Source organism: Triticum urartu, chromosome 1, assembly GCF_003073215.2.
Source record: "Triticum urartu cultivar G1812 chromosome 1, Tu2.1, whole genome shotgun sequence".
NCBI classification, from domain to species: domain Eukaryota; kingdom Viridiplantae; phylum Streptophyta; class Magnoliopsida; order Poales; family Poaceae; genus Triticum; species Triticum urartu.
Window position 1 is genome coordinate 83,390,212 of NC_053022.1, and position 72,089 is coordinate 83,462,300.

Sequence of the window (72,089 nt, forward strand, 5' to 3'; positions counted from 1 at the left end):
GTTCCATTGTCTATCTTTTTAAACTGAAGCTATAATCTACCTGCTATCATTAGTTTTGGATCTATCCACTCGTTTGCTACCATCAGTTTTGATTTATGCATGCACCCCTTAGGTCTTACATGATAAAACTATGTTTTTTTATTATGCATGTCAGTTATTGTAGACAATCATACTGAACATGTAGAGAAAAAGAGAAGACCGTTGAGTGGGAATATAATGTCATGCAGACACCGCTCCATGGTAGGCGAAGTACCCCCCCCCTCCCGCCATTCCAGATTGTATTCCAGAGGAAGATAACTGTTCAGAGGGGGATTCAGAGGGAGCCGACCACTCCTATTTACCCCCTGAGGTGTTTGCTCTAACTTGGCAAGCTGATGTTGGTCATATCATGCATATGGCTCCTCGCATTGCTTACATTATACACCTTATATGTCATCAACTTAGTTTAGATTTGCTTTGTGTGAATGCCACCTGTTTGGTTTCTATATCATACTCCCAACGTTCCTAAATATTTGTGTTTTTAGATATTTGAACAAGTGACTACAGACGGAGCAAAATGAGTGAATCTACACTCTAAAACATGTCTATATACATCCGTATGTGGTAGTCCATTTCAAATCTCTAAAAAGACAAATATTTAGGAATGGAGGGAGTATATGGTAATTATGCAATGCCATCTTCTTTAGCCAGGCATCATATACGTGAATCATGCAATGCCATCCTATTTAGCCAGTCATCGCATACGTGAATTGTATCATGCCATATTTTTTCATAATGTATTCCATTTGTCAACAATGTTTATACATTCATCTACTCTTCCTATGCATCAGCCATTTGAGTCGGTCATGGGAAATCTGGAGTGAAAACAAGGTCTTCTGAGCAGTCAGTGCTACCTGTCGATGCAGATTTCTTACTGGTTACAGATAGCTCCTCAAAGGAGGATTCGGAGATAGATGACCAGTCATATCCCCCCCCCCCCGAGGTGCATGCTCTAACTTGGCAGGGTTATATTTCTCATATCATGCATATGGTGTCTTGCATTGCCATGCCATCTGCTTAGATTAGACATGCTTCATGTGAATGCCTCATGTTTGCTTTCTATATCAGATATGTGAATTATGCAATGCCATGTTTTTCAGCCAGTTATCATATATGTGAATTATGCACCGCCATGTAGCCAGGCATCATATATGTGAATTATCTCATGCTATCCTTTTTTCATTACATATTCCATTTGTCGACAATCTATGTATATTGAACTACTCTTCATGTGCATCAGCCATTTGAGCCAGTTAAGGAAAAATCAGGAGTGAAAACAAGGTCTCCAGAGCAGGCAATGGTACCTGTTGAAGCATATATGTCGATGGTTACAGGTAGCTCCTCGGAGGAGGATTCGGAGACAGATGACCAGTCATATATCCCACCTGAGGTGTATGCTCTAATTTGCAATGTTTATATTTGTCATATCATGTGTATGGTGTCTTGCATTGCTTAGTTTACACATCATATGCACAATATTCAATTCCATCTGCTTAGTTTAGAGATCATACATGTGAGTGCCAGCTGCTTAGTAGATGAATCAATTATGTCAATTATATCATGCCATCTTGTATACTTAGACAACATGTATGTGAATTATTTCATCCCAACCTATTTTAGAAAGACATCATATAGTTTTTTCATGTCATCCTGCTTAGATACTCATCCAATGTTGAATTATGCCATTATATCATGTTAAGTTATCCATCATATATCTGAAACTGTGTCATGCTATCATGTTTACTTAGCCATCATATATGTGAAATTGTGTCATGCTGTCATGTTTGGTTAGACAACATATATGTGAATTACCACATATGTCTATCATACGATGTCTGTACGTTCAATTTCTTTTCTTATTTATCAGCCATTTGAATTGGAGGGGGTGATGGCAGTATCTAAGGTAGGAAAACCCATTATTCACAAAAGACGGTGCTACCCGTCGATGCAGATGGAACCATGGTTGTACTGGCCCATGAACTAGCCCCACCACACATAATTGAGACTCTTTCAGATAGCACACTTACATCGTTAGACAGAGAACCAGCTACAACCCATCTAACCCCAACCCCAGCAGATTGTAACCCACTTCTAGTTGACTTAGCACCATGTCCACCACAGGGTACCCCCACACGAGCAGTTTGTCAAGCAACTGCAGTGTCCAAAGCACGAAGACCACCACAGCGAACCCAAACTCCATGTTTAAAGCAGAAGAGCAATTGTCCTCAGGTCAAATTCGATAGCTATGGTTCATACTCCTTTGCTGTTGCATCACTGTATTTACTCTTACCAACTACTTTATAATTTGAAGGGTCCAATTGAAACTCCAATGACTCAACAGGTATGTTAGAAACCTATTTCTTTAACTGGATTGCTGTTCTAACTTCTTGCTCTATGCTGATATCAGTTTCAGTTGTATAAACGGTTATGTTCTCATGTGATGCACATTACAAGCGTTGCCAGTGTTGTGTAGTTTCTCACACTTATATTATGTCTATGTTGTTGTGTCTTAAAAATTTATGATTTGAGCTATGTCTCTATCTTGATTAGGCAACATAAACTAGAATGATATGGACAATACAGTGACCATAGTACATAGATATATGTTTGTTTCATGTTGTTATCATGTCCACCTTACTACTAAACCAGTTTACCAAAATGAGTTTCGTATACTACATACTAAACTTGTGATGTGTCTACTTGTTTCTCTTGTAGAATGCAAACAGAATATTGGAGAAGAACACCCCACTATGCAATGGTAGAGAAACTAATGTAGATAAGGTTCAAGATAGTGAGACAACCCTGTTGGTCTCCAAGAAAGGTGATAAAAATGATCTTGTAGACAGTGAGAAAACCCCACAGTCCTGCGTTGATGTAGTGTTCGAGTTACTAGCCATTACCACTGACACAAGCTCTTCGAAGTCGCTACCTGAATCACTTCGGCTTCTTCAGTCTTAGCTATAAGAAGAAAGGCATCAGTCAGCTATGCTACGGCAAGAAGCCGAAGGACTGAGGAAGTTCCTGCAGAATCCAGATGCATACTTTCTGGTGCAATAGCAAGCGCTGGAGGATTTAAGTGCCAAACAAGAGAAAGTTAATAAGCTTGCTAAGCATCTTGCCAGCATTATGGGTACCCAGGATATTGTTTCTTGAGCTCTTTTGAAGTGGTTTCAGTTCTGGACTTGTTTTGCTACGGCGTTTATTTGCACTGGTCGCCAACTTTGACAACCAGTGTATGTGATATGTTGCTTTGTTCCCTATATTTGAACTGGTTCCAAACTTTGATGCCCAGTGGATGTAATATGTGTAATAGGCATGATAGCCTAGCATAAGTTGCTTGCTTATTTATTTCCTTGTTGTCTTGTTTATTTGTTTGCTTGTAGTAAGTACAGTTCTTTTTCCGCGGTTTGCTAGTGGCCCCAATAACCTATTTTTTAAAACTAGGCCACATTAACCATAGGCTACATATTTACTGTAGTAACCATGGGCCTCCTACGGGTCATAGAAAGAATGGGCCTTCTACGGGCTGTAGAAACAATGGGCCTTCTATGGGGTGTAGCATCAATGGGCCTTCTACGGGTCGTATGATCGATTGGCCAAATGTCGGCCAATAACGGACCGCATTATGGGTCGTAAACGGGCTAGAGTTGGAACCGTCCGTTCCTGGGCTGACCATAACGGGTCATCGTTAATCGGCCATATTTGATGACGCTATGAAAATGGACCAACTGATTAACTGGCCACATACGGGCCGACTGTAACCACGAGCTGAATTTGGCCCACAAGAAGAAAAGGCCTATAATGGGCCATAAGTAACCGAATGCTGGAAATGAGCCCAAGAATAAATGGGCCCTGAGAAGGCCGAAAGATAACATGGGCTAGGAATGGCCCAATGGAATAATGGGTCGTTAATGGTTATAAAGCAATACACTGTTCATTACGGGCCTGTTTCACCATAGGTCGCTAATGGGCCAAGAGTTACAAAGGGCCTCATATGGGCCGAAAGACGTCATGGGCCATACATGGGCCGGAAGTTACAACAGGCTGGAATCGTATTGGACGGCCCAGATGATGCTACTGGGCCTAATTCGTATAGGCCGTAACGGGCCGTGTGTTAGCGGGTTGCAAATGGGCTATATGCGAGCAGGCCGTTAACAAGCTGTCACCCCCAGGGTGTCATTCTAGAGTAAACTCATATTAATGGTGCCACATCATCATAATTAAATTTTGCTAATCATCACTTTGTCCCAAACCGACCTCAAACTCTAATTTAAAAGACAAGTCAAAATTATTTCTCGTCAAGCTATAAAACTAAAATGTTCAAATAGTTCTATACAATTTTGCTGATCAATGTCATGTTAAAACCAACTTGGTTTGACTCACAAATAAATTCCTAGGAAATTAATAACTGGTCCAAAAGCATTTAAATTGGCCTTTTCAAAATAAGAAAATATTTATAATTTTCCAAATGATGTGAAACATTGTGTGTGGTCTCAAATATTGCAATACTAATTATGTGGCCATCTACACTTTTTACAAAACTCTTTTGCTAACAAACTAATATGCAAACCAGAGTTATAAAAAAATAGAAAACAGAGAAGGGACAGAGGTTCTACTGGGCACTTTGGCCCAGCTAGCTACACAAAAGGCCCAGCCCACCCCCGCTTGTCCTGTTCCTCTCGCTATAGGGGGACAGGAGGGCCATGGCGGCCATCCGCCAGCGATGGCCGTGCGTGGCAGCCATCTGTCCCCTGCCCCTTCCTACAAATTATGTGGCCATCTACACTTTTTACAAAACTCTTTTGCTAACAAACTAATATGCAAACCAGAGTTATAAAAAAATAGAAAACAGAGAAGGGACAGAGGTTCTACTGGGCACTTTGGCCCAACTAGCTACACAAAAGGCCCAGCCCACCCCCGCTTGTCCTGTTCCTCTCGCTATAGGGGGACAGGAGGGCCATGGCGGCCATCCGCCGGCGATGGCCGTGCGTGGCGGTCATCTGTCCCCTGCCCCTTCCTACAAAGCCCCCCCGGGCGCCCCCGAAACCCTAGCGCCCTCCTCCTCTCGTCCCCATCTCCCTCCCTCGCGCTCAGCCTCGTCGGTCTCCTCTGCCCCACCTCGTCGTCCATCATCATCGCGGCCACCGTCGTTGCCGTCGCTCGGCAGCACGTCAACGAAGTCCGGTGTGACCTGCTTCATCCGTCCTGAGCACCAAACCGAGTCGGGGCGGCCCATATGCTCTGCATCGCCGTTGTCTCCTCGCCACGACCGCCGCCTCTCGTCATCAAATTTGACGCATCCCGGCCACCCTGCGCTCCCTGATCTCAACCACAAGCACCAGGGTGAGAATCCCCTTCGATTCCCCCATGTGTCCACTTCGATTCGTACCCGTGCATGCCGCCCTCCGTCATGGTCGAATCTCAGCGTCCGCGTACGCGCTCATGTTGCTGCCTTGCTGATGCTACTGGCGCTATGTGGCTTGCTGTTGCTACTGTCGTTGTGCTGCTGGCTGCCGCGCCACTCTACTACCACTGCTTGCTACTTGTACTGTTGCTGGCTGTCCCTTGTGCTGCCGCCGCTGCCTGCTGCGTCGCTCCTATTGCTACCGTTAGTTGTTGCTCTTAGCTGCTACGCCTGACTGCCGCCGCTGCTGTCCGACGCTGCTGCAACTTGCCGCCGTCGCTGCTCCGGTGCTGGCCTCGGCTGTGGCTGTGACCAGGGCTGAGCATGTGTGTGCGTCATGTGTGTGTGTGTGTCGTGTGTGTGCGCTGTGTGTGTGTTCTGCATAGTGTGTGTGCGTGCAGTTGGCCATGGCCGTGTGCGCATGTGTGTGTGCGCGCATCATGCGTGTGGCCGATTGGGCTATGCCCATATGGCCAGCCCCGGCTTAGATTAGTACTACTAGGTTTAATTAGTGTTAAGTTAGTCTAATAGTAGATGACATGTAGGCCCCTTTAAATAAGTTAGATTTGTTTAATTGTTTAGATAAATAGTCTATGACATGTGGGCTACACCTGTCCTTTGACTAGTCAAAAGTAACTTAGTCAATTCGGTTTAAGCTAAATATAATAATCCCAAGAATTCAATTAAACTTTGAAAAATAATATAAAATAAACCGTAGCTCGGATGAAACAGTTTTCTACATGAAAGTTGCTCAGAAAAATCCAACGAATCCAAATACGTGATACGTTTACCTGTCAGGTCCCTCTAACTACATGAACATGGAACATTCCCCCTCTGGTCATCTGTCTGACACAGGTTCGGAACCGGGAAAACATTCCGGTTGAATTCCCCCTTCACCTTTATCGTGTAGCCATACGTTAGGAGACACCCGACACATCATATTTCCATGTTATGCTTTGTAATGCTCTATTTGCTTATATTTATTGTTTCTTCCCCCTCTTCTCTCCGGTAGACCCTGAGACCGATGCCGCCCCTGTGATCGACTACGTCAATGACACTTCTTCCTTTTCAACAGAGCTTCCAGGCAAGCAAACCCCCCCTCGAGCATTCCGATATCGCCCATTTCTTTCCCTCTCATGCTTGCATTAGAACTACTACTGCTTTCTGTATGATCCTACTCTGATGCATAGCCTGTTTTTCTTACCTGCTTTCATACCTTACCTGCTTATTCTAAACTGCTTAGTATAGGTTGGTTAGAGATCCATCAGTGGCCCCACCTTGTCCCAGTTGCCCCGCTTTATGTTTGATGACTCGATCAATGTGATCAACGTCTAGGCCTCGACACTGCACATCGCCCCCCTACTTGTACGACTCTGCAGAGTTACTATCGAGTGCCAAGGGTGACACCTCATACATCACTCCTGATGAGATCTCTATAGTGTAGCTATTCGATCATGGTGATCGAGGGTGATTTCCTCTTTAACCACTTCCGATATGGCTCTGTCGTGCAACCCCTCAAGTGTGAACCTCGAGGGTGGATCCTCTTACGTTCACCTTGATGATTACATCGAGTGGAATTCACCGGGGGTGATTCCTCGGGTTTTCCCCTTGATATCTGGAGACACGGATACTTGGACTTTACAACTGTTACTTGGAAAGGTGGGTCAACCCTGAGAGGTACCCGCGAGTGATGTGGAGACAGGTTGACCTGGAAGGTACCCGAGAGTTGAACACGAGGCGTGGCCGGGCATTCTTAGCCCTTCGCAAGTACTCGAGACGGGGCAATGGGGTGACATTTTTTGTGAGTCTCTGCTTGTTACCGTGTGTTCCTAATCCACTACGCTTTGGATATTTAATCCGAGGGGCCTCTGGCCTAATAGCACTAACCATCACGTGGGCATAGTATGGGCGTTCTACGTCGTATGCATCAGCCGAAGCTTATTAGACGTCAGCGACTGAGCGGCGCGCGCCGGGTTGGACTGTTAAGCTCCTGCCTTTTTAAGGAGGTAGCTAGGTCTGCTCACTGGCTGACCAAGCAACGTGCAGGAGTTCCCAGGGCGATGGCCCATGACCCCTGGGGGCATAGGCTTAGTCCAGCGTGATGACCTCTCTATTAAGCCTAGGTCGGGTTGCGGCGTATTGTTTGGCCGAGGCCGGGCATGACCCAGGAAAGTGTGTCCGGCCAGAGTTAATCGAGCATGGTGGGTAAGTTGGTGCACCCCTGTTGGGAACAAAACATCTATCGATAGCATGTCCTATGGTAACGGACACTTGGAGTTGTATCCTGATCGATACAACTAGAACTGGATACTTGAGGTGATAACTAGATAGTATGGCTCTGGGATTGCTTTCTCGCAGGGAGTCGAGAAAGGATCTCTGGCCGAGGTTGATAACACTACTACTACTTTACATTATGTTGATCTGTACTCTTCTATATGCTGCAATATGCTTGAAGATGCTTGAAGATGCTAGTCTTCGATAGGCTAGGCTTTCCCCTTCTCTTCTGGCATGCTGCAGTTTAGTCCACAGATACAACCCATTTCCTTTGATACAGATGCATACTTAGTTTAGATCTGATGTAAGTCTTGAGAGTACTTTGGATGAGTACTCACGGTTGCTTTGCTACCTCTTTTTCCCCTATACCCGATTATTCCGACCAGATGATAGATCCCAGGAGCCAGACGACACCACTGATGCCTACTACTACGTGATGGCTGTTGACGACCTGGAGTAGTTAGGAGGCTCCCAGGCATGAGGCCTTTCCTTTTCAATCAATGTTTCTTTTGTGCTAGCCTTCTTAAGGAAAACTTGTCTAACTTATGTCTGTACTCAGATATTGTTGCTTCCACTAACTCTTGTGTATTCGAGCCCTCGAGGCCCCTGGCTTGTAATATAAAGCTTGTATTATTTTATTTTTGTGTCTAGAGTTGTGTTGTGATATCTTCTCGTGAGTCCTTGATCTTGATCGTACACATTTACGTGTATGATTAGTGTACAATTGAATCGAGGGCGTCACAAGTTGGTATCAGAGCCAACTGCCTGTATGTAGCCCCCTTTCCAACTCCTTGGCCGAAGTCGAGTCTAGTCAGTAAAAAACCTTTTACTAACATGGCCGTGTGGCTTATGGGCCCACATCGCCATTGGATGGTATTAGGATCTTTTATTCCTTGTCTATACCCTGGAATTATGATCTTTCTTCTATTTCGGTTAACTGATTTTGCTAAAAATCTAACTTTAGGTTCTCGAAAATACTTTCTCCCAGAGAGCTCCTTCAGTCTATATGATCGCTTGCTGCACTAGAAGATTTGTAAGATACTCTCCGATGTTTCCCCGAAACCCTTGTGCCCTTCACCGTTGCAATTCCATATCACCGATAAATCCCTATGGATAGCTACATACACTTGTTGTCCATACATTCATTTCCAATTGTTCTTGTTATTACAAGATACCTTGAAATACTCTGAGATTTCCGAGAATCCTTGGTGCCTGCTGCCTTGCATCTCCTTTTCCGCCTGAATACCCCTACGAATAAATCCTCACACTTATCGGGGATTCGTTCATCCCCAATTGTTCATATGTCTCACAAAATTCTTTGGAATACTATTCGATCTTCCGATAATCCTCAGTAGCCTATTGCTCTTGTTCTTCCTTATCGTCTTGCATTATGGTTAAATCCATATGTCTAGCAATATTCATTAACATCCTCTGTCCTTGTTATCCAGAGCCTATTGATTATTTATGTTGCGATTGCTCACAAGCATCAATCGAACCCTGAAATTTGACCTTCCTACTCATACGTCATTCTAGACATGAGTTGGATCTCGGCCAATCATGTTGTAATGATTGTCCACATAGTTCCCTTCTACTTGAACGTCGAATTATTCAGCTGTTTCTATAATCTGATGCCTTTGCATTCTTCCTTCTTCTGGTTGAGTATCGATACTCACATCAGATCCTATGTGGACCGCCAGATCCTTTGTTGGATTTTATCCGACAACGTCCAGCATATTCAATAACCTTTTGAGCCTTTCCTTAGATACATATTGCCTTTGGTAAATTGTATCCTCTGCCTTCTCAACCATGCTCTGCCTTCGAGCTTGTTTTATTTTACTCGTGGAGTTTGTGGTATATGTTCCCAAGATGCCCCTATGGGTTGAACCTATGCCTTCCTTAATCCATGTGAACCCGAGAGTTTTCACGAGTCATACTCTTCTGGTGTTTTGCCAGATAACATTTCAACACTACAACTTCAAGTGAGAAGTAAATGAAATGATATGCATTAAAGAAGTGGGAGTCGACCTTGAACTTTGTGTTCATGCCCATGGACATGATGTAGATCTTATCATGGAAGCTTCTCTTAAAATTAATTATCCCCTTGGTATAAGATCATATTATATCTAGGATTTGATCCTTTCCAACCGTGGTTCTGACCATGATTGTTCCCCTTTGATTCCATTTCTCGGATAAGTTAAAGCACTTGTCTTCTGTAGATAAATGCATCTTCGCAATCTCTATTTTGATCTTCCATAGAGTATTACCCTCTGGTATGTCGAGAATAACAAAGAACCATGTTTCTTCCTACGAGTCTTCATCTAGTATTGCTTCTCATCAATTTTAGATTTCCCCGGGTTTGAGTTGTTAGTCACTCGAGAACGCTGATAAGTGAATCGATTCCACAGTCCAATTCTATAACTCTAAGTAATTTTTCTTGCTTACGAGTTTAATAATCCTTCTAGTCATTCCTAGCCTGATTGGCTATATCATTACCATGCTAAATTTTAACTGTGCTACCTGGTCCTTCTTCTTGGAGCACAATTTTCGATGATGAGCTAAGCCTATGTCGATCTTCCTCGTCATATCATTTCGCCTTGAACATCAAGCTTAATTTTGAGTTTGTGTCATACCCGTGGTTCCAATAACCTTTCGCTTCATCATTCCTTTGACCTGATGTCATCGCCGATCGATTACATCTTCATGAAATCTCTCGACAAATGTGTCGTGATCATCATCAACATTCTGAGCTCTTCCAGGATATCAATCGAATTCATGATGAGAAATACAATCCTTGCCCCTCGATTATTTGTGTTATCATTGACAACATTCTTGTCTTTTCCCCAACACAAACTTGTTCATATAATTTTAGAACTACAAACATCCTTTTTGACATGTCGATGGATTGCAGCTGAACCCATCGGCCACATCCTTATCTTTTTCCTAGTAAAATTTATGAGATGTTCTAAAAATTCCCGATGGAACCTCGTGTTTCCGAAGTCCGGCCTTTACTTGAAGACCATGTCAATGCTATCTCAAAGCATGTCTGTGGTACTTCGATCATCAATAATAACATTTGAAGCATAATGCAAATTTTTCTTTATCAATTATCCAAACACCTTTGCATGGGTAATGTCATGAAATTTCTCTCCCCTTACCTAAAAGGGTTTTCTACTTTATATCCTATCATGGATATGATGCTCTTCTTGTCCTTGGGAAGGATATACCCCTAAATTATGTGTTTAAACACATTTTTACCTTTCCATTGTTCTGTTTAATCTAATAATCACATTTTCATTTCCATTGTTTTGTTTAACCTTCTTGAGATTTATATGATCTAAGCAGCAATAAGTCATTGCTTTTGTAAGCACCTCGGTGTACAAGTCTGTCAGTAAGAACCTGTTACTATTGTTGATGACATTCCGGTATCCACCGATGGACGAGAACTTTGCCTAATGGTCCGCCTCGTTCAACAAGCAGGAAAATGGTTCTCTTCGTCCCTCGCCCTTGGTACCAACGTTGTTGTCAACATAACTGACAGTCTATCCTCTGACATGTCTTTCTATCATGACCGTGTAAGATGTCAACGGCCTTCCTACTTTTAACCACATGGTGGGCCCATAATCCACAGGTCCCGGGATCAAAACCTGACCCTCCTGTACACCCATGTTGCCAAAGTTATTCCTCGCGCTTGATTTTCATATGTAATTCATGGGTCATCTCCCTAGTAATCTACTTTGGTATCAGATGCAATGCTTATTCTCGTTGCTCTGGACCCCTTTCACACCTTGTTCAGGCATCGAATGATTGCCTACCCGCTTAAACTTCTCATGGCACCTCCTTACTTTGCTCTCAAATTTTTCTTAAGTTTCAGTTCAAGAGTTACTTTCCGCCACCTTCCCCCGATGTTAGCTACTAGGTAGTCAACCTTGCAGAGGTCCGTTCTTCCGGAATAACCACCCTTTATCCTTTCATAAGTACGGTGAAGATCCTGAAGGAAGGACGACAACTTCATCATGATGCATTCAGGCATAGGAATGAAGACATCAATGCTATGGATCGACCTCTTCAATAAGAGCAACCAAGACTGAGAAGATCCGTTAGAATTCCGTAACCAAAACTTTCCTCCTTACTCCACCTCTTAAATCTCGGGACGAGATTTCTTGTAGTGGAGGAGATTTGTCACACCCAGGGTGTCATGCTACAGTAAACTCCTATTAATGGTGCCACATTATCATAATTAAATTTTGCTAATCATCACTTTATCCCAAACCGACCTCAAATTCTAATTTAAAAGACAAGTCAAAATTATTTCTCGTCAAGCTATAAAACTAAAATGTTCGAATAGTTCTATACAATTTTCCTGATCAATGTCATGTTGAAACCAACTTCGTTTGACTCACAAATAAATTCCTAGGAAATTAATAAGTGGTCCAAAAGCATTTAAATTGGCCTTTTCGAAATAAGCAAATATTTATAATTTTCCAAATGATGTGAAACATTGTGTGTGGTCTCAAATATTGCAATACTAATTATGTGGCCATCTACACTTTTTACAAAACTCTTTTGCTAACAAATTAATATGCAAACCAGAATTATAAAAAAATAGAAAACAGAGAAGGGAGAGAGGTTCTACTGGGCACTTTGGCCCAGCTAGCTACACAAAAGGCCCAGCCACCCCCGCTTGTCCTATTCCTCTCGCTACAAGGTGACACGAGGGGAAAATCCTATTCGCCGCTTATTGCGGCAAACTGTCGAGCTGCCGCACACCCCCTCGTCTCGAGTGGGCCGGCCTTTTTATTTCCTCTTCCGTGCCCTTTTCCTCCCTTGCCCTGACTCGTTCATATTCAGAGTAGCCACAACTTTCCCTTCCTTCCTCACCTCGCCTGGATCCCCTTTTCCTTCGTTGCGGTGCCTGGTTCTTCTGCTTCCTCCGCTGGCCGCTGCTTCTTCTGCTCCCTCCGCCAGCCGCTGCTTCTTTTGCTTCCTCCGTCGGCCGCTGTTTCTTCGGCTCCCTCCGCCGGCCGCTGCTTATTCTGCTTCCTTCGCCGGCCGCTGCTTCTTCGGCTTCCTCCGCAGGGATCCTACTCCGCAAGAGACTGCGGCGCTCGTAAGCAGCTGGCGGGCCTCTCTACTCGCTATTCATCTGCGCCATCGCATCAGATCTTGCTGAGCTAAGCGCGTTGGATGTTTTTTTGCAGGTTTTCTGTGCCTCTGCTAGGGTTTCCTCAAGCTCGGCGTCGTCCAGGTCCCGGTGAAGCTCGGCATCAACTTGGTAACGCGCCCAATCCTCCCCACCCCCCTCCCCCCGTTGTGTTCTTTGCTCCCTGTGTTATACCGCGCGATCTAGCCATTTTTTTTCATTCAGCGTTTTGGTGAAGTGTTGCTAGGGTTTTGTAGGGGGCTTTGGTCGTAGTGGTGGTGTTTTGGATGTTATGGAGATTATACAAGGGGGTTTTGTTCAGAGATCTGGATTAGGGGGTTTGATTCAGCATGATGATGTTAGGGGGTTGTGTTTAGATATTTGGAGTCAGGGGTATGATTTTCAGCATGATGATGTTAGTGGGTTGTGTTCAGAGATTTGGAGTCAGGGGTATGATTTTCACCATGATGTTGTTAGGGGGTTATGTGTTCTGGTACTTGTCCTTGAGATTTTATGTTTTGTTTTGTTGATGATGGTAGGTGCTTTGTGTAGCATGGTCGTCTCTGTGTGTTTTTTGGATTTTGTAGTAGCATCTGAAGATGACATGGAATTTTTTTTCACATATGTTTGTGTAACTTTTTACTAGTACTGTATCTGTGCTGGATCATATTTTGACAAATCAAATTTTTGATTCCACTATGATTTGTGCAACCAAAGTGAAGGTTCTTCATATTTGATTTGTGCCTATGCAGAAACTAATTTGTTGGTTTATTGACTGAGTTTGTTGATTTCTTAATCAGGCTGGAAAATAATTTGCGTACATTTGCACCATCCAAGAAATTGTCCCTTAAATCATCCCCCCTCTCATTAATCTGGCAGCGTTGTGATGCACAATCGTTTTTCTGCGTAGGACTGATAGACATTTGATATGTGCTTATGCAGAAAAAAGTATTTTGTAATTGATAAGCAAAGTTGGAAATCTGTTTTTAACTGCTTGACTGAACGCATTCAACTGTTGCGTCACGTGTTTTATACTTTTATTGATTCCACGCCTATCCTTGTCGATTAATTCATAGATGCATCCATAAAACCCTATCCTAGCCTAGTGTAGTGAGTGGCAAAAGCGACTTTCAGGGTTCCGGCGCGTGGGGTGTGGGGAAACGAAACGAACGTGAACGGTAGGAATAGGTGGAACCAACAATCAGTGCCTGCTTTTATTGTTTGTTTGCTGTGAAGTTATATGTCATTTCTTTTTGTTAATCTGATGTTTACTACAGGGGCTACTTTTTATTGTGCCCTTTTTTTGTTAATCTGTTTTCGAAGTTGTTGAACTTGTGGCATTTTTTTATACATTGATTCCTGTTAATTCGCTGCTTTTATATTTGATTGGAGAATCACTCTTCTCTTCTTTTTCACAATAAACCATGAAATAAGATATGAATAAGATTTGCTTAAATTACAGTTTTGAGAATAACTTTTGTGTGCTACCCTTTTTTCACATATGGATGGTTCTCATGTTAGTTTCATTTTTTTAGATGATTGTTATTACGTGATGAGTTATATATTCCATATAGTATGTTGTTGCGGTTTTTCATATATGATGTAAACCCAGTAATGCAAGATGAAACTTGCAAGATGTGGTACTTTTTAGGTTGATGTTTATAAACATTTTTTCTTCAAATGTGTTTACATGTTTTTAATATACTTTCTTCTGTGTGTTTAATTAGTCTTTGTTTCATGACCTTAGTTTTTTTATTTTTATACATGTCTCCCTCAACTCTAAACATGCCTAGACTTTACAAATATCCTGCTGGTACCATCAAGCACGGGTTTTCTACCATCAGGTGGCATAAAGCAGTTTCTGATTTAAGTGATAATCAAAAGTGTTTGTTAGGAAATATGAGCTCGATAATCTTCTGAATATTCATCCTCACTTAATGGTTCCAATACCAATCCTTCAATGGGTGTTGGACCACCTGAATTGCAATGGGACTGGAGTTTTCAGAAAGGGTGATAAAATAATTCATCTTAGAAGACACATGGTAATTCAGGTTTTTGGGATCCGTTCTGGTTCTGTGCCTTTTCCTCTGGATAGCACAGATGCAGTTGTTGTGGCTAGAGTGTTACAACTTAGGTCTCAGTATCTCGGTAATGGCCAGAAGAACATTCAATTTGATAATATCATCACTATCATGAAGAATGACGAGACCGAGGAAGGATTCATGCGGAGATTCTTATTTATGTTCATAAGTTCTGTTTTCTGTCCAACCACTCGGAATTGTGCAAATTGGAAAATTCTTTATGGGCTGCACGACATTAGCAAGTTGAAGACCCTTGATTTGGCTCAACTTTGCATTGATCACTTGAACAAAGAAATTGATAACTTCAGCACCAATCTATTCAATAGGACTGAAACTCCATTGAACAATTCAATCTATGTTGGTGGATGCTTACCTTTAGCTACTGTAAGTTTTATAATTTTCCCTCCTTTTCATCTTTTAAATGTATTGTTAAGTTATGCAATTTTTGTTTATATTTCACTGATTTGGTGTTTCATGTTCTCTTATGACTCCCAATATTCTTAGATTGTCTATCTGGACTTTGTGGACTTCACAAAAGCTTCTCAACAACGAAGTATCAATTATGGAGTCCCTAGAATGGCCTATATTCAGAATGATGACTTTGACTATCTAGCTATAGTGGACTTAAACCCAAGATCCAAGAAGACAGTTGCATTGGGATTCTTACTAGTAAGCTTGTTCTATCTTTTTTCCGCATTTGTTTAAGTGACGACAAAAGTTGCAGAAAATACTTTCAAACAATAATGAGAAAATGTTTTAATTCTTAATTCTTTGGAATGACATTTTTAGGTGACTTTAAGAACTTTTTAGAACTGTTTGTTGACTTTGTTTTTTCTTTTCAGCTGAAAGACATTTCTATGACACCTTACGGTGCTCGTGCAATTGTATTAGCTCAAGAGAAGTGGTCCAAATCCCCACAGAGTTATGTTGCTGAGGAAAATCTCATTCCAAAGTCCAATGACATCTCAAATGTTGCATCTACCTCGAACAGTAATCCAGAAGTATGTTTTATCTAGTTGTTATTAACCTTTTTGTTTACCAATTCATTTTAGTCGTCTCACTTCAGTGTCATTGCGAACTAGGAAATCAGTTGCCATACGTCTATAGTCTGTTCACAAGAAAACAGATTACATAATATGCTCCTAGTATAACATAATAGAATGAGTTCTGCATTCATAAAATGAACATACTGTGTTCAGGATGTCAACTGAGGTAGGAATTTTGTTAGAGGTAATTTCCTCCTTGTCAATTAGGCGGTTCTCTATTGTATTGACATTGTATCAGCAATTGACAAGAGTAAAATGAAACACAAGGAACAGAGTCTGACTATTTTTCATTGTTTACCAATGACATCTCACACGATTTTTTCAATGCATGAATCTGTTCCATGTGCAACATAGAATAGTCAAAGTATAAGAGTTGCAGTGTTAACAGTACAACATATGAGTACTTCAATGCATAATTTGTTCCTCTGCTTTGAACATATAATCATTTTACTAGATAATGATTTGGTCCTTCTATGTTTATATGCTTATTTTTAACCTTTTTACCAATATATTTTAGTCTTGTCATTTCACTCTCATATCAAAACTAATACACATGTAACTTTTCTGTCCTGAAATAATAGGTTATGAATATAATATCTCAAGTTGTTGCAAAGCATGATGAAATTTGGAAGAAGCTTCATGAACAGCATATGGAAAATATGTTTTCAGATCTCAAAACAACTCTCATGTCTCTTCAGCCAAATACAAACAGCCAAGTAAACATTGCTGGTACTTCAACCATGAATCCTATTGTTTTTTCAGCATGCAGCAACATGAATAACCAGAATGAACCAATAAATGCAAACCATCGCCCTGTCTAGATAGTCAGTGAGCCAATTAGAGCATCTTTATTCCAAGATCATGTACAAGTTACTCCTACTCCTGAGGTTACCTTAATGCACAGCAGCAAGGACATCCAACTTGAAAAAGCGGTTCCAGTTAAAGAACAAGATTCAGTTCCTCAGCAAGTGCAGCAAACTGAGCAAGCACCTTCAGTTGTAAACATTGTTCAGAATGAAGAAATTTCACCTCGGAACAATGGTATTCATACTGAAAACACACTTGATCAACCTATTTCTTATAGTCAAATAAGTGACGGTACTCAATTTGCTGTTAACACTCTTATTGAGATCTCAGGTACCTTTTCTGAAACAATTCATACTCGACCAATCTCAGTATTGCAACCACTGGACTGTGCTCAACATGCAGTCAATAGTGAGCCATATGAAATGGAATTTCAGCATGTGAACGCCACAACAGTCCATATTCAGGAAACTCCCGTTTCTGTGAGCAAAGAAACTCAGTTAGTGAATGAGCCTCCAATGAAAGAAGTGCCTTCTTCGTCAAACATTCTAACTGAAGATGCCATTATGCTAAGGAATGTGATCTCACAATCAAATGACAATCTGGGAGATGGCATTGAAATTGCCATGAAGTATGCTCATGACATTATAATCCCAGAACTTGATAAGACAGTCCCCAAAGGTACTTCCCATCTTTTTTGAAATCAACCGCTTCTCCCTTCTGTTCATTTTTGTTTGCTTTTCACTGTATTGAATTTTTACTTCCAATTTGCTTGTTTTAGTTTTTGGAATGTCCTGCCTTCTTTTTACACGCTTCATTGTTTTTCATACCAAAGCTTATTATATGTAATTGGTTCATTGGACAGGTCCTGTAGTACCTGAGGTACCTGAGCACAAATCATCTCATGCAGCATTGAATATATCTGGTCCCAGCACTATAGAGAAGAGAAATCGAAAGAAAAGGAAAGCAAAAGATCTATGCGCTCAAGATAAAATATCAAAGATAAGTGTTGAACCTCATGTTCAGGAGTTTTATAAGAAATACATTGGAAACATATTCTTCAAGAATGAAAAGTAAGTTTTTTCAGGAGCATCTTACTTTATATGCATGAAAAAATCTATCTTTTTGTTGTATATTCTATATGTTAACTATTTCAATTTTTGAAAATGCAGTCCAACCATTATTGACATCAATGGATTTACTGTCGAATATAAACATTTCTATAATTCACTCAAGGCAATAGGAAATGTTCACAGTGAAGTCTTCAATGCTTATGTCCAAGTTTTCAATTATGAGAATGAAAATCTAGATCCAAAAAGTAAGGAACCTTCGAAATACTGCCTTACTTCGTACTTCACGGTAAAGTTTCCTATTCCTAATCTATAGTATTTCCTTTTGTTTTTGTTCCGTGTTGAACTTTTTGCAACTTCTGTTCTGACTGTTGTTATCTCTTTTTTTTGGATGTGCAGGAGAAGTTACTTGATGATCCCAAGAATTTCAACTCTCGATCTTGTGTAAGAGAATTCAAGAAACTCAACTGTGGCAAGAACTTACACAAGCGTGATATGGTAAACATCAGTTATCAGTGCAACTTCTCCAAATTATCACATGCTCTCTTCATCTGTACTGATTTTACTTCTTTGTTTGCGATCCAGCTATATTTCCCTAGAGTTGATTCATTCCACTGGACTTTGTTCTGCATTAACAATCTGTTTGAAACCGTCAATTTCTTTGATTCAAGGAGTTCTGTTCCTCAAAATCAAGTCAACAAGTTAACATCAAATCTGGTTTGTTTTTCTACTGTTTTTTAGTTTTTACTCTTGTGCCTTTTGTAACATCAAGTCTTTTGTGACTTTTAGTTTTTACTCAGTAGTTCCTTCGCAGATAACTGAACTACTGTTTTATTTTCTACAAAAATTCTGCACTGGTTGAATTCTTATACTTCTTTTAATATAGATCATCAACATGGGCACCATTCTCAAGTCTTCTAGATGCACATACAAGAATATTGAGAATTTCGACTGCATTTCTCCTGAGGAATACCCCCAGCAAGACAACCTGTGAGTAAAGCAACCATCATTATGCTGCATGCACTTTTCTGTCTTTAACTCTTATAATGAGTTAACATTCTGGCACCCAAGAAGTTCCTTTTGCTGAAATTTATGTATACCTTTCTACAGCCACAATTGTGCTCTCTATGCTATCATGTATATGGATATCTGGGATGGGAAGAACATGAAAGAATTTGATGATGTATGTCACTAGCAAATCACTCTTCATCTTTCTTGGTCTATAACTTCTTTCACAAATTATCCCCCCCCCCCCCCCGCCCAACAACATCGAGGGCTTGTTTGTATGCTTTTGCTAATGTGTTGTTTACTGTTTCATTTGTCGCAGGGAATTATTCATCAATTTCGTCAGGTCATTGCTTACAAGCTGGCAAAGTGTGACATCAACGAAAAAAATGTTGAGGGACTTGAAGATGATGTTTCAACCAAGAAGAGGAAGAAGCGCCGCTAGTTTTGTGGACAAAGCAAGTACTTTGAGTTTCTAGAATTGAATGTGCACCACAACTACTGATAACTCACCGGTGTCATTGCTTGGAAAACTTTTAAGTTCCCTTTTTCCCTTTATGTGGAAATCACTGTTTTGTGCGCAAAACATTTATGTTGGAGACTCAGCACAACTTATTTTTTTGTTCTTGTGTGAGACAATCAAAGAAACTTAGTTCTAGAATAACAATGAGGAATAATTAAAGGTGTGTTTGCTTTTCAAGGATTTTTTTCAATGAAGTGTGTTGTTTATTTCTTTTTCCCAAAGTAGATGTGTGATTGATTTCCATGAAATGGAAATTGTCTTACTTTTAGGGGGAACGAAAAATGTGCTTTTTTTGTAGCAAACGAGACGAAAGGCAACATTTGTCATTTTTTTACAAAAGCAATAGTAACTTCTCTTAGGAAATTTGGCATTTAGGAGGTATGGCCTCAATATCAAGAATATCTACTGTAAAAGAGTTTTTGTAAAAAAAAATCCATTATAATTGTAGTCAAACAATTTTTTACTTCAAAAGGATGTCTACTTCAAAAAGATTTTCTCAAAAAAATGAAAAAGTCCCCTAAATAATGTTCTGTAAGCAATGTTTCCTAATATTTGTTGTTAACGTTCCCCAAATAATGTTTCTCTAAGAGAATGTTTGCTGAATTTTTTGTTCACTTTTTTTTGTTTCCCTAAAAAAATGTGAATTCTAAGGGGATCTTATAACATCATTATGCACTTGCTCGGGTAATTTATTGGGATATTTGTTTTTGGACCCACACACGGGTTATGAATATAGTTTGTTTGGACTAGAATTTGTTTTCGCTCGTTCATACAACATTCTGTTTCAGACAACATTATTCAAGAACATTTTAAAATTTCAGACCACATTGGGTCTTTCGAAAGACATTTAGTCATTTTTTTAAGAAATTGTCGAGGGAACATTATTCAAGTAACATTTTTTGATCCTTGTACTAAACTTTTCTTATTAAAGGAAATTATCATTTTTTTAATGTTCATTCAAAAATGTCCCTTTAGTAATGTTCCTAGTTAATGTTTCCTTGCCATAATTGTTCATGCCGATGAGTAACTATTTTGATTAGAAGAACATATTCAAATTTCAGACAATATTGTGTTTTTCGAAAAACAATTTAATAATTTTCATTTCAAAAAATATCCCTTTAATAATGTTCCCCAATTAAATGTTCAATTTATTTTTGCTCCCCAAAATAATGTCCCTTTGAATAATGTTTCTTTCATATTGTTCTCCAAATAATGTTCATTCAAAACACAATAATGTTCCCCAAATAAACATTAAAAAATGTTCCCCAAAAAATGTTCATTTTCTTTTTTTGCTCCTCAATAATGTTCCCTGAATAATGTTCCTACTAAAAGAACATTAAAAAAATTCCCCAAAAAATGTTCATTTTCTTTTTTTGCTCCTCAATAATGTTCCCTGAATAATTTTTTAAGAACATTATTGTGGGAAAAGTATTCAAGGAACATTATTTTATCCTTTGTAGTAAACTTGCCTTATTCGGGGAAATCTGGTTGACCAAAGGGAACATTATTCAATTATTACTTTTTAAATCTTCATTTGAAAATGTCCCTTTAATAATGTCCCCAAGTAAATGTTCAACTTTTTTCTCACCTATAATGTCCCTTGATTAATATAATAATGTTTTCGCCAAATAATGTTTCCTCAATAATATTTTCCTTTAATTATGGCCCCAAATAATGTTCCCTCAATAATCGTTGATGCGGACGTAATTTTATTTTACTTGAATAATATTTTTTAACCCATGAGAACATTTATTTGAGAACATTATTCAAGGAACATTATTCTTGTAGTAAACTTTTTTTATTCAATAATCCCCCTTTAATAATGTTCCTCAAATAAATGTTCACTCTCTTTTTTGCTCCAGAATAATGTTCCCTGAATAATGTTTCTTTAATATTGTTCTCCAAATAATGTCCCCAAAATAATTGTACATACCAAGGAGTTATCATATTTTAAGAACATTTTTTAAGAACTTTGTTCAAAACAAAATAATGTTCCCCAAATAAACATTCAAAAATGTTCCCCAAAAAATGTTCATTTTCTTTTTTGCTCCACATTAATGTTCCCTGAATAATTTTTTAACAACATTATTGAGGGAACATAATTCAAGGACATTCTTTTGTCCTTGTTCTTATTCAGGGTAACCTGGTAGACCCAAGGGAACATTATTCAATTATTACTTTTTAAATCTTCATTCAAAAATGTCCCTTTAATAATGTCCCCAACTAAATTTTCAGTTTTTCCACCTATAATGTCCCTTGATTAATACAATAATGTTTTCGCCAAATAATGTTTCCTCAATAATATTTTTCTTTAATTATGGTCCCCAAATAATGTCCCTTTCAATAATCGTTGATGCGGATGTAAATTTATTTTACTTGAAGAACATTTTTAAGCTCATGTGAACATTTATTTGTTTTTAACAGAAATTACCCACTTTTTAACAACATTATTCGAAGAACATTATTATATTCTTGTAGTAAACTTTTTTATTTTCAAGGAAATTATAATTCCCCCTTTAATAATGTTCCTCAAATAAATGTTCATTCTCTTTTTTGCTCCACAATAATGTTCCCTGAATATTGTCTCTTTAATATTGTTCTCCAAATAATGTCCCCAAAATAATTGTTGATACCGAGGAGTATACTTTAAGAACATTTATTATATTTGTACTAAACTTTTTTTATTCAAGGAAATTATCATTTCTTAATGTTCATTCAAAAAATGTCCCTTTAATAATGCTCCCTAAATAAATGTTCATTTCTTTTTGTTCCCCCAATAATGTTCCTTGAATAATGTTTCTTTAATACTGTTCTCCAAATAATGTTCCCCAAATAATTGTTGATGCCGACGAGTAATTATTTTTTTAAACTCTTGAGAACATTTATTTATTTTTGAACAAAAATTACTCATTTGTTAAGAACATTATTCAAGGAACATTATTATATTCTTGTAGTAAACTTTTTTTATTCAAGGAAATTACAATCCCCCCCTTTAATAATGTTCCTCAAATAAATGTTCACTCTCTTTTTGCTCCACAATAATGTTCCCTGTATAATGTTTCTTTAATATTGTTCTCGAAATAATGTCCCCAAAATAATTGCTCATACCGAGGAAGAATTATATTTTAAGAACATTTTTTAAGAACATTATTTAAGGAAGATTTATTATATTCTTGTAGTAAAAAATTTTTATTCAAGGAAATTGTCATTTCTTAATGTTCATTCAAAAAATGTCCCTTTAATAATGCTCTGTAAATAAATGTTCATTTCTTTTTTGCTCCCCTAATAATGTTGTTTGAATAAAGTTTCTTTAATATTGTCCTCCAAACAATGTCCCCCAAATAATTGTTGATACCGAGGAGTTATTCTTTTTTAAACTCCCGAGAACATTTTATTTGTTTTTGAAAAAAATTACTCATTTGTTAAGAACATTATTCAAGGAATATTATTATATTCTTGTAGTAAAAAAAAATTATTCAAGGAAATGATAATTCCCCCTTTAATATTTGTTCCTCAAATAAATGTTCACTCTCTTTTTTGCTCCACAATAATGTTCCCTGAATAATGTTTCTTTAAAATTGTTCTTCAAATAATGTCCCCAAAATAATTGCTGGTACTGACGAAGAATTATATTCTAAGAACATTTTTTTGAGAACATTTTTAAGACCATTATTCAAGGAACATTATTATATTCCTGTAGTAAACTTTTTTATTCAATAATTCCCGCTTTAATAATATTCCTCAAATAAATGTTCACTCTTTTTTTCGCTCGAGAATAATGTTGCCCGAATAATGTTTTTTAAATATTGTTCTCCAAATAATGTCCCCAAAATAATTGTTCATACCAAGGAGTTATCATATTTTTAAAAACATTTTTTAAGAACATTTTTTAAGAACTTTGTTCAAAACACAATAATGTTCCCTAAATAATGTTCCCCAAATAAACATTCAAAAATGTTCCCCCAAAAAAATTTCATTTTCTTTTTGCTCCACATTAATGTTCCCTGAATAATTTTTTGAGAACATTATTGAGGGAACATTATTCAAGGACATTCTTTTGTCCTTGTTCTTATTCAGGGAAACCTGGTTGACCCAACGGGAACATTATTCAATTATTACTTTTTAAATCTTCATTCGAAAATGTCCCTTTAATAATGTCCCCAAGTAAATGTTCATTTTTTCTACCTATAATGTCCCTTGATTAATATAATAATGTTTTCGCCAAATAATGTTTTCTCAATAATGTCCCCAAGTAAATGTTCATTTTCTCTTTTTGCTCCTCAATAATGTTCCCTGAATAATGTTCCTACTAAAAGAACATTAAAAAATGTTCATTTTCTTTTTTTCTCCTCAATAATGTTCCCTGAATAATTTTTGAAGAATATTATTGTGGGAACACTATTCAAGGAACGTTCTTTTATCCTTTGTAGTAAACTTACCTTATTCAGGGAAATTTGGTTGACCGAAGGGAACATTATTCAATTATTAATTTTTAAATCTTCATTTGAAAATGTCCCTTTAATAATGTCCCCAAGTAAATGTTCAACTTTTTTCTCACCTATAATGTCCCTTGATTAATATAATAATGTTTTCGCCAAATAATGTTTCCTCAATAATATTTTCCTTTAATTATGGTCCCCAAATAATGTTCCCTCAATAATCGTTGATGCGGACGTAATTTTATTTTACTTGAAGAATATTTTTTAACCCACGAGAACATTATTCAAGGAACATTATTCTTATAGTAAACTTTCTTTATTCAATAATCCCCCCTTTAATAATGTTCCTCAAATAAATGTTCACTCTCTTTTTCGCTCCAGAATAATGTTCCCTGAATAATGTTTCTTTAATATTGTTCTCCAAATAATGTCCCCAAAATAATTGTACATACCAAGGAGTTATCATATTTTAAGAACATTTTTTAAGAACTTTGTTCAAAACACAATAATGTTCCGTAAATATTGTTCCCCAAATAAACATTCAAACATGTTCCCCAAAAAATGTTCATTTTCTTTTTTGCTCCACATTAATGTTCCCTGAATAATGTTTTAACAACATTATTGAGGGAACATTATTCAAGGACATTCTTTTGTCCTTGTTCTTATTCAGGGTAACCTGGTTGACCCAAGGGAACATTATTCAATTATTAATTTTTAAATCTTCATTCGAAAATGTCCCTTTAATAATATCCCCAACTAAATTTTCATTTTTTCCACCTATAATGTCCCTTGATTAATACAATAATGTTTTCGCCAAATAATGTTTCCTCAATAATATTTTTCTTTAATTATGGTCCCCAAATAATGTCCTTTCAATAATCGTTGATGCGGATATAAATTTATTTTACTTGAAGAACATTTTTAAGCTCACGAGAACATTTATTTGTTTTGAACATATATTTTATTTAATTCAACTTGCCCTTCTTTTCTTCTAGAAAATGGAAGATATATTGCCTCCGGCCTCTGCGTCATGGATGGGACACTTCTTTCTGTGAACCAGAGTTCCGTTTGGCTAACATGTGGATATGTTAGGTATACTGTGAACACTTGAGCATTTGAGGAAATTGTATGCATAGTTAATTATATGCATCCCAATAGACATGCTTATTTTCCTAGCAATATATTGACATTAACAGTACATATTGATTTTGTGAAAAAAAGATCTTTTGGGAATTCAATTATCATTTATTAGGAGATAATACACAATGTATATACACTGTTTTGGGATACCGAGGAGTAATAATTTTTTAAAACTCCTAAGAACATTTATTTATTGTTGATGCATCTACTTAGCAAGGCATTTGTAACAACATATCTACATAACATATCAATGACCTTCTACAACAGTATCAAAACAGTTTTTCAATTTAGAAATACATTTAGCACTTCGTGTGTCTCAAATCTAATTAGCAAGGCATTTGTAACAACATATCTACATAACATATCAACGAAACATATTTAGTTTTTAAAAACTTTTCTTATTACCACAGAATAAACTAAATAGCTCAAGCTCAACTATAGCTATAACAAGTGTAACTTATCAAAAAAAAATATCAACACAATAATCAAAATCCATCTAAATTTTCTCAGCTAACAATGCAAAAAGTTCTTCATCGAGAGAAATTATCTTCTTCCTTGCTGCAAACAGAAATTATCTTTCTTCATTGGTGCAAACATGATATGAGCATCAACTAGTCTTCTTTTTTGGAGCTGCTTTCTTCCTAGATTTATTTTCAGATTGTGGCTTCAATCTTTCTCCTTTGTTCACAGACTTGGATGGCCGTATAGGAGGATCTTTCAACGAATTTTCCGACCGCACTTCCGGTTGCTGTTTCTTTCCTTGCAAGTACTTTGAATGGATTTGAGCAACAGCATCCAAAAGTTCTTTGCTAAGTTCAGAATCTTTGCTAATGTCTGAGCAAGCTTCACCAACTTTACTCATCAGAATCTTTGCTGATGACTGCATTGTGTGACTGATCTTCACCTGTAAGCAGCACCATTTCTTTCTTGCACTTATCCAACTCTTTTTCTCGAAAAGAAATAGTCCACCTCTCAACAATCAGCTTATCTGGAATATGGGTAATGTCAAACTGCATAAAAATTCTGAGGATATGGAAACAAACAATACCATCACGCTCAAACTTCCCACAGAAACATTTGAATGAACCAGTAGTAAGGTCCACATGGACTCTGAACATTTCTCTTATGAATTCTGGTTTCTCATACCTGATGTGTTTCTTCAAATCATACACTTTATCCTTCTCAATTTCAATAACTTTAAAAGTTGATGCATTCACTAATTCTATCAAAAACTTCAAGTAGATTCCTCTGGTATATATTGCTGCTGCATGCCATTCAACAGCGTGATGACTCCAAAAGATAGGAGTCTTCTCATTCGACAAGAACCTGTCCTGATTTTCTATGTGAACAACATTCTCTTGGAATAGCACGTACTGTTTCATGAATGCCTCTATAGTATCTTTCCTCTTGATGTAATCTTTGAAATTTGAGTTGAAGCTTTCGCTACGGCTGGTTGACCTAATGAAAGGGCAAAACATCCCTTGAAAATAAGCAGGAACAAAGAAGGTCCGGTTCTCCCACATCCTTTTGATGTGAGCATGTTCAGCACAGTGATACTTCAGAACAAATTTCTCCCATCTTTCTTCAAATTCTTCAACGGTAATGGATTGTAATAAACACTTCATCATATCTTTCTCCATGTTTTCCCTCATAGCCATGAAAGCACTCATGTTTTCCCGCACATTTTTAAATATATGCCAAATATAGAACCTATGGAATGCATCTGGAAATACTTGAGGAATAGCAGCTTTCATCCCTGCGTCTTGGTCTGTCAATATTATCCCTGGTTTTTTCCACTACATGACCTCCATGAAAGTTTCAAATAGCCACACAAAGGTATCTGAAGTCTCATCTTGCAATAGCGCCCATCCAAACACAATTGTTCTTCCATGGCCATTAATTCCCACTATAGGTGCAAAAGGCATGTTGTATTTATTTGTGCTATAAGTGGTGTCAAATGATATAATCTCACCAAACAAACGGTAGTTCAATCGGGAACAAGCATCTGTCCAGAACAAGCTGAGAACCGTGTTGTCTGTATCTCTTTGCATCCTGTAGCAGAAACCAGGAGTATCAATCTGCAGTTTCTCAATGTACTGCAATGTCCATTCAATATATGTGTTCTCCTTTTTGCGCACCCGTTCTCCCTGTTTCAAATTATCCAGTTTCTTCACATCAAAGGTAATGTTTCCCAGCTTCCCACCATAAAGCTTTTTGAATATGCTCATGATTCTTCTTGGTTTCACTCTGTGTTCTTGAAGCAGTTTTGACAACATGATTTCTGCCTCATTCATGTTTCTGTGGCTTAAGAAAAATTTGGTAAGTGAGGGAGACCTCACTAGATCATGGTTATGCTCGAGAGACATTGATGCAATATGCCACTTGTCATCCACCAACTTCACTGTTATACTCATTGGACAATTTGTCCCTTCAACAATGTTTCTTTTCCTTTTCCTCAAACTAGTGTTGACACTTGGTCTTTTCCTACTTTTGTTGCACTGGAAATACAACTTCCTGTTCTTATAATTCCTTCCTTTTATCATTGCGAAACCATTCAACTGGGCATAAACATTTACAAAGCGGGAAGCTTCATCCAATGTTGAGAACACTTTACCAACTTCTGGTGTACTAGCATTGTGTGTTTTGTCTGGTGTAGGGAACACATACTCTTCATTCACCGTACAAGCTACTGTGTCTTCATCAGAATCTTCACTCTCAGAATTTCCTTCATAATCATAGTCAGAATTCTGAGCCAAAGAAAGTACCTGCAAAGGGAAGGAACACAACTATTCGACATGAGAATAAGAATCTTTAGAAAACAAACTCTTTTTTTATTCTTTTCCCAGAAATGCAGAATCTTACCTCACGGCAAATATTTTCCACTTCTTCTATTGTTGTCAAAGGTTCACTGCACATGTTCTCACCAACACTGTCCTGTAAAAATTTAGTTATGTGTTAATAGCCATATCATTTCTCAATTTACTTTATTTCCCAACACAATCACTTGCATCTTTTCCCTTTTTTCTCACACTAACCTGTTTGCTCAAACTTAGCACTACTGCTGAAGATGATTCTGTAACATTGCAGTTGTTCTCATCATTTATGTCCATTGCCTGGCAAAAACAATGAAAATATACTTTCTGTCAAACACTACAACCGCAGTCAAGATCTTGCCACAATTTATGATTGAGAAAAATATATGCTAGAATTATATTTGCACTACCCAGTTTTGTAAGTACTTACAGTCTGTTCATTGTTATTTGACATTCGCAAATGTTCCGTGATGATGTTTGGTGCAGCTTCTTCTATTTCTTTGTCAATTCCCCCTAGGGATGGCAATTTTATCCACGGATCTGGTTACCCATGGATACCCGAGCCAGTTGGGCAAGGGTATGGGGTGCATTTCTACCCATGGGTTCATGGATATGGATACCCACGAACAGTCGGGTTGGGCACGGTTATATTTTGTGCTCCATGGATATCCAATGGATACCTGTATGACATGTGGGGCAATATGACAGTGACAATAGAAAGAGCGAATCAATGGGAAATGGCAGGCAAGATGCAACTGGTGCCATAAGTTATATGCTACAGAATCAACCTCTGGTATGTCACACTTAAGGACTGATTGTATTACTTGTTGCCTACTTTTGCATGTAGTTTATGTTGTCATTTGTGAGTGAATGATGATGAGTTAATTTGACCTTTGGGAAGGCTTCATGCTGACTTTTCTATGCCCATGGAGCTCCATGGGTATGTGGGTATCCAGCGGGTTTGGGCATGGGCACAAGTTGTGCCCATGGATAATTTGGTGGATGGGCAGAGGGTAGGAAGATGGGTCATGGGTTGGATGTGGACCAGCTCCACCCGCCCCAAACCCGAGCCATTGCCATCCCTAATGCCCCCAAATAAATTGAACCCTATTTTAGCTTCTTGGCTCTCAATCAGTTCCTGGAACACCATTTTTGTGTGTTAAAATTTGTTAGTTCATATCACTTCCTAAGAAGAAATGCATTTTGAAATCACACATACCAAACAACCAACCTCAGTTTCTTTCCTCAAACTTTGATATTGAACAAACTGGTCAAATTCTTCCATCAAAGGACACCCCTAAGAGAAAAGTGAAAGGAATTTAAATGATTTTTTCATCCTAATGGAAATCCTATGTGAAGCGATGACTGAAAATCAAGGACAGTGACCTACCACAGTAGCAGGTTCTGCAGCACATTTGCCCGCTGTAGGTTCGAGCAACTTGTCATTATTGTTGTTCCTTCTCTTCTTCACTTCTTTTCCATTGGATCCATTTCTTTTGTAAGTTTTCTTCTGCATCCACAAGAAAACATCACACATTTTTCTTTTTTTATTCAGTTTTAAAATACCAGACTCAACTTGTACTTTTATAAACAAGAAACGTAGATGCTAACCTTCTTACTAGTCTCTTTCTTCTTAGTAATTACTTGCTGGTTAGCAAAACTGCTTTCACCTTCCATCTCGATGTACCGTACGCTGCAACCATAATTCAGAATCATCTGTTACTTCTTTTAAACAAACAAGACAGTATGCGAAGTAAAACGAAATGGGTGACAGCAAAAGCAGAACAGAAAACGTGAACCCAATTACTGTTCATCGAACTCCAAAGCTGCATCTATCTATAATTCTAACAACAAGTGCAAATCAGACCACACGAAATTATTCACAGCATTAAACTAGGTATTTGTTCGCCAGATCAATAGCAACTAACTAGCCAACGTTCAACAACTCCCCAATTTTAGCTAAATCTTAAACTAGGTATTCGTTCGCCAGATCAACAGCAACTAACTGGCCAATTCTACTTGTTAGTCTTGTACAACTACAACTAAATTTTCTTCCACTTCTTCCGCCTTTTCCCCAACCATTCTTTATTCAATACACAATACAATTAAGGAAAGTAAAGGAAGTAGATCAAGAAGAGCGAGCGAGGTATTACCTCTGCGCTCGAGGAGCGCCGCCGGTGGAAACAAGATGGAGGCGCCCTGGCGGCGTCGCCGCTACCCTGCCGTCGCCGCCTGTCTTATCCATGGATTGTTGGACCAGATCGAGCCACGTACCGCCCAGGTCTTATCTCCTCGAAGCCTGTTTTTTTCCTCGTCTATTTTCTGTTCAGCAGCAGACAAGTGGGACCGTCCACTTACAACACTTTCCCCATTTCGCTTCTCTGTTCTCCCCCCTCCCCTCTGCTCGCCGTTGCCTCTCCTCAGATCTGAATCCTCCTTTGCACCGAATTTTCTCCACTGTGTTGAATAGGCTCTAAACAAGAGGTTCGATCCCTTCTCCATTCCGACCTCCCCTAGGTTCTACTCGCCTCGAATGTCTTCCTATGTGTATATTTTTCTTTTTTTCAAACATGCGGAAGCATCATCGTGATTTACATCTTCTTCGAAGGATTGGAAGTTTTTTAGCTGGGACGCCGTGTTCTGATGAACCATTGTTAGTTTAATTCATACATACTCCATGGCCTAATTGAGTTTCTGTACTAGGGCATGGAACAATTTTCATCACAATTTTTTTTGTGTTCAATTCCATGTACAAGCTACATCTATATTTTTGTTATCTAACTGCATCTCTAATAGTAGCCATGTTGCATTTCATGAACAAGAAGTTAGTGGTTAGGTTTTTTTGCAGCAAGCCATGTAATGCAACATGTGGTTCTGCATCATCTTGCACCACATATATATGTGGAATTGCATTACATGAAATTTTCAGCACCCACATAAGGAAATTAGAATATGTCAGTACTAGTAGGCTTGTTGAAATATTGTTATCTCCATTGGGCTGTACACTTTTGTAGGAGCCATTACTCAATGTCTCTGTTTTGGTCATGCCGGTTTTTCTACTCCGCGACTATGTTCATGGCAATTCACATGTTTTGTAGGAGCCATTACTTTTCATTGGAACAATTAATAATACTTTATTCACTGTAGATGGAACAAGGATGTACAAAGAAAAGAGAAGTAGAAGAGATTGTACATGCAAACAAAGCTCAGAAGAGATCCAAGGTAATGTACTTATGCTCTATACCATTCTTTTTCCCAAATGAAAAAAAAACATCTAATATTTCCATTTCTTCCTTTATTTTTTGTCATGCAGTGCAATCAATTTCAGCATGATGAATCATTTATCAAGCTTGCATCTGAAATGACTGACAGTCACAAACAGTGTGTATGTAGAATGGGTTTTCAAACATTCCTACAAATAACCAGAATGTCCAATATTGACTCCATTTACTTCTGGCTTGCAAACCACCATTTCAACACAACTTCTTGCTCCATTGAAATGCCAAATGGATTCAAATTCCCAATTACAACTACAACTGTTCACAAGATTTTTGGCATTCCAATTGGTGGAGTTCCTGTCATCACGAAACCATCAGAAGCAACATATGAATTCATCAAGCATGAGTTAGGAACAACTGCACCCACTATTGAGTACCTTTTCTCAATTATCAATGATGATCTTCCTCAAGACAAGTACTGCCGAATCTTCATTCTCATACTACTCTCACTGTTTGTTTCTCCTAATTCAAGTGGATTTGTTACCAAGTTTGTCTACAATGCAATAGTTGACATAGACAGTATTTCCCAATATGATTGGTGACTGCTATGTTTGAGCTACATGGTTTACTCAATAAAGAAAGCAAAACTAAACAACTCAAGCACCAATAAGTTCATTCCTGGAGGAAGCAAATTACTTATGGTGGTAAGCATATTTCCCATGACAAAATTTCTTTAACTTTTCTTTTTCTATGTAGCATTCAATTTTTCTATGTCTGTGACTAACACTTTTCATTTTTACCCAATATGTCTGAATTTTGTTTTCAATGTCAGATTTCCTATTTCGAGTTCCTCATAATAACTGAGTTCATGTTGCCAACCATTGAACCAAGACTACCTATTTGGTCAGCAACCATGCTGAATTCATACATGGCTCTAGATGCACTCCATGGCGAAACTAACGGATATGGCAGACTACCGGTATATGGCCTTGTTCATAGTTTTTACTATTGCACATTACATAGTTCTATTCACTCTCTTCAATTATGATTTTTTAGTTCTAGTACTTCTTCAAAGTGCTGTGAAACATTATATATATATTAAACACCCTCTTCTTACTCAACAGATAAAGCACATCTCCTCTACTCCATTCAATGATTCAGTTTACATTGAACTACCTGAAGAGATATCACAATATATTGGATCCAAATTCACAGATATAAGTCTGACACAAGTAAGTTACCTTGCTGGTTTTCATCTGTTTTCTTAGCAACAATAAACTGTCATTCTCATTTTTTCATAGTTTGTTTAACAAGACATGCTCCCTCATTTTAACAGGACAAGATAATTCTTCAAATGCAAGCTCAAAAATTCTACATGAATATCATCCGGAACTCAGCATCTACACTGAAGACCTATGTAGATGATATGCATTGTTCATTCATCAAGACCTTGACATCTTCCAACAGCCCAAACCTCCAATTTAAATCAACAGTTTCAAAGAATACTTTCAAAGTACCCAAGACTGAACAATTATTGGCTATAGAATCACTTGCAAATTTCCCAATGCTAGATGTTCCAACAATGATTGATGAAAATGAACAAGTCAGCATCAATGAAATTCTTCGGGAATTGGTCATAGATTTCACTCAATCTGTGAACATAACAAGCTCTAATCTTGCTCTACCTTTTAATGGTAGTCTACCATCTTTCAAAGAGCTTGCTTGTCCAGAATTATTTGTGAAGACATCAACTCAGAGAACAACACCTCCCACTGATGTTTTAGCTCTGTTGCATCATAAGTTTTTCTTTCATAGCTCTTCTAAGTATATTTTTTTCTTTGCACCAAAATAGATCATGAAATAAATAATCACAACTTTTTTTCTGCAGGATACTTCTCTGAATCAAAACCCCCAATTCAAAGAGTACAAGAAACAAAATTTTGCTTACCATTGTTCAGATTCTTATTACCAGGAGAGCGTTTGGAAGGTCATTTCTCTTACCAAATTTCATTTTATCCAAAGTAATTTTTTCAGACATGTAGATGAACTGAGCTGTTAACATTTCCTATTCTTAATGATGTCTTCGTTTTTTTCAACCAGATTTCATGGATGGTGAACTGGATAAAGGCTCATTGATTGATGAAAATTTACTTGCAGCTCACAAAACTTTCAACAATACAATGCATGGTAATTCAAATGGAGAGGCTGGTACAGGCACTCAATATGAAGGCACAGGTTCCCCTTCATTTGATGCAATTACCAATTCAATTGACATAGTTCAGAATGTTCCATTTGTATCTCGTGCCTCTAATGAGTTCAGCCTGCCAGAAAATCAGTATAGCATGCATTCCAATACTCATACCAACGTGAATGTCCCTGGAACTCAGAGCCCAATAAGGGTAATGGACTTCCTATCTCCGAAACTCTACCCAAGCAATATTGCCACACCTATTGAAGATCCGTTGCTACTTCAAGCACTCGAACAACATGAAGCACATTCCAGTAAGTTTTCAAAAGCAGAAACTTCAACTTGGCAACAACGAGTGAACAATTCTTTCAAATCTGCGACACTAGTAATTCAAGAACCAAAAAAAGGCTGGTAACCAGGTCATCTTTTCCGACGAAATTGAGAATGATTTCTACCAAACATTTGTTGGACTTCTACCCAAATTAACTTACAGGTATGTACAAAAATCATATGAATTTTTATGTGACATGTTCCACATAATTTCAACATAAAATAGTTTTCATATGCGATCCATACTGTTTTCTCATGATTTATTTTTCACTTTTCTTCATGATTTTCTCCTGCCATGAACAGCCAAAGGATATTTGAGCTTGAAGGAGTTTGGGTGGATCAGAAAACTATAACTCTATCATTCAAGCCTGGTGGCTGGATAAATCCTCGGGTTGTTGGGTGTTTTTCAAAACTAAAGAACAAAGACCAGCTGGACCGAGGAAGAAAATGCCTCATGCGAAACAGCGAAATACTGGAGCACATTCTTAGCATTGACGACATGGTCAGCCTATATTTTGAATTCATCTCCTCAGTTATCACTTTCACATCATTGATATTTCATTTTCTTAACTATCAATGTTCTTCTGGAAACAAACATGCAGGAGAAGCTAATGAACCCAATGCTAAATCATTCTGATGCTGCAAACCAACAAATCTTACAGGAAAGTAATGTTGGCTTTAGTTTATCGAATGCTTCCTTGGTAAGACAAGTTCTTTTGTACAAACTACTCTTATAGTTTTTCCTTCTTTAAAGAGTTACACTAATAGATTGTAACTTTGCACAATTCCTTAGGTAAAAATGCCCGTATTCAAGGAAAAACAATGGATTTTAATCATTGCTAACTTTAGAGCCAAAAATTTAGATATCATGAACCCATACTACAGTGGTGATTCATTCCTACCAGCAATTAGCGCTGTTATCCACAACTTCAAGGTTTTGTTTGCTGCTACATACGGAAATTCTAGTTCTTTCAGCATACGAAATTTCGAATCAAGATTTGTATCAGCTCCCAACGTCAATTTCAGGTGGGTTCTCTACGGAAATCTCCCATTTTACAAGATTTAAACCAGCCACCAGCAACTTTTTGGTTCTTTCTCCAAAAAAAGCTGATTAAAAGTAATTTAATTCACAATAATTTTCATACTAAGTATGTAACTGATTATTTTCATTTTTTTTCTTTGACAGGTATGACTCAGGTATTTTCCTTCTTCAGTATGTTAGCAAGTACGAAGGTCTCGGTTTAGAAGGTTTCTCTAATGTAAGTAATAGTCATATCTTTTCTTTTTGGGTCATTACTTGTAACATATCAGCAATGAAGCAGCAACTTTTTCTAAAATACTGTAGGAGGATTTACATGCTCTACATCAAAAATTCCTTTTCGAGATTGTTACTTGCAAGCACAATGAAATTCAGCTCCCATTAGTAACTTCTTTCCTGCAGAGACATGTAAGTTCTTTTTTTATTTTTGTTTCCCAATGACATAAAAGAGTTGTTTCTTTCTTAGAGACTGTTGTTTCCCAATTTCTTAGAGCATGTTCTTCTTTTCTTGTAATCACGTGTACGTTTCAACAGGGTTTCCGCATATTGAAGTGAAGCTTACTTATTCTGCACATGACAGTAACCTGAGGTAAGTTCTCAAATCAACATGTAAGTTCAATTAACATCCTTATTCTTTCTATTCTGAAAGGTCTCATTAATTTTGTTAGTTAGTCTAAAAGGTTCAAGCAAAAAGAATCCCAATGATGAAATGTTCTGCCCCTGTGTTTCCAATTAACATATTTCTTCTTTCTATTCTCAAGGGTCTTATTAATACTGTCACCTTCAACGGAAGTTGCACTGGAAGATTCAACTCAAAGGAATACTTTGATGCGAAAATTGTTTCCTTAACGATAGAGCTATCTTTTTTGTCGAAATGGTCCAGTGATAGTTTTTTTGCAAGAAATTTGGGTGTAAACAATGTCTGGAAACAGCAGAAACAATTTTCTAAACAGGAAACCAATTCCTTGGGGAAAGATATTTCCCTTTTTAATTCTCTTAATGGTCCCAACGCAAGAATTTTTTTCAACTCAAAGGGACAATTCCATGAGGAAACTAATTTTTTAACATGGTTCCCTAGTTATATTTTCTTGCATTACATTCAATTTTTAATAAGGCTTAAATATACAAAATAAGTTTGCAAAGAAGCTCAAATATTTATATTATTATTTCCATGTATTTTTTTCTGTATGTATTTTTTCTTATACTGATTCTTTGTTGCACTTCTTCTTTTACTACTGTTTGTCAAGTTTATTGGAACAGTTCTTCCTTGGACAAAGAAACAGTTCTCTTTGTTGGAAAATAAGTTTGCAAAATAAGTTGTCATTATTTTTCTCTTTTCTTGGAACTGTTCTTCCTTTTGACAAAGAAACAGCAGAGGCAACAGAGATAAGTAGTAGAAGAAACGAAACAGAGAAACAAACACACGCGAAACAGAGAAAGAAGGCGTCCGCGAAACAGTACGAACGGTTTTCAAAACGCGCGCCCAAAAAAGAAATAGAGAAACACGGCCCAAATAGCCCACTATCGAACCCCCCTATGCGAACGCCCGACACTTTGACGCAGAATGCATCGTATAGGAGTCCCGACAGGAGGGCCGTGGCGGCCATCCGCCGGCAATGGCCGTGCGTGGCGGCCATCCGTCCCCTGCTCCTTCCTACAAAGCCCCCTTGGGCGCCCCCGAAACCCTAGCGCCCTCCACCTCTCGCCCCCATCTCCCTCCCTCGCGCTCGGCCTCGTCGGTCTCCTCTGCCCCACCTCTGTCGTCATCATCACGGCCACTGTCATTGTCGTCGCTTGGTAGCACGTCAAGGAAGTCTGGTGTGACCTGCTTCGTCCGTCCTGAGCACCAAACCGAGTCGGGCGGCCCATACGCTCTGCATCGCCGTCGTCTCCTTGCCACGACTGTCGCCTCTCGTCATCAAATTTGACGAATCCCGGCCACCCCGCTCTCCCTGATCTCAACCACAAGCACCAGGGTGAGCATCCCCTTCGATTCCCCCATGTCTCCGCTTCGATTTGTACCCGTGCACGCCGCCCTCCATCATGGTCGAATCTCAGCGTCCGCGTACGCGCTCATGTTGCTGCCTTGCTGATGCTACTACCGCTATGTGGCTTGCTGTTGCTACTGTCGTTGTGCTGCTGGCTGCCGCGCCGCTCTACTGCCGCTGCTTGCTACTTGTACTACTGCTGGCTGCCCCTTGTGCCATCGCTGCTGTTTGCCGCTGCCGCCGCTGCCTACTGCGTCGCTCCTGTTGCTACCGTTAGTTGCTGCTCTTAGCTGTTGCGCCTGACTGCCGCCGCTGATGTCCGACGCTGCTACAACTCGCCGCCGTCGCTGCTCCGGCGCTGGCCTCGGCTGTGGCTGTAACCAGGGTCGAGCATGTGTGTGCGCCGTGCATGTGTGTCGTGTGTGTGTGCTGTGTGTGTATTCTGCATAGTGTGTGTGCGTGCAGTTGGCCATGGCCGTGTGCGCCTGTGTGTGCGCATCATGCGTGTGGCCGGTTGGGCCATGCCCATTAGTGGCCGGCCCTGGCTTAGATTAGTACTGCTAGGTTTAATTAGTCTTAAGTTAGTCTAATAGTTTGTCTCAAAAAAAAGTTAGTCTAATAGTAGATGACATGTAGGCCACTTTAAATAAGTTAGATTTGTTTAATTGTTTAGGTAAATAGTCAATGACATGTGGGCCACACCTGCCCTTTGACTAGTCAAAATTAACTTAGTCAATTCGGTTTAAGCTAAATATAATAATCCCAAGAATTCAATTAAATTTTGAAAAATTATATAAAATAAACCGTAGCTCGGATGAAACAGTTTTTACATGAAAGTTGCTCAGAAAAATCCAACGAATCCAAATACGTGGTACGTTTTCCTGTCAGGTGCCTCTAACTAGCTGAACATGCAACATTCCCCCTCCGGTCATTTGTCTGACACAGGTCCGGAACCGGGAAAACATTCCGGTTGAATTCCCCCTTCACCTTTATCGTGTAGCCATACGTTAGGAGACACCCGGCACATCATATTGCCATGTTATGTTTGTAATGCTCTGTTTGCTTATATTTATTGTTTCTTCCCCCTCTTCTCTCTGGTAGACCCCGAGGCCGATGCTGCCCCTGTGATCGACTACGTCGACGACACTTCTTCCTTTTCAACAGAGCTTCCAGGCAAGCAACCCCCCCCCCTCGAGAATTCCGATATCGCCCATTTCTTTCCCTCTCATGCTTGCATTAGAACTGCTACTACTTTATGTATGATCCTACTTTGATGGATAGCCTGTTTTTGTTACCTGCTTTCATACCTTACCTGCTTATTCTAAACTGCTTAGTATAGGTTGGTTAGAGATCCATCAGTGACCCCCACCTTGTCCCAGTTGCCCCGCTTTATGTTCGATGACTCGATCAACGTGATCGACGTCCAGGCCTCGACACTGCACATCGCCCCCCTAGTTGTATGACTCTACAGAATTACTATCGAGTGGCGAGGGTGACGCCTCATACATCACTCCTGATGAGATCTCTGTAGTGTAGCTATTCGATCGTGGTCATCGAGGGTGATTTCCTCTTTAACCACTTCCGATACGGCTCTGTCATGCAACCCCTCAATTGTGAACCTCGAGGGTGGATCCTCTTACGTTCACCTTGATGATTACATTGAGTGGAATTCACCGGGGGTGATTCCTTGGGTTTTCCCCTTGATGTTTGGACACACGGATACTTGGACTTTACAACTGTTACTTGGAAAGGCGGGTCGACCCTGAGAGGTACCCGCGAGTGATGTGGAGATGGGTTGATCTAGAGGGTACCCGAGAGTTGAACACTAGGCGTGGCCGGGCATTCTTAGCCCTTGTCGCAAGTACTCGAGACGGGGCGACGGGGTCACATCTTTTGTGAGTCTCTACTTGTTACCGTGCGTTCCTAATCCACTATGATTTGGATATTTAATCCGAGGGGCCTCTTGCCTAATAGCACTAACCATCACGTGGGCATAGTATGAGCGTTATGCGTCGTATGCATCAGCTGAAGCTTATTAGACGTCAGCAACTGAGCGGCGCGCGTCGGGTTGGACTGGTAAGCTCCTGCCTTTTTAAGGAGGTAGCTAGGTCTGCTCACTGGCCGCCCAAGCAACGTGCAGGAGTTCCCAGGGCGATGGCCCATGACCCCTGGGGGCATAGGCTTAGTCCAGTGTGCTGACCTCTCTATTAAGCCTAGGTCGGGTTGCGGTGTATTGTTTGGCCGAGGCCGGGCATGACCCAGGAAAGTGTGTCCGGCCGGAGTTAATCGAGCATGGTGGGTAAGTTGGTGCACCCCTGCAGGGAAGAAAACATCTATCGATAGCCTGTCCTACGGTAACGGACACTTGGAGTTGTATCCCGATCGATACAACTAGAACTGGATACTTGAGGTGATAACTAGATAGTATGGCTCTAGGATTGCTTTCTCACAGGGAGTCGAGAAAGGATCTTCTGCCGAGGTTGATAACACTACTACTACTACTACTACTTTACATTATGTTGATCTGTACTCTTCTATATGCTGCAATATGCTTGAAGATGCTTGAAGATGCTAGTCTTCGATAGGCTAGGCTTTCCCCTTCTCTTCTGGCATGCTGCAGTTTAGTCCACAGATACAACCCATTTCCTTTGATACATATGCATACTTAGTTTAGATCTGATGTAAGTCTTGCGAGTACTTTGGATGAGTACTCACGGTTGCTTTGCTACCTCTTTTTCCCCTATACCCGATTGTTGCGACCAGATGACGAATCCCAGGAGCCAGACGATACCACTGATGTATACTACTACGTGATGGATGCTGACGACCTGGAGTAGTTAGGAGGCACCCAGGCAGGAGGCCTTGCCTTTTCGATCAATGTTGCTTTTGTGCTAGCCTTCTTAAGGCAAACTTGTCTAACTTATGTCTGTACTCAGATATTATTGCTTCCGCTGACTCTTGTGTATTCGAGCTTACGTATTCGAGCCCTCGAGGCCCTTGGCTTGTAATATAAAGCTTTTATTATTTTATTTTTGTGTCTAGAGTTGTGTTGTGATATCTTCCCGTGAGTCCTTGATCTTGATCGTACACATTTGTGTGTATGATTAGTGTACAATTGAATCGGGGGTGTCACACAGGCTTTCCGTGGGCCGGCCCGCTACCTTTTGACCAAGTCAAACGGGCCAGCCTTTTCACAGGAATGGGCCTCTGTTGGGCCATGCCACGTGTTGACGTATCATAGGCGCCTTCAGTCCAATGTGTGGATGACATCTGTCCCAACGGTGAGCCGGTACATGGTTCCTTTGGCCATTGAGAATTTTACATGTGGAAAATCCCCATTGGTCCAGGATGTTAACGGGTTATCGGATCCAAACCGGAACCCCATAGCTTAACGGCAACCCGTTACAGTGGATGCCACGTGTTGGTTACCCTTGACGAATGCAATTCTATGACGCCCGATTTGTCATCATGGAAGTGGACACTTCCGTGATGATAATTTTAGTAATGTCATGGAAGACTTCTACGACAACACAAGTATGACTATCTTGATTCTGTCATAAAATCGTCATGGATGTACATGCATGACATAAAACGTGGCCTACTATGACAAACACATATCATCACAGAAGTGTATTTTTTTGTAGTGCGTACGGCACCTCCACGTTCAGCACACATTCAGCTCCATGACATCCTCGCCTTCTTGATCCACCAAGAAGGGCGAAGTAGTAGATGAGTTCCGGCAGCACGAGGCATGGTGACGGTGATGGTGAACTCTTTCCCATAGGGCTTCGCCGAGCACTATGAAGAAACTGGACGGAGGACTAAACTGTGGAGAGGGACGCCGCACACATCTAAGAGATTATCGGCTTCTGTGTGGCACCCCTCCCTCTCATATATATAGGTGGGGGGAGCGGAGGCAGCCTTGGATGCGCCCCAAAGTGGCCGCCTGGCCCCCTTGGGTTCCTGCCCTTTGGCGCCCCCCTCCTTGTTTAGCGCCAGGGAGAAGGCATGAGGAGGTGGCGCCCCTCCCCCTTTCCTTTCTCTCATGAGGAGGGGAAGGTAGGAGGGGCTAGCCCTCCCCCCTTTCCTTTCTCTAGGGTCGACGGCTAGGGAGAGGGAGCGCCTGCACCCTTGTGGCCTGGTGTGTGTCCCTCCCCTTGGCCCATTAGGCAAATAGACCTCCCGGAACCCCTTCCGATAATCCGATGAATACCAAGTTCACTCTGAAACCTTTCTGATGTCCGAATGGCATCATCCTATATATCAATCTTTACCTCCGGACCAATGCGGAGCTCCTCATCATGTTCGTGATCTCATCCATGACTATGAACAATGTTCGGTCACCAAATCACATAACTCATATAACACTATATCGTCAATGAACGTTAAGCGTGCGGACTCTATGGGTTCGAGAACTATGTAGACATGACCGAGACACCTCTTCATCAATAACCAATAGTGGAACCTCCCATATTGGTTCCCACATATTATACGAAGATCTTTATCGGTCGAACCATTATGACAACATATGTAATTCCCTTTGTCTGTCGATATGTTACTTGCCCGAGATTCGGTCGTCGGTATCTTCATACCTAGTTCAATCTCATTACCGGCAAGTCTCTTTACTCATTCCATAATACATCATCTCGTAACTAACTCTTTATTCATTTTGCTTGTAAGCTTCTTGTGATGTGTATTATCGAGAGGGCCCGGAGATACCTCTGCGATACACGGAGTGACAAATCCTAATCTCGGTCCATGCCAACTCAACAGACACCTTCAGAGATACCTGTAGAGCATATTTATGATCACCAAATTACATTGTGACGTTTGATAGCACACAAGGTATTCCTCCAGTATCCAAGAGTTGCATGATCTCATGGTCGAAGGAATATGTATTTGCCATTAAGAAAGCAGTAGCAATAAACTGAACGATCATATGCTAAGTTAATGGATGGGTCTTGTCCATCACATCATTCTCCTAATGATGTGATCCTGTTATTAAGTGACAACACATGTCTATGGTTAGGAAACCTTAACCATCTTTTATCAATGAGCTAGTCTAGTAGAGGCTCACTAGGGACACGGTATTTGTTTATGTATCCACACATGTATTTAAGTTTCCGATCAATACAATTCTAGCATGAATAATAAACCTTTATCATGAAAAAGGAAATATAATAATAACAACTTTGTTATTGCCTCTAGGGCATATTTCCATCAGTCTCCCACTTGCACTAGAGTCAATAATCTAGTTCACATCGCCAAATGACTAACACCGTACCCAAAGAGTTTACTAGAGTCAACAATCTAGTTCACACCGCCATGTGATTAACACCCAAAGAGTACTAAGGTGTGATCATGTTTTGCTTATGAGAGAGGTTTAGTTGAGGGAGTCCTGGATTAGGGGGTCTCCGGACAGCCGGACTATGTCCTTTGGCCGAACTGTTGGACTATGAAGATACGAGATTGAAGACTTCGTCTCGTGTCCGGATGGGACTTTACTTGGCATAGAAGGCAAGCTAGGCAATACGGATATGTATATCTCCTCCTTTGTAACCGACCTTGTGTAACCCTAGCCCCCTCCGGTGTCTATATAAACCGGAGGGTTTTAGTCCATAGGACAACAACAATCATACCATAGGCTAGCTTCTAGGGTTTAGCCTCTTCGATCTCGTGGTAGATCAACTCTTGTACTACTCATATTATCAAGAACAATCAAGCATGACGTAGGGTATTACCCCCATCAAGAGGGCCCGAACCTGGGTAAACATCGTGTCCCCTGCCTCCTATTACCATCCGCCTTAGACGCACAGTTCGGGACCCCCTACCCGAGATCCGCCGGTTTTGACACCGACATTGGTGATTTCATTGAGAGTTCCACTGTGTCGTCACCGTAAGGAAGGATGCCTCGTCTCGTTGTTAAAAACAACATTACCGCCGAGGGAGCCCTGGCTGTCAGCCAAACTCTCCGGCTAGGCAGTTTCATCATGACCGCCCGTTCGGCTGCTGCACCGACGATGACTTCTCGGGTCATCGAAAACAGCCTCCACGTCGGCCCGGAATTTGTCGAGCAGATGGATCCAATGGAGCTCTCATCCCTAAACAAGCTCTTGGATCGCATCGCCGCCTTGGGAGTCGCTACGAACTATGATCAGATTGGGCTTAAACCCGATCAAAGGGAGATTAACTCTCGACCGTTCACCCATCATATTGTGGTGGTGGAGGAACAATGTGGCGATTGTTCCTCTATCTTGAGGACTAACTATGTCCATATTCTTGAGCTCTCCGAGCCGGATACCTGTTTACGGGAGGACATCACCCTAGTCGTGAACCTAGAGTCGGGCGGCGGGCCAGACTTATCGGGCAACATCCCGAAACCCGAACTTCCAAGATTGGAAACTCCTCGGCCCCTGGGTCTTAGATCGGGTAAGGGTTCGGACTCAAAGCCACCCACCCACCCAAGCATAAACGATCTTTCCCACATCAGGCAAGCGCCCTAGGAAACAGCACATCATTATTGGGCCAGATTCCTCCTTGTGATGAACAAGGTTAAGGACTGTCGCGAGGAAGATGCAGTCTCATTTTTCTACAATAATTGCACGGACAAGGGAATCCTTAACGCCATAAGTTGCTGTGACATATCACGCTTCACCGACTTGGCGTCCATAGTACGAAAGTACTGTGCTATGGAAAGCGCCTGGAAAACCGAAACGAAATTTTGGGATAATCCGGCTCCGAATATACACCCAGTCCAAAGTAACAGGGTGCACTATCATAAGACACCCGAGTTAATTAGAAAGAAGCAAAGACCCTCTACAGGGCGTGGAACTGTATTGGAGGGATGGCTCAACGGACCCTGCAAAATTCATAGTACAGCGGATACCATACCAACACACAGCCTTAGAGCATGTTGGGTACTCCGGCAGGTGGCCAAAAGTGGTGAGGATCTTCTCATCCCAGATGCCACAGAGCACCACCCTGGGGATAACAATACAGTATTAACAGTCTTTGAAACCTTCGCATCAAATAATAGGCGCAAGCGAACACTCCGCAGCCTTGCCGAAATCTGCCATGTGGCAGCAATAAATCCATGGAGTGACACGGCTATTACCTTCAAAGCCAGTGACGAACCTAAATTCCGAATAGCCCGAGCACCAGCTGCACTGGTCCTCAGTCCAATTGTGGACGGCTTTCGACTCACCAAAGTACTCATGGACGGCGGTAGTGGATTAAACCTCATCTATGAGGAAACTCTTCAAAAATGGAAATAGACTGGAACCGCATTGAGCAAAGCAGCACAACCTTCAGAGGAATCATCCCCAGTCGGGAAGCACGCTGTGCTGGGAAAATCACACTAGATGTGGTATTCGGCACGGAGAACTATAGGTCCGAAGAAATTACATTCCAAGTGGCCCCGTTCAGTAGAGGATACCATGCCCTTTTAGGGCGGGAGGCGTTCATGATCTTCCAAGCTATACCCCATTATGGGTACATGAAGCTCAAAATGCCCGGGCCCAACGGAATCATCACTCTCGCTAGTGATCCGGACACAGCACTCCGCGCCGAAAACAAAACAGCCGCATTGGCCCTCGAGGCATTATCCGAAGCCCTTGCGGCCGAGGAATTAATGGCGCTGCGCTCCACAGTGGACAGGAGCAACGTCATACTTGACAAGAAATCCAAGTCCACCTCTTTTAAACCAGCGGATGAAATAGTCAAATTCCAAGTCCACCCAATGGACCCTACAAAAACAGCCTTCATTGGGGCACAGTTAAACCCCGCTGAGGATGCCGCACTACGAGAGTTCCTGCGTGAGAATTGGGACATATTCGCCTGGCACCCCTCAGACATGCCAGGAATCCCACGCAGGCTGGCCGAACACAGCCTTAATATTCTAAAGAGATTCAATCCGGTCAAGCAGACTCTTCGGCGTTTCTCTGAACCTAAGAGACAAGCTATGGGAGAGGAACTAGCCAAGTTATTGGAGGCCGGATTCATTAGAGAAATAAAACACCCGGACTGGCTAGCAAACCTGGTGATGGTACCAAAGAAGGACAAATCCTGGCGCCTATGTGTCGATTTCAAGGACCTCAACAAGGCCTGTCCAAAGGATCCCTTCCCCCTCCCCCGCATCGATCAAATTATCGATGCTACCGCATGACACGATTCATTGTGTTTCCTCGATGCATACTCTGGCTACCACCAAATCAAGATGGCGGAGTTCGACCAAGCCGCAACGGCATTTATCACACCATACAGCCCCTTCTGTTTCAACACAATGCCTTTTGGGCTCAAAAACGCCGGCGCAACATATCAGCGCATGATTCAGACATGTCTGGAGAAACAAATCGGCAAAACAGTAGAGGCATACATAGATGATGTGGTCGTCAAAACCAAACACGTTGACTCTTTAATAGACGACTTGAGGCTCACATTCGACAACCTCCGAACATACGACTTCAAGCTCAATCTGGAAAAATGCGTTTTCGGTGTACCAGCCGGAAAGCTCCTGGGTTTCATTGTCTCCAGTAGAGGAACTGAAGCAAATCTGGCCAAAATCCGAGCTCTGTCACAGTTGGCTATACCAACGGACCTCAAACAAATCCAGAAATTAACTGGATGTGTGGAGGCTCTAAGCCGCTTTATCTCCCGCTTAGGAGAAAAGGCATTACCCCTTTATCGCCTCCTTCGGCGCACCGAACACTTCAAGTGGACGGACGCTGCCACAGCCGGATTGGAAGAAATAAAAGCCATACTGGCAACCAACCCAATCCTGGCCGCGCCAAACATCGGCGAACCAATGCTGTTGTACATTGCGGCAACTCATCAGGTTGTAAGCGCAGTGCTCATCGTCGAACGAGAAACGGACGGGCATACATTCCCCCTTCAAAAGCCAGTATATTATGTATCCACTGTCCTCACTCCATGCAAATCACGGTACCCACATTATCAAAAGATAGCCTATGCGGTATTCATGGCATCTCGAAAGCTGCGACACTACTTTCAAGAGTGTTCAATTACAGTAGCCTCGGAAGTGCCACTTAATGATATTATAAACAACCGCGACGCCACGAGCCGGATTGCCAAATGGGCCATTGAGCTCCTCCCGTTCGACATAACATACAAACCCCGGTGAGCCATTAAATCGCAAGTATTGGTCGACTTTGTCGCCGAATGGACAGAAGCCGAACTCCCTAAAGAGTACGGCGCATACTCCAATTGGATCATGCACTTCGATGGCTGCAAAGTGCTGGCTGGCCTGGGGGCTGGCGTCATCCTGATGTCCCCAACCGGAGATACAGTTCAATACGTACTATAGATACTATATACAGACTCCAACAACGCAGCCGAATACGAAGCCCCGTTACATGGTCTTCGGACGGCCGTCTCCATGGGCATTCAACGCCTGGAGGTGCATGGGGATTCGAACCTCGCAATATCTCAAATAAATGGAGACTTCGATGCTAAGGATCCGAAGATGGCGGCCTATCGCAGCGCCATCCTAAAGATGTCATCTCGGTTCAAGGGGCTCGAATTTCACCATGTGGCTCGGGAAAACAATCAGGCGGCGGATATCCTCGCCCGCATCGGTGCAAAACGCAATGCGGTCCCCCGAACATCTTTTTGGAGAGGTTGTTTAAGCCATCCGTGGTATGGGAAGGGGACACCGGTAACAATAGTCCGGACCCGGCCAAAATGCCCGAAACCAAACACTCTGACATAATCAGAGGCTCTGCCACCGAAATAACACCTTCAGCCCACGTAATAATGGCCATCATCGCCCCGTGGACAGAACCATTACTGGCCTACCTAACTAGGCAGGAACTTCCCGAGGACCAAAATGAGGCATGCTGCATAGTGCGGCGATCTAAAGCCTATAGGGTCCACGAGGGAGAGCTCTATAAAAAAAAGCACTACCGTAGTCCTTCAAAGGTGCATCTCCGAAGAGGAAGGGTGGAAGCTTTTGTAGGAATTCATGCCGGACTCGGCGGCCACCACGCCGCAGCCCGGGCCCTTGTAAGCAAGGCCTTCCGTATAGGTTTTTATTGGGCGACGGCCCGGGCAGATGCACATGACTTGGTCCAACGTTGCATCGGTTGCCAGCTTTTCGCAAACAAAAGCCACATGCCACCCACCACCCTCCAAACAATCCCCATTACCTGGCCCTTCGCGGTCTGGGGGCTTGACATGGTTGGACCCCTTAAAGGGGGAACCCATAAGAAAAAATACTTACTGGTCATGGTGGACAAATTCACCAAATGGATAGAAGCCAAACCTATTAGAACGGCTGAATCCGGACCGGTGATAGACTTCATATCCGGGGTTTTATACCGTTATGGAGTCCCCCACATCATCATCACTGACAACGGCACGAACTTCACGGCCAACGAGGTAAAACTCTAGTGCATCAACATGGGCATTAAGCTCGATTATGCCTATATCTATCACCCACAAACTAACGGCCAAGTTGAGCGAGCAAATGGACTTATCATGAGCAGCATCAAACCCAGATTAGTGGGGTCCTTAAAGGAGTCTAACACGCACTGGGTAGAGGAGCTCGACTCTGTACTCTGGGGGCTGCAGACCACGCCGAATCGTACTACCGGATACACACCCTTCTTTATGGTGTACGGCGCAGAGGCGGTTCTGCCCTGCGACATAATTCATGACTCACCTCGAGTGCGCATGTACGAAGAAAGAGAAGCCGAGCTCGATCGGCAGGATAGTCTGGACACCCTGGAGGAGGAGCGCGACGTGGCAAAAGCCCATTCCACATTCTATCAGCAACAGGCTCGCAGGTACCAAAGCAGAGAAGTACAGGCCAAAACTTATAACGTTGGCGAGCAAGTTCTACGCCTGCCGGAGAAGAAAAGACCAAGCTCGAGCCCAAATGGGAAGGTCCCTTCATTATTGACCAAGTTCTGACCGATGGAGCATACCGTCTACGGGATGCATCGAATAATCGACTTGAGCCGAACCCATGGAACGCAGCCAGGCTCCGAAGATTCTACGCCTAGTGCCGGACTCTATGTGCGTATCCTTCCTCTGTCCATCTTTTGCATATACATTATCTGTCTTTTTTCTCTTCCTTTCTTTTATTCTTTCTCAAGGCCTTCAAGGGCCAAATTGTGCCTTGCTTGCACACTATTGACACGCTAACCGCGTTCATTATACCTGGGGGCTTCTTACACAGAAGCTTAATTATTTATCTGGGCTTCGTGCCCGCACATGTGTTATTGTTCCGCATGTACCTTTTCTTCGCCATTATAATGCATCGATATGACTTAAGTTTTGGCCAAGCTGGGTTGCATGGCTCTTGTATTTATGCCCTACATTCCCGTTAATTCGGCTAGGGCATAAGGGAGCACCTCTGCGATTGTTACTGCCGGGTCAGCTGGATGTGTACCTCAGACTAGGTGAAGCCGAAAGCTAGCGTTCTTAAGGGAATATTCGGTCGGTGAACAAAATATGATTTTTATTTTCCATATGTGCCCCAGATGTTTTTGCCTGCGTCTCCTCTCGCAGTCTGGACATGCACTTTAGGGCATGCGTACCCAGGGAAAGGAACCCTTAACGGAACTATTCTCCTTGGAAGATGTTTCTTACTACCCATGTAATATAACATAACCAGTTGGATACTTGTCTGTTCAAGCACTAATGACCCCTACGCCTGGTTTCCACGCATACCCCGGTTTTTATATAACTGAGCGGGAATTCGGATACACTCCGGACTATTGGGTCCCGAGGTTGAAGCGAAAAGGTCCGCCATGACAAATGATTTACAATCCGGCTAGAAGGCATTATACATGTCACTTTAATTACATAGTCATATAGACTGACTAAATTCCTCTTCTATACCATCCAACAGGCTGTCTAGCCTACAATCCTGTTGGGAATACTTTGCGGCTAATTCTACTTGCCCATACACTAAGCTAACGGGGATCTCTTTCCCATCAGGGCCCACAGGTCCGACCTCGGCCATGTGGTTTGGGTCAGCCTTGGTATACCGCGTCTTCACCATGGCCCAGGCTTCCCTGGCACCTTGACGGCAGGCCGATATCTTCCATAATCGGAAGCGCCGCCGTGCTCCCTTGAGCTTCTCCGCAAGCTCTCCAATGCCTTCTGGCAGGGAGACGGATGGCCACAAGGCCTGGGAAATACCTTGCATCACCTGCCGAACTTGTTCATGCAGTTGTGAGAGCTCGGGTAGAAGATCAGCCGCAGACCCTGGCATCTCCTCCGCGGGACGACCCATCAGCATACCTGCAGACATAACTCTTTAGCCGGCTTCTCCGCCGCACCCTTTTAAGGGTTCGTTCAAGCACTTACTGAAAATGCCGCGTCGAAGCCGCTTATTCCCCTTCTCGGAGTCCGCAAGCTGGGCTCGAACATCTTTCAGTTCCATGCTCAGCTTGGTATTGGCATCTTGGAGATTGTTTTTCTCCCGCCTGACCTTAGTCAGCACGCATTCGCCAGCCTTTAGCTGTCGTACGACATGCTGGTCCTCTGGATTCTCTCCGGAGTCATCTGCAATATCTACTGTTAGATCTACAGCCATGCTGCACACTATATGGTACCTATCATTCTTTGAAACAAATGTTACCAGCCGGGGACTTTTCAGGTTCCATCAATGCGGCAATGGCGGCCCGAAGTTGGGTCTTGCATTCCTCCAGCTCATGTGACAGTTGAGTATTCTTCTCTGTAAGAACCTGCACAATAAATGATCCTTAAATCAGTTGTGCCAACTGTTTCAAGTCTCAGGGGCTATAGATACATATAATCGTCAGATTTGCTTACCCGTACATCCCTTACATACTGGTCCGTGGCTCTGGCTAGACCATTTTGAGCAGCACGGAGGTACGCGTCTCCAGAATTGAAGGCATCAAATGCCTCTGGTGAGAAGGAAGCGTCACGGAGTACGGCCCGGTGACGCCTATGATTCATGGTGCTCTCCACTTCTGAATTTGTAGCGGATAGTCTATCCGCATCCTCTATAGGAGGAGTATCTGACGTCCGCCCCATGTTGGCTTCTGCCTCTATGTCCGGCCCTGGAGCCCGACTGGTGGAAGCATGATCGGCAGCCTCTCCGGACATATTCCGGCGAGCGTTTTTTTCTATTAAAGAAACATGGAAGACAACCACGAAGCGGGGTTTTTTGTCATACCTCTGCGCCGGCGCCTCTGTCCTGACCGCCTTCCTTTTTGGCCTACCCGGCCTCGGTGCCTCTTGTTGGCGAGTTGCTACAGGTTCGGCACGGCGTCCCGAATGCCTTCCCTGTAAAACACCATATGTATATGGTAGGTGAAGTGTCTAAAAGGGGATCCTAGTTTTTGGCGTTGGGATTTTGGTTTTTCTTACGTGCGACGCAGGGAGCAGTTCGGGATAGTCGGCCGTAATGGCCACCATGGCGTCATCACGGCTCAATTGATAGAACTGCCTGTCTATCAGCTCCACGAATATGTTCGGATCTTCTTCGAGTTCGGGACCGAGGGCCCGGTCAGGGTCCTCTGGTTGTGGAGATGGGTTGTTGACCTCCCTTACGGCTTTTCGCAGTTCCTGTCGTAAAATGGCAAGGTGAGTACCTACGACAAAGAATGCGGGAAGAATGGGAGTAACGAGATATAACTCACCCAGTTTGGAGGGTTGTACATGGAGAATCCATCCCGTGGCTTGATGCGGATGAACTCCTCTTCCTCTCCCTTAAACAACTCAGACAGAATTTTTGCTAAAGCAGCAGCGGTGTCCGGTCCCTTACGCCCGCAACGGGTGGCATCATATTCCCTGTTAAAACACCACAGGGGGTGCCCTCGATATTGAAGTGGCTGCACTCCCCGCATTTTGCATATTGACATAACCTCGATTACTATCAATCCTGATTGAGCCAGCGCTTTAATCTGGTTCATCAGGTAAAGGACTTCTCCGTTGTCTTCCTCCTGGGGGCTCCGTGGGCGCCAGCTTCGGTGTTTCTTTAGAGGAGCATTGTTGAACTCAGGAAGACCCCGCCGAACAGGGTCCGGAAGGGGGACGTCCTCCATATAAACCATTCCGAAGGCCAGTCCCCGGATGTCTTCTTCGGAGTACCGGACAAGTATCTGGTTTCGGCGATGCGCCATATTTCGGCTCCGCCCACTTGATAAAGTGACCCCTTCTGTGTGCGGGGGACGAGGCAAAATAACCTTTTCCACAACTCAAAATGAGCCTCGCAGCCCAGGAATAACTCACAGAGGGCAACGTAGCCGGCGATGTGTAATATGGAAGCAGGGGTAAAATTATGTAGTTGGATGCCATAAAACTCCAGGAGCCTGCGGAGGAACGGATGAATTGGAAATCCGAGTCCCCTTAATAAGTAAGGAATAAGGCATACCCGCTCCCCCGTAGAGGGGCTGGGGAAGCTCTCCGCTTGCTCCCTGCCATTGTAGGCGGCGAGCCCGGCTCGGACGGGAACCATAGACGCTGGAGGGACAAATCCCTGAGTCTGCAGTTCGACTAATCGACTGTGTGAGACAGAAAACCTCTCCCAATCACCGGGCTTAGGGCTACGGGGGCAATAGGAGGAGCTGCGGTGGTCGGCCATGTTGGAGTGGATTTTTTCGGAGCGCGCTCCGATGGATTCTCGCTGTGGGAGGATGGTATGGATTGGATCTAAAAATCCCCATCACTTTAATAGACAATTTATTTATCTGGCTAGGGGGGCGAATGTAAAAACGCCCTGACTCCTCGTATTCATTCGACGCGTGGAAGATAGCCCTTATTGGGCGTGGAAGCCAAGAGGTCCAACATTTATGGGGCCGGACACTACTTAACAAACATTCAAAATTTGGAGAAGAACCCGCCTTGCAATGCCAAAGACAATACTGCGTGTCGGACTTGACGTCATTGAAGCCTGGTTCGGGGGATACTGAGGGAGTCCTAGATTAGGCGGTCTCCGGACAGCCGGACCATGTCCTTCGGCCGGACTGTTGGACTATGAAGATACAAGATTGAAGACTTTGTCTCGTGTTCGGATGGGACCTTACTTGGCGTAGAAGGCAAACTAGGCAATACGGATATGTATATCTCCTCCTTTGTAACCGACCTTGTGTAACCCTAGCCCCCTCCGGTGTCTATATAAACCGGAGGGTTTTAGTCCATAGGAAAACAACAATCATACCATAGGCTAGCTTCTAGGGTTTAGCCTCTTCGATCTCGTGGTAGATCAACTCTTGTACTACTCATATTATGAAGAACGATTAAGTAGGACGTAGGGTATTACCTCCATCAAGAGGGCCCAAACCTGGGTAAACATCGTGTCCCCTGCCTCCTGTTACCATCCGCCTTAGACGCATAGTTCGGGACCCCCTACCCGAGATTCGCCGGTTTTGACACCAACATTAGTTAACGGGTCCGCCACATTCAGATCTGCATGTATTTTGCAAATTTCTATGTCTACAATGCTCTGCATGGAGCTACTCTAGATAATTGCTCCCACTTTCAATACGTATCCAGAACAAGACTCAGAGTCATCCGAATTGGTGTCAAAGCTTGCATCGGCGTAACCCTTTCTGACGAACTCTTTATCACTTCCATAAACGAGCAACATTTCCTTAGTCCTCTTAAGTAACTAAGGATAATTTTGACTGTTGTCCAGTGATCCACTCCTGGATCACTATCGTACCCCCTTGCCAAACTCATGGCAAGCCACACAACAAGTCTGGTACACAGCATGGCATAATTTATAGAACCTATAGCTGAGGCAGAGGGAATGACTTTCTGAAAGTGCAACTATCCCTAGGTGGTTTTGGTAATTCATAACAACATATAGCTCATTGAGCTAATGCTATTCCAAGATGATTATTTCAGGAAAGTTCAATGATTGGCATGGCATGGATGTGAAAGTGGAACCCTCGAAATGCTAAGGACAAAGGATTGGCTCAAGCTCAAAAGCTCAAGACTCTTCATTTTATATTTTAGTGATCCAAGATCACATTGAGTCTTTAGGAAAAGCCAATACTATTAAGGAGGGATGAGGTGTTGCTTAATGAGCCTCTTGCTTCATGTGCTTAGTGATATGCTCCAAAACCCTCAACTACTTTCCCATATCCACATATGACCTAAACCCTAAGCCAAACTCGGTCCTACCGATTCTTACTATCCGGCGCCACCGAGTTCCACTTCTCATTAGCCACTGCCAAACCCTAGCAATTCGGTCCTACCGATAGGGATCTCGGTCTCACCGAGATGGGGTTGCAAACTCTCTGTTTCCCTTTCGTAACTTTTCGGTCCCACCGAAAGAGCGAATCGGTCCCACCGAGATTGCAATGTAAACTCAGTGTTTCCCCTTTGTAACTTTTCGGTCTCACCAAGTTCCACTCGGTCTCACCGAAAGAGCAAATCGGTCCCACCGAGTTTGCCTGACCAACTCTCTGGTTAGCTAATTACCAAATTCGGTCTCACCGAGTTTGTGTAATCGGTCTCACCGAGATTACGTTATGCCCAAACCCTAACCATATCGGTCCTACCGAGTTGCATGTCGGTCCCACCGAAAATCACTAACGGTCACTAGGTTTACATTTTCGGTCCGACCGAGTTTATTGATTCGGTCCCACCGAGATTGGAAAACTGTGTAACGGTTGGATTTTGTGTGGAGGCTATATATACCCCTCCACCTCCTTCTCATTTAATGAGAGAGCCATCAGAACACACATATCATTCCAACTCATATATTCTGAGAGAGAACCACCTACTCATGTGTTGAGACCAAGACATTCCATTCCTACCATATGAATCTTGATCTCTAGCCTTCCCAAGTTGCTTTCCACTCAAATCTTCTTTCCACCAAATCCAAATCCTATGAGAGAGAGTTGAGTGTTGGGGAGACTATCATTTGAAGCACAAGAGCAAGGACTTCATTACCTACACACCATTTGTTGCTTCTTGGAGAGTGGTGTCTCCTAGATTGGCTAGGTGTCACTTGGGAGCCTCCGACAAGATTGTGGAGTTAAACCAAGGAGTTTCTAAGGGCAAGGAGATCGCCTACTTCGTGAAGATCTACCGCTAGTGAGGCAAGTCCTGTGTGGGCGATGGCCATGGTGGGATAGACAAGGTTGCTTATTCGTGGACCCTTTGTGGGTGGTTGCTTCTTCGTGGACCCTTCGTGGGTGGAGCCCTGTGTGGACTCGCGCAACCGTTACCCTTGGGTGGAGCCCTGTGTGGACTCGCGCAACCGTTACCCTTCGTGTCTCCAATAGCGTTTGAATTCTCCAAACCCTTCCCTTTACATTCTTGCAAGTTGCATGCTTTACTTTCCGCTGCCTATATACTCTTTGCATGCTTGCTTGAATTATGTGATGATTGCTTGACTTGTCCCAAAATAGCTAAAATCTGCCAAGAACTAAAATTGGGAAAAGGTTAAGTTTTTATTTGGTCAAGTAGTCTAATCACCCCCCCTCTAGACATACTTTCGATCCTATAAGTGGTATCAGAGCTTTGGTCTCCATTTGCTTGATCTCCATAGCTTTTGGTGGTCATATCCTTGGTTTCACAACCTAGGAGAGTATGGCGTCTAGCGAGGGAAATTATCACCGTAGAGGTCCTTACTTTGATGGTACTAATTTTGCTAGTTTGAAGCATAAAATGAAAATGCATATTCTTGGACATAACCCCGCCATTTGGGCTGTTGTGTGTGTTGGTTTGCAAGGTGACTTCTTTGATGGGAGAGAACCGAACCGTGAAGCTACCGCGGATGAGTTGAAGATGTTGCAATATAATGCTCAAGCTTGTGATATTCTCTTCAACGGATTATGCCCCTAAGAATTCAACAAAATCAGCCGCCTTGAGAATGCAAAGGAAATTTGGGACACTTTGATTGATATGCACGAAGGTACCGACTCCGTCAAGGAATCCAAGTTGGATGTGCTTCAAAGCCAACTTGACAAATTCAAGATGAAGGATGGTGAAGGTGTCGCTGAAATGTACTCTAGGCTTGCTCTCATCACAAATGAGATTGCCGTCTTAGGAAGTGAAGAGATGACCGATAAATTCATCATCAAGAAGATTCTAAGAGCCTTGGATGGAAAATATGATACCGTGTGCACATTGATCCAAATGATGCCCAATTACAAAGATCTCAAGCCAACGGAGGTGATTGGAAGAATTGTTGCTCATGAGATGTCACTTAAGGATAAAGAGGAACTTCACAACAAATCAAGTGGTGCCTATAAAGCCTCATGTGAAGCTCCTACATCATCAAGTGAGAAACAAGACTTCAATGAAGAATTGAGCTTAATGGTGAAGAACTTCAACAAGTTCTAGAAGAGTAGAAGCAAAGATAGAAGCTCCAAGTCAAGGTCCTACAATGACAAAAGATCTTCTAGTCGAGAGCGAAACTGCTACAATTGTGGAAGACCCGGACACTATTCCAATGAGTGTACGGCTCCCTACAAGAGAATAGAAGATTCTCCAAAAAGAAGAAGCAAAGGATCACCACCAAGAGAGAGAAGGAGTAGAGATGATCGTTATGAACGAAGATACTCACGGAGAAGCAAGGATTCGGAAAGGAAGGAAAAATCATCAAGGAGCTACACAAGACGAAGACATCAAGATCATGTTGGTGAATGGGTATCCGGCTCCGACTCCGACAGCCACTCCGAGAGAAGTTATTACTCCGACTCCGAAGATACTCAAGATGAAGGTGTTGCCGGTCTAGCACTTGTGTCAACCAACTCCTACGACATATTTGACTCACCAAATCAAGGAATTGGAAGATGTTTCATGGCCAAAGGTCCTAAGGTAACACACCCCGAGTATGTTGATTTCAATAGTGATGAAGATGACTTGTTAGGTGATGATTTGCTTGGTGACAACTCTAGTGATGAATACTATGATGAAATGTCAATTAAACATGCTAATCAATATAAAACGAATGACAATGATAAGGAGAAGATTGAGGCCCTAACTAAAGAACTAAACACTCTTAAGTTAGCTCATGAAACCATCTTCGAAGATCATCGAGAACTTTTAAGAGCTCATGAGAAATTACGCTTTGAGAAGCTCAATCTTGAGCAAGAGCATGAGTTCTTAAAAGCAATCAATGATGATCTCCGCAAGAAAAGTTCTTCTTACATTGCCAAGCGTTTACTCTTATCTACTTACATGCCTCAAGTCAAGTCTAGTAACAAGAAAGATTCTTCCTCTAGCAGTAACAATGATCATGTTAAATACAATATTGTTGCTTCTAGTAGTTCTCTTGATTCCACTAATGATTCTCTTAGCCAAGTTACACTTGAGCAAGAAAATAGCTTATTGAAGGGAATTATAGATAAAGGAGTGTACAAAAGCCTTGCCGGGAGTAAGCAATTCGAGGAAATTGTGCGCAAGCAAGGAATGCACCGGAAGAATCAAGGTGTTGGTTTTGAACGAAAGTTCAATGCCAATGGAGTTGAGTGGGAAGAAGATCAATACCCCAAGACAAAGTTTGTCCCTCAACAAGAGAAGTATGCTTCTTTCAAGGGGACACAAGCTCAAGATGATCTTCCACCACAAGACTACGAGCAAAAAGGCAAGGACAAGCTTCAAGAGGAAATTGATGCATTTGAAGAAGCTCCTAAGACCTTAGTCAAGTGGATTCCCAAGACTACTTCAAGTTCCACTTCATCAAGTACGACTACAACTCCAAGAATTCCCATCAAGATGATGTGGATCCAAAAGAAGAAGAACTAGAGAGTTCTTGAGGGTGACTCCGCCCACATACTTCACTCTTATCATTTTGGCAAGAACAAGTGCAATCAATTTCCACATCTTGCACTAGTTCAAGGAGTCACAAACCCTCTTGTTGGTAAGACAAGGGACAAGGTAACCTAAAAGTTTTCATGGACATCATCTTTTGTGTGCATCACTCTATGTCTATGGATATCCTTGATTGTTCCTTGTGGGACTAACCCATGTAGGTATTGAAAGTGCAATTCACTCAAATGGATAGCTCCAAGAGATCTACATCAACATTGAGCATCCACATCTTCAATATCTACATGAAGTCATCATCGACAAAACCCAAGGTTAGTTCATCCCTCTTAGGGGGGATATCACATCTAGGGGGAGCTTTACTCTAAGACTTGAGCTAAAGCAACTCTAAAGATGTGAACACAACAATGCTTTATGTAAAAGTGGTAACCCCACTTGGGCTTAAACGATGAGTATGACCTATGATCAAGTGATCTCACTTGACTCCTAAGTCAATATACTCATATATAGATGACCTAGTCATCGCAAATTGCTTGATAGATGCTAGAATTGGTTGTGCATGCCTTGCCACATATTTCATTTGCCATCTTATTGTGTGAGCATGCTGGTTGCATATTTTACTCATTCGAGGACATCCACTTGTTGTTTTGATTGTTTGGTTTTATATTCTTTTGCCAAGTGGATGGACAAGAATGCCTAAGAACCTCCTCTAGCTATCTATGCTTTTCTCGTCTCAAACTCTATTCATGCTGCATCACAAAATTTGATCAAGTCAGATTCGAACCACTCTGTGTGAGGAGCGCTCGGAGTCCCCGATTCGTCATAGACTTAAACTTCCAAAACCTCTTTATGATTCTCGGTCTGACCGATACTCCACTTTCGGTCCTACCGAGATCATTAAGTTGATCTAGGTTTTTGATCTCGGTGCAACCGATTTGAACCTTTCGGTCACACCGAGTTTCAGTAACTGCACGCAGTTATGAATCTCGGTGCCACCGAGTCGTTCCGCTCGGTCACACCGACAGGGTCGGGCTATATATAGTCACGGGCAAAATTTGGAAATTTCTCCGAACCCCTTCGCCCGCGCGATAGCCTGCTCTGCCCTTGAGGTCTCCGGATCGTCTTCTCGCCGCCAGCAGCCTCTAGTCGCTGGTCTCCGTCACCGTCAACGGGAATTCTGCCCCGCCGTTGCCGCCGTAGCAAGTCCCCGCCGAACTAGGGTATGGACTTGATCTTTGTGCTATTCCTCAATCTGATTCCTAGCACATTGTGATCATATTGATTCTTGCCACGTTTGAGAAACTTCTATCCAGTCAAAACGCCCGTAGATTAGGTTTGATTCGAAAATTCTAGGTTTAGGTTTCCGCCGAAACCATCTCGGACCCACCGAGTTGAAAAACTCGGTCCCACCGATTTGGCTTATGCCATTGCACAATTGAGACTCGGTCTGACCGAGAATTACGTATCGGTGTGACCGATTTTTGAACTCAGTGAAACCCTAGCAGTCTCGGTGCCACCGAACTGTGACTCGGTCCTACCGAGTTCACTAGTTTAGGTTCCAAAACTGCTTCGGTATCACCGAGTTTGAAAATCGGTAGATCCGAGATGATTTCAGTGGGAAACTAAAACTAAGTTTTTGGATCATTCTTTTGCAAAAATCTCTGCATTTTGTGATTCTCATCTTTTCTATCTCATCTATAATCTATTCACAGGGTCAGCAGTCAGTTTGCAGCATGTCTGATCAAAGTGATAGCCAAAACATGTCAGAGCAGCAAGTGGTGATGAGTGAGGGCACTAGTCCCTCCAGTTCATCTGATGAAGGCAGTAGGAGCACTCCTAGAAATTTTCCAAAGGCTGCCACGAGACAAAGGAAGAAGAGGACTTCAGATTCCAAATATGGGGACTATGTGGCAGAGGAAGAGGCCACTTCCAAGAGAATTGAGCCAGCTCAAGGCACTAAGCCAGGTCTGAAAATCAAAAGGCCAGCAGGCAGGCAGCCCATGTCAAAGGCTAGAGCCTCAACTGAGAAGCCCACTCCCCAAGAGCGAGTTGCAGCTGAGGGCAAGAAAAGGAAGGAGAGGGTGAAGAAGACTGTGGCTAGAGTGCTCGGAAAAGCTTCCATCATGGAAGAAGAGGAGGAAGAAGAGATAGCTGCACCAGCGCCCAAGGCACCCAATCTAATGGGAGATGCCATAAAATCAGGGGGAGCTGCTTCCAAGGCCAAGTCAGCTCCAAAGCCAAAGCCTAAGAGAAATACAAGGTGCATTCCTGCAACTGAGAAGAACAAGGCCCCAGTGCCTGAGACTGTTGCTGAGGATGAGGAAGAGAATGTCCTGAGAAAGCTGAAGCCCAAGATCCCAGACCACAACGATGCTCATCCTGTGGCTGAGGATATGAAGCTCAGGAGAGATTCAGGGCTGAGGAAGTGGAGAGAAGCAGACCCATATGCTTCAAGAAGAAGAACTGCCGTGGCCTACAGATTTCACACCAAGGAGCAGCAGGATTTTTATGAGACTGTTTTGCTAGATAAGAAGCCAATTGTCTGTGACATGAGATGGGTTGACTGGACCTACATCAAGGAGAAGGAGGAGCACTACCCAGGAGTATATGACAGCTTTCATGCTTGTGGAGTAGCTGACTTTGTTGGGCAGAAGCTCACAAAGTGGAACGAGGAACTGATCATGCAATTCTACTCCACGACACACTTTTATCCAGATGGGAGGATCACATGGATGTCTGAGGGTACAAGGTACCAATCTACAGTGGCTGAGTGGGCACAGATCATAAATGCCCCAGAGGAGCAAGATGATGACTTGGATATCTATGCCAAGAAGAAGATGGACCATAACTCCATGTCCAATATGTACAAGGAAATTCCCAATGAAGCTCTTGACACCTTCAAATTTGGCTCTGTGCATTACCTTCTGTCAGGGCTCCCGACGATCAATTGGATACTAAGGCACACCTTACTGCCCAAGTCTGGAGATCACAAGATGATCAGAGGCCATGCTATCAACTTGCTACATGTGTTTGATGTGCCTCAGAAGTTCAAGGTGATGAGCCTCATAGTGGAAACTATCAAGAGGACTGCAGCAGATCAAAAGAGGAGCTGTGGATATGCCCCTCAAATTCAGGAGCTCGTCAACTCCAAGATGGGCACGTGCATATATCTGTTGGACAAGGAACACCTGCCCATCCGTCCAGATTTCGAGGACAATCAAGTTGTCATGACTGAGAACGAGCCATCATCTGCCCAAGCATTTGCAAAGAAGGAGAAGGCGAGGAAGGAGAAAGCTGCCAAGATGCCTACCCAAGAGGAGGCATCTGAATACTTCTTGAAGACCAAACAAGAGCAGCTTGGTTACTTGATTGCATCCACGCTGAGGATTGAGCAAAGTCTGGCCACCCTTACTCAGAATCAGCAGAGCCTAGAGAGAATCATGGAACAGAAGTTCTATGACTTGGATGTCAAGGTAACGGAAGTTCAGTCTGCAGTGGAGCAGCTCCAGGAGGACATGCAGGAGAGGAGAGGCAGGACTACCACTCATGCCTTTGCCAGAGTGCCACGAGGCCCGAGGTCATCTGCCGTGTCAGTTGCTGACACCAGAGCCACCACTTCAGCACCAGCTACAGCCTTAGTTCCACCAGCTCCAGCATCTACTTCAGCTCCAACTCCATTGACTACTTCAGCATCTACCGAAGCCTTCGTCCTTGGAGTGATCCGGACTCCACCACCACCTGAAGATCAAGCCTGAGCGTCGATCTAGTGCTATGCATTTTCTAGGAACTTTTTGGTAACTTGTTGCCAAAGGGGGAGAAGATGTATAGATCATAGGCTTCGAGAGAGAGAGTGTTGCTTTTCTCTCTTGCTTTATTTGGTGGTTTTTCGAACTTTGTTTGCTTTTGTGTGAGATACTACGTCATTATTTGTGAGACATTGATGATCATGTGTTTGCTCATAAGCTACACTTAATGCTTGCTTAATGCTATTATCCTATCTATCTTGTGTGATCATTCACTTTTCTTGGTGATGAGTGCATGTATTTCATTCTTATCATTTTGAGCGCTCCACCAAGATGTATGTGACATGGAAGAGTAACCCATGACTCTAACTCTTTGTGCATTTGCAGTCCAAAGCAAATTTTAAATATGCACAAATTTAGGGGGAGCTCTTACTTATCACATACTTCTCAAAGCGACGATATATTTCATGCTCTTTATCATTTGTCGAAGCTTTGATCTATATGTTGTCATCAATTACCAAAAAGGGGGAGATTGAAAGTGCAACATATAGCTCATTGAGCTAATGCTATTCCAAGATGATTATTTCAGGAAAGCTCAATGATTGGCATGGCATGGATGTGAAAGTGGAACCCTCGAAATGCTAAGGACAAAGGATGGCTCAAGCTCAAAAGCTCAAGACTCTTCATTTTATATTTTAGTGATCCAAGATCACATTGAGTCTTTAGGAAAAGCCAATACTATCAAGGAGGGATGAGGTGTTGCTTAATGAGCCTCTTGCTTCATGTGCTTAGTGATATGCTCCAAAACCCTCAACTACTTTCCCATATCCACATATGACCTAAACCCTAAGCCAAACTCGGTCCTACCGATTCTTCCTATCCGGCGCCACCGAGTTTCACTTGTCATTAGCCACTGCCAAACCCTAGCAATTCGGTTCTACCGATAAGGATCTCGGTCTCACCGAGATGGGGTTGCAAACTCTCTGTTTCCCTTTCGTAACTTTTCGGTCCCACCGAAAGAGCGAATCGGTCCCACCGAGATTGCAATGTAAACTCAGTGTTTCCCCTTTGTAACTTTTCGGTCTCACCGAGTTCCACTCGGTCTCACCGAAAGAGCAAATCGGTCCCACCGAGTTTGCCTGACCAACTCTCTGGTTAGCTAATTACCAAATTCGGTCTCACCGAGTTTGTGTAATCGGTCTCACCGAGATTACGTTATGCCCAAACCCTAACCATATCGGTCCTACCGAGTTGCATGTCAGTCCCACCGAAAATCTCTAACGGTCACTAGGTTTACAGTTTTGGTCCGACCGAGTTTATTGATTCGGTCCCATCGAGATTGGAAAACTATGTAACGGTTGGATTTTGTGTGGAGGCTATATATACCCCTCCACCTCCTCTTCATTTGTAGAGAGAGCCATCAGAACACACACATCATTCCAACTCATATGTTCTGAGAGAGAACCACCTACTCATGTGTTGAGACCAAGACATTCCATTCCTACCATATGAATCTTGATCTCTAGCCTTCCCAAGTTGCTTTCCACTCAAATCTTCTTTCCACCAAATCCAAATCCTATGAGAGAGAGTTGAGTGTTGGGGAGACTATCATTTGAAGCACAAGAGCAAGGAGTTCATTACCTACACACCATTTGTTACTTCTTGGAGAGTGGTGTCTCCTAGATTGGCTAGGTGTCACTTGGGAGCCTCCGACAAGATTGTGGAGTTGAACCAAGGAGTTTGTAAGGGCAAGGAGATCACCTACTTCGTGAAGATCTACCGCTAGTGAGGCAAGTCCTGTGTGGGCGATGGCCATGGTGGGATAGACAAGGTTGCTTCTTCGTGGACCCTTTGTGGGTGGTTGCTTTTTCGTGAACCCTTCGTGGGTGGAGCCCTGTGCGGACTCGCGCAACCGTTACCCTTGGGTGGAGCCCTGTGTGGACTTGCGCAACCGTTACCCTTCGTAGGTTGAAGTCTCCATCAACGTGGATGTAGGATAGCACCACCTATCCGAACCACGGGAAAAACATCCGTGTCTCCAATAGCGTTTGAATTCTCCAAACCCTTCCCTTTACATTCTTGCAAGTTGCATGCTTTACTTTCCGCTGCCTATATACTCTTTGCATGCTTGCTTGAATTATGTGATGATTGCTTGACTTGTCCCAAAATAGCTAAAATCTGCCAAGAACTAAAATTGGGAAAAGGTTAAGTTTTTATTTGGTCAAGTAGTCTAATCACCCCCCCTCTAGACATACTTTCGATCCTACACTTTCATTCTCACTCTATCTTCTGTCGTGGTCGGGCTTTGATTCTTACTCAACTTCACACCTTGCAACACAGGCAAGAACCCTTTCTTAGACTGATCCATTTTGAACTTCTTCAAAACTTTGCCAAGGTATGTGCTTTGTGAAAGTCCTATTAAGTGCCTCGATCTATCCCTATAGATCTTGATGCCTGATATGTAAGTAGCTTCACCGAGGTCTTTCATTGAAAAATTCTTATTCAAGTATCCTTTTATGCTATCTAGAAATTCTATATCATTTCCAATCAACAATATGTCATCCACATATAATATTATAAATGCTACAGAGCTCCCACTCACTTTCTTGTAAATATAGGCTTCACCGTAAGTCCGTATAAAACCATATGCTTTGGTCACCTCATCAAAGTGTATATTCCAACTCCAAGATGCTTGCACCAGTCCACAGATGGATCGCTAGAGCTTGCACACTTTGTTAGCTCCTTTAGAATCGACAAAACCTTCTGGTTGCATCATATACAACTCTTCTTTAAGAAATCCGTTAAGCAATGTAGTTTTGACATCCATTTGCAAGATTTCATAATCATAAAATGCGGCAATTGCTAACATGATTCGGACAAACTTAAGCATCGCTACGGGTGAGAAAGTCTCATCATAGTCAACCCCTTGAACTTGTCGAAAACCTTTTGCGACAAGTTGATCTTTGTAGACAGTGACATTACCATCAGTGTCTGTCTTCTTCTTGAAGATCCATTTATTCTCAATGGCTTGCTGATCATCGGGAAAGTCCACACTTTGTTCTCATACATGGATCCTATCTCAGATTTCATGGCTGAAAGTGCTAGTGATCGACTAGAGGGGGGGTGAATAGGCGATTTTTATGAAAGTCTTCAAAACATGTAAGTTTCGAAGACAAACGATAGAAATAAACCTATTACCATGCAGCGGAAGGTAGACTACACTAGGCAAACCATAGTCACGTATTCAATGAAGTGAAAGCACAATGACTAATAGCAGCTAGGCAGTAAGGATCAGGTAGGAAGATATTGAGAAGCCAATCAGTATACGTAATCACTTAGTGAAGTCGAATGGTGATGCTATCGTACAATGACTTCACAAGAACCAACAGTAAGTAAAGGGAAGGGAAGGATGAAACCAGTGACTCGTTGAAGACAATGATTTGTTGGACCAGTTCCTGTTGCTGTGACAACTGTACGTCTGGTTAGGGAGGCTGAGATTCAACTAAGAAGACCTCGTCTTCACCTTATTCCCCTTGAGCTAAGGACACCCAGTCCTCGCCCAATCACTCTGGTAAGTCTTCAAGGTAGACTTCCAAACCTTCACAGACTTCGTTCACCGGCGATCCACAATGACTCTTGGATGCTCAGAACGCGACGCCTAACCGGCTGGAGGATTCACGGTCCTCAAGTGTAATAAGTCTTCAGATCACACAGACAAGAAGACTTAAGTGATGCCTAACACTCTTTGGCTCTGGGTGGTTAGGGCTTTATCCTCTCAAGGAATTCTCTCTCAAAGGCTTCGAGGTGGGTTGCTCTCAAACGACAAAAGTCGTACTTTAACTCTAAGCAGCCAACCGTTTATGGTTGTAGGGGGTGGGCTATTTATAGCCACTAGGCAACCCGACCTGATTTGTCCGAAATGACCCTAGGTCATTAAGGAACTGACACGTGTTCCAACGGTCAGATTTCAAACACACACGGCAACTTTACTTGGGCTACAAGCAAAGCTGACTTGTCCAACTCTAGACAAGATTTGCTCTCATAGTCTTCACTCGAAGACATAGGATTTTAGTTAGGCATCACTTTAGTCATTCTGACTGGTTCTCTTGGACCCCACTTAACAGTACGGTGGTTCCTATGACTCAACAAAGAAGAAAAAGAACTACGAAAGATCTAAGTCTTCGCGCTCCATAGTCTTCATGCGATGTCTTCTCTTGTCATAGTCTTCAATGTGAATGTCTTCACATACCACCTCTGACTTCAATGTCTTCATACATTTTTAGGGGTCATCTCTAGTAGGAAAACTGAATCAATGACGGACTTCTACCTGTGTTATCCTGCAACTCTCACAAACACATTAGTCCCTCAACTAGGTTTGTCGTCAATACTCCAAAATCAACTAGGGGTGGCACTAGATGCACTTACAATCTCCCCCTTTGTGGTGATTGATGACAAACTAGTTGAAGTTTTCAACGGGGAATATAATATGTGAAATTGTAAAGGAATTGTCTTCATAAGTTGCAAGGGCTCCCCCTGAAGATGTGCATATAAGTAATTTTCTTTTGGAATGCAAATGCACATGGCAGGTTGTACTTGTGGAGATCCTCTTCAACTTATGATGACAATTCATCATGCATGAAAATTATGTGAAGATAATGACATGCATAATGAAAAATGGACGTCTGCAAAATGATCTAAGTGCGGAATTTATCGTCGCACATGCGGAATTTATCATCGCATCACAGAATAGCAAATAAGTAGCAGACGACCATCGAGTTTAAGTGTTACAACTCAAAGAACCAAATGTATCAAAACGAGAGTTGTAAACACTAGGCAAAACATAAAGTAACCGCCCATATGGACCCGCTTGAAGACTATCAAACTCATATGCTTCTCCCCCTTTTGTCAGTGAGGACCAAAAAGGTTTGAAGACATAGAGCATCTACTCGTTCCCATGAAGAGTAGGTGAAGCAGCAAGGTCGTCGGTGGTGTTTGGCGGTGCAGAAGAACTTGGGGCAGTGTCGATGCGTGCAGAAGTAGGGGGCGGTGAAGTAGCATCGTCTTCGTCCTTGATCACTTTGGCATTCACAGTTGCCATAGAGGAAGAGAACTCAGAGTCTTCAAGAGATGGAGTTCGTCGCAGCACAGTCCTTCGGGGAGGTGTGGAGTCAAACTTGAAACGTTCAGAGAAGCCATCCTCTTGAAGATCATCCTCAGAACACATAAGCGTCAACCCTTTCCATGTACGCCGACAGGTTTCATGGGCAACAAAGGCATTCTTGGTGGCAAGATTGCGAATGCGGTTGACATCCACCAAGAGGCTTTGCATTTGGTGCTTCAGCCAGTCATGATGCCTATCCTGTTTCTGATGAAGAGCAACCAGAAGCTCTCGGCCATTGAGAACACGAGATCGCTTCTTGGGCCGTTGGGCAACAGTGCTTTCGGTGGATTCAGTAAGGGCATGATGAGGTGCACGTGTAGTACCAGCCAGAGGATAAACACGAGTGACTGCTTCAACTCCTTCAATGTTCTGAGAGAAACTTTGATGCTCAGCATTCTGAAGACTAAGAGGCTCCTTGGCAGGCTCTGGATAAATGGCTTCAACGGACATGTCCACGTTAGGCAGAAAGATCCGACGATTGCGAGCAGATGGCTGATATGAGATAGCTGAGTGGAGTTTAATTAGTCGCATTATCCATGGAGCGTAGAACTTCAAGCCAAAAAGATTAGATCCTGATGCAGCAAGTTGGCAGATGAAGAAGTCTTGTGCGTTGAAGCATTTGCCGTGAAGAATATAGAAGACCAAAGTCTTCATTGCACCTTCCAGCTTTGCATGTGGAGAATGTCCTTTGATGGGCCAGAGAGTTCGCCTTATAATGTGATAGATAGTCTGTGGCAGATACTCAAGGTCTTCAACAAAGAACTCCTTAGGATATGCAGCATCTGGAGGCAAAGGCTTCATCATACTGAGCATCTGACTCATGTTCGGTTCAGGCTTCTAAAAGCTGTTCTCCATAGCTTCACTGTGAAGCTGACAGCCAGGTTCATAAAGATCTCCAGGAGTGGGTAGACCAGTGAGCTCAATAATATCAAAGGCTTTGGCTTCGTGATGAACATTTCTGGTCATCCACTCAAGGACCCAAGTCTTCGGATCTCTGTTGTAGCCACAAATGTGGAGAGTGGCATAAAATTGGAGCAGCAACTCTTCATTCCAGTGCTCTTGGTCGGTGACGAAAGGCAACAATCCAACCTCTTTGAAGCAATCCAGAGCTTCTTCCAAGTAGGGCAGACCAGTTATTGCTTCGGTGTCAAGACGCATATGAGGGAAGATGCGACCTTGATTGTACAGAATGCATGAGTAATAACTTCGCTGCGGATAGCTCCAGAACCGATCAGAAGATATTATTTCCCTTGAGTAGGGGTTCTTGGAGCTATTGAAGAAGGTGTTGTCTGCTTTGAAACTGTTGAAATTAAAGGATCCAGGTGCTGATGCAGGACCTGGAAATCTGGGCAACCTTGGCATTGGCTTCTGTACCTGAGGCCTATGCTCAATATGATAGTCAAACTAAGGACCAGCAGCAGGCGCAGGAACAGGAGCAGTAGCATCATTGGCTTCGCTGACTTCTGGTTCATGGGTTGGTGTAGGCTCCACATTTGCTTCAGCCATGAGAACGTCAATGGCTTCATTCGTGTTGGTGGTGGCAGCCTCAAGATTTTCTACCTCCACTTGATGAGCTGGAGGGTCGGGCACAGACACATTCTCCTCGAGAATAGCTTCTTCAGTGGTTGGGGGAGTAGGGGCATGTTCTTCTTCTTGGGTGTCGTCGGCTGATGCAGCCGGAATGTCTTCAGCAGCTTTAGCCTCAGACTCGGAGACTTGAGACCTTGGTCCTTTGCGAAGCCTGCGTAACGCTGGCGACGCCTTTGGAGATGGAGTTAGCTGGGCCTCAAAGTCATCTTCTTCTTCTTGCCGGGGTGGTGTGACTTGTTGTTGTGGGTGATCAGCCCATGATGCATCCTGAGCAATTGGCATCAGAGGACGACCAATGCTAATGAGTTCGCTGTGCGTAAGCACAGGCGATGATACCTTTTGGTGCTCGATCAGAGGAAGAACTACATCATCGCCAACATTGTCATGGTGACCAATGTCTTCAGCAGCGGTGGGATCAGCTGCTGGAATGTCTTCAGCTTCATGAGCCTCTGTGGAAGCAGGCTCATGGACAGTTAGTTGGCGCTCTTGATGTTCAGCGGCAGGGCGAACCATGGAGATAGGTTCAACAACTAAGGGCTCTGTGGGAGCAGCCCGATCCTTCTTGGCCTTGCGCTTCTTCTTGGAGGGAGCAGCAACAGAGGCTTCAGGATGTTTCCTCTTTCTGGCTTCAGCCTCAGCAGTCCTCGTCTTCTTCAGTTCTGAAGCGGTTGACCTGGCCTTTGGCTTCGAGCCAGTCATGCTGGCTGGGAAGACAATGGGATGTGCTTCTTGCCTTGGTGCGTCGGGTGCGGCCACAGCGGGCTTCTTCTTCCTCTTTGCAGCCATCCTGGGGTCGATGCCAGGGCGACCAAGGGCCTTGTGCTTCTCAGCCTCATTGTAGGCTTGCACACACTTATCAGCCAGGCTCTTCATGCGCCCACGAGAACCTTGAGCTTCTTCACGCTTCTTGAGAAAGGCTTCTTTGAGCTCGTGCAGCATGATCTTGAAATTCTTGACCTCTTGCATGCTGAGCTTGGCCATATGCTTCTTAAACTGAGCTTTCTCAAATTCGATCTTCTGCTTCAGTTCAACGATGCGCTGGGCTATAGCTAGCTCTGAAGCAATGACACCATGGAAGGCAACACTGAGGCCAATCGGAAGTTGCGGATCTTCAAAGCTGAGGTTGGGCGTGTCAAACCACTCATCAATGAACTAATGGATGATTGCCACATCAAAGAGAGGCAAATTATTGAAGATTTCTGCTTCTTCTTTGCTCTTGATCAGTTGCTCAAGAGCGTCATCTGCAAGATCTTCATCGCTGGACAGATCAATAGTGTCGTTGTGCAGAATTGCAGTAGCAGTCAGTTCTTGGCTGGTGTGTTGCAGAGGCATCTTAACTTTCAAGGGCTTGGAGATGCGTGACAAATCTTCAGACTGCACACTGTCTTCAGGAGGTGCAGTAGCCAGTGGCCTCGCCCGTGATATTTTTGGTGCTGAGGCAGGCTTTGAAGTTTAGGCTGCTTCAGTTTCTTTGGCTTCGGCGATGCAGGCACTTCATCAGATTCAGCGTCTTCTGCAGGCTCATCCATGGCTGTCCCTTGAACCACGATATGAGTGATGAGACCTTCCAGGTTGTAGAAGGGCCCAACAAGATTGGGTTCAGCTTCGCGGGTGCCATCGGCACGGGGAGCAGAGGGACCAGGGTTGAAGTCTAGTCCCAATGACTTCTTGTTCTGCTTCACTGAATTCTAGGCAAACTGGAAGTTGCGCTTGAATAGATTGTCATCACGACACCATAGTAGTGACGATGGGTCAGCATCCGCAGGCTGTGGTCCACGGACCATGTAGGGATAGAAGCCTTGTTCAATGGCTTCTTCTCTGGACCTGGGTTGAAGATTTCTGTATAGGATGTCTCCCCATGGTCGCCTGATGGCATTCTTCTCAGCATATTCCTTGGTCACAAACCTGTACTTAAACCACTGTTCTGCCCAATATCGTCGAATCCATTGGATTCGTGTCTTGCGCTGATTGTAATCCTCTTCTGGATCTGTCTTGTACAGCTCTGAGAGGTCATCGGGCAGATCTCTTGATGTTTCACCTCGACGCTTTCTGCCACCCTTCCTTGCTGATTTCTCTGCAGCCATGAACTTTAAACTGAATGGCTTCAATACGTTCAAAGGCTTCAAAGGCTTTCGCTTGCTGGACAAACAGGAACTGGCTTCGGGAGTATTTATATGATGCTGTAAGAATTCTGCAAATGAATGCAGACTATGAGAACCAAGGGATTCTCCCACGGACATGTATCTATGACAGCATTAAGGTGCGAGGGAAGGGGAAGAGGTCATATGCATTCTCAGAAGATTTTGAAGATAAATCAGTTTAGAAGACATTGACCTCATCATGCGAAGACATTCACTCATAGATAAGGAGTTGGTTCCAGATTTGTACGAATCCACGGATCAGTACAAGTGAGGAATCTAACTACTTTGTGAAGCATAAGTGAACATACTAGGCATATTATGAGATGCAGTATGAAATAGATCCAACTTGTGTGAACAGAAACTGCTTGTGGTAGAAAGTGATGAATCTATAGGATCAAAGGGTCTGTAAAAAGGAAGTTTTATTTACCACACAAAGAACTACTAGACGGAGTGGAAGAGGAGGCCGAGCAGTTTGATCGTCCGTGCCCTAACTTGGCGACGGAGGACAGCTACGGCGGCGGTGGAGAAGACGATGTCTGCGGCCGGCGTGAAGACGGCGTCGGAGAGGTTGCGGCAGCTAAGCGCTTCGTCGCCGGCGTCGTCGAGGGCTAGCGGTGGCGCTAGGGTTCGTGCGAGAGTGGAAGAAAGGATACTGACTGTGGTGAGGCGTGTATTTATAGGGACAGGGACGGCACAGTGTTATTACACAGGTGCCCTTGGCGATTCACATCTGAAGGACACGTGGCCATCATGCAACATATCGGAGGTTGTTCCACGTCCCACGCACGCCTGGATTGTCGGGTGGTCGTTCCCACTTCTCCGGGTTTCAGGTGAAGGAATTAGCATTGAAAGCGGACTTAATGTTTGTCTCTGTATCTTCTGCTGACAAGGACGCAGAGAAGACATTCGGCAGTTTCAAGAGAATGCATATGATTTGGAGAGATAGAGTTTGAGATAGAAAGCATAGAGAGGTTAGGGTCCGATCACATTCACTTAGTTCAAAAGATTCAACAAGAAGACATAGCTATAAGTGAATGCTGTAGAGGACAGAACACTAGTATATATAATCAACATAGTGAAGATAATCATGAAGACAGGTTGAGATTGAAGCCAAACCAAATGTGAAGACATAGCAAATGCAACGCCATGGGTAAAACACTTCAAACAGAAGAATTTGGTGGTGGCGTTACCCACCGTATAGGAAGTATTAGACCCAGACACGGCGCACAATTATCGTGGCGCTCCGAAGTCAAATTCCAGATTAATGTATTCACACTTAGAATGTATGTCTTCATTGATTGAAGATATACTCTACTTTGTGTGTTACACACCTAAGTCATCAATATGCATAAGTGTTAGGATGTGTGCCTGATCACAGGACATTTGAGGATTCCAAGATATTTAGCTCACACCGTAACTTGCAAAATCTCTTCTCATCCAAGGGCTTGGTGAAGATGTCTACCAATTGCTCTTCAGTGCTGACGTGTATGATATCAATATCTTCCTTCACAACATGATCTCTGAGGAAGTGATGATGAATTTCAATGTGCTTTGTCTTCGAGTGCTGAACTGGGTTGTTGGCAATCTTGATGGCGCTTTCGTTGTCGCAGTAGAGTGGCACTTGCTTCAGATGGATGCCATAGTCTTTGAGTGTTTGCTTCATCCACAGAAGCTGAGCGCAGCAAGATCCAACAGCAATGTATTCAGATTCAGCAGTGGAGAGAGATACACAGTTCTGCTTCTTTGAAGACCAACATACAAGTGATCATCCCAGAAAATGACATGTGCCTGATGTAGACTTGCGATCCACCTTGTCACCAGCATAATCAGCATCCGAGAATCCAACCAGATCAAACTCTGAGCCCTTTGGATACCATAATCCTAGAGTTGGGGTGTAAGCCAAATATCAAAGAATTTGCTTCACTGCTAAGTGATGCGATTCCTTTGGTGGCGCTTGGAATCGAGCACACATGCAAACACTAAGCATAATATCTGGCCTAGATGCACATAGATAAAGTAAAGAACCAATCATGGAGCGGTATACCTTTTGATCGAACTCTTTACCATTGTCGTCGGGACCTAGATGATGTTTGGCTGGCATTGGCGTCGTGAAGCCTTTGCAGTCTTGCATACCAAACTTCTTCAGGCAATCTTTGAGATACTTCTCTTGAGATATAAAGATGCCGTTGCGTTGCTGACGTATTTGAAGACCAAGGAAGAACTTCAGCTCACCCATCATGGACATTTGGTATTGCTCTTGCATCATATATCCAAACTCTTCACTGTATTTCTGATTGGTGCAGCCGAAGATAATGTCATCCACATATATTTGGCACACAAACAGTTCACCATCATATGTCTTCGTGAAGAGAGTGGGGTCGAGGGAACCAAATTTGAAGCCTTTGCTCTTCAGGAAGTCTTTGAGTGTGTCATACCAAGCCCGAGGGGCTTGTTTGAGGCCATACAGTGCCTTGTTGAGCTTGTACACCATGTCAGGATGTTTTGGATCTTCAAAGCCAGGCGGTTGTGAAACATATACTTCTTCTTCAATCTTGCCATTGAGAAAAGCGCTCTTCACATCCATTTGATATAGAAGTATGTTATGATGATTTGCATAGGCCAGCAGTATGCGTATGGCTTCAAGTCTAGCCACAGGAGCAAATGTTTCATCGAAGTCAATCCCTTCAACTTGAGTGTATCCTTGAGCAACGAGACGAGCTTTGTTTCTGACAACTTGACCATGCTCATCTTGCTTGTTGCGATCTATCCATTTGGTGCCTATTATATTGTGCTTCCGAGGATCAGGACGCTTAACCAGTTCCCATACATTATTCAGCTCAAATTGTTGAAGCTCTTCTTGCATAGCTTGAATCCATTCAGGTTCCATGAAGGCTTCTTCAACTTTCTTGGGTTCTGTTATTGAGACGAATGCGAAGTGTCCACAGAAATTTGCTAGCTGTGTTGCCCTTGAACGAGTGAGTGGACCTGGTGCATTGATGCTATCAATTATTCTCTCAATCTGCACTTCATTTGCAAGACGAGGATGTACAGGACGAAGATTTTGCTCTTGCTGATCATTGTCATTGTTAGAGGGATTGTCTTCAGGCTGAGCATTGTCTTCAGGTTGATCAGGTGCAGAGATGATAAGTTCTTCTTCAGGTTGAGCTTCGGAAGGTATGATTTCTCCAGTT